This window comes from Nicotiana sylvestris, chromosome 3, assembly GCF_000393655.2.
Source record: "Nicotiana sylvestris chromosome 3, ASM39365v2, whole genome shotgun sequence".
Taxonomy (NCBI): Eukaryota; Viridiplantae; Streptophyta; class Magnoliopsida; order Solanales; family Solanaceae; genus Nicotiana; species Nicotiana sylvestris.
In genome coordinates this window covers 168555478-168627312 of record NC_091059.1, presented here as the reverse complement: position 1 = coordinate 168627312, position 71835 = coordinate 168555478, and the positions used below count along the sequence as shown (strand labels likewise).

At 39.1% G+C, this 71835-nt stretch overlaps 3 protein-coding genes across 5 annotated transcripts; all 3 read right to left on the bottom strand.

The window, feature by feature from the left end:
* Nucleotides 1-20233: 20233 nt before the first annotated feature.
* Nucleotides 20234-29620, bottom strand: LOC104224836 (protein LOWER TEMPERATURE 1). Of its 2 annotated transcripts, none has more exons than XM_009776544.2 (6): nucleotides 29382-29620; nucleotides 28578-28623; nucleotides 28004-28130; nucleotides 27826-27902; nucleotides 20861-20958; nucleotides 20234-20592 (listed from the first exon to the last, which is right to left on the bottom strand). In XM_009776544.2, exons 1-6 carry the CDS (start codon nucleotides 29505-29507, stop codon nucleotides 20560-20562), a joined length of 507 nt encoding a protein of 168 aa, XP_009774846.1. In that variant the 5' UTR covers nucleotides 29508-29620; the 3' UTR covers nucleotides 20234-20559. The 2 variants fall into 2 exon arrangements, with proteins under 2 accessions (XP_009774846.1, XP_009774847.1); XM_009776545.2 differs by lacking the exon at nucleotides 20234-20592 and adding an exon at nucleotides 21354-21410 and having other exon boundaries at nucleotides 20862-20958; nucleotides 29382-29591.
* Nucleotides 29621-33169: 3549 nt separating this feature from the next.
* LOC104224837 (ribonuclease J) lies at nucleotides 33170-46545 on the bottom strand. Of its 2 annotated transcripts, XM_070171159.1 has the most exons (18): nucleotides 46267-46545; nucleotides 45591-45819; nucleotides 45125-45248; nucleotides 44585-44641; nucleotides 43638-43829; nucleotides 43468-43545; nucleotides 41544-41726; nucleotides 41360-41440; nucleotides 40346-40411; nucleotides 40176-40268; nucleotides 38595-38720; nucleotides 37753-37866; nucleotides 36251-36346; nucleotides 36045-36142; nucleotides 35514-35965; nucleotides 34670-34755; nucleotides 34304-34582; nucleotides 33170-33843 (listed from the first exon to the last, which is right to left on the bottom strand). In XM_070171159.1, the coding sequence occupies exons 1-18, from the start codon at nucleotides 46370-46372 to the stop codon at nucleotides 33748-33750; spliced, it is 2556 nt and encodes an 851-aa protein (XP_070027260.1). In that variant the 5' UTR covers nucleotides 46373-46545; the 3' UTR covers nucleotides 33170-33747. The 2 variants fall into 2 exon arrangements, with proteins under 2 accessions (XP_070027260.1, XP_070027261.1); XM_070171160.1 differs by lacking the exon at nucleotides 46267-46545 and having other exon boundaries at nucleotides 45139-45248; nucleotides 45591-45729.
* Nucleotides 46546-47493: 948 nt separating this feature from the next.
* Nucleotides 47494-50188, bottom strand: LOC104224838 (SWI/SNF complex component SNF12 homolog). The gene is made up of 2 exons (XM_009776547.2): nucleotides 48401-50188; nucleotides 47494-48090 (listed from the first exon to the last, which is right to left on the bottom strand). The coding sequence occupies exons 1-2, from the start codon at nucleotides 49915-49917 to the stop codon at nucleotides 48018-48020; spliced, it is 1590 nt and encodes a 529-aa protein (XP_009774849.1). The 5' UTR covers nucleotides 49918-50188; the 3' UTR covers nucleotides 47494-48017.
* Nucleotides 50189-71835: the final 21647 nt, after the last annotated feature.

The following is a 71835-nucleotide window of genomic DNA, read 5'->3' as shown; positions in this document are numbered from 1 at the left end:
CCCGATGTCTAGCAGTAGCAGATGCCACTGCTTTCCTCTTTGCAGCATCCCAAACAAACCTACTACAGGCGTGAGGTCCATAGTAGTCCGAAAACCCACATAGCAGTCCAGTCGAGTTCGCGTACATGGATGAGCTTTGGTCGATGTCGTCGATCCCTGTTCGAGTTCGTCGTTGATTCGTCGTTGTTCGTTGTTGAGTCCGGACAGATTTATTCCCATTCGAGGTTTGTCAAAACAGTCCATACAATCGAATTCGTCGTTGTTCATCTTCGGTTAGTAGTTTTTGAGTTTTATTTTGTCCGTATTTCGTTTGGATATTTTTCGAATCTAAAATCGGCGAATGTTTGTTTTGTTCATGTCTATGGTTAGATATTTGTTTTTTTTTTGTTCATGTTCATGTGTTTTTGTTGAATTAATTTTCAGATCTCAAATGGAAGTTAATTAGTTGTTTTTCATGTTTACTTCATGTTTGTATTGTTGTTTAAGTGAATATTTGTTAGTTTAATGTTTGTTAGATTCAAATTGAAATTTAATTAATTATTTCTTCAATTTGTTTCATGTGCTATGTATTTTCCAGAAAATATTAATGTTGTTTGAATCGTTTGAATCCGTCATGTTTGTTGTTTAAAAGTATATTTAGTTCATGTTCATCTTGGTTTGAAGTTCATGTTAAATCTAGTGATTTAATGTGAGTTTATATTTGTTTTTTATTTGTTGATTTAATTTGAATCATATATTTTTGTTGTTTGTATTGTTGTATCCTTGCCCATACATTCATGGTCTAAATTAACCAGGATTGGTTCCCGATATGGTTGATTCGTTCCATTAATTTTGAGTTGTGTTGTTCATCGTGTTCATGTGATTTGTTGTTGAAGATTGTTGAGAAATTGGTCATCTTGACTATATTTTGGTCAAGTTATGATTAATTGAGTGTTTAGAGCTGATGGGGGTAATTTAGTAAATTGCATTGCATTCGGGGGTAGAATGGTAAATGCAATAAGGTCGGAGGGGTATTTTGGTAATTGAACATTATTTTGATTCTTTATGTTAAGCATGGGGGACAAAATATTATGGGTTGGAGTTTTGATGTACTTGTTTAACATAATGGGGGACAAGACAAAACATAATGGGAAGGAATCTTGTACTTGTTTAATGTGGGCATGGGGGACATATTGTAATGGGTTGGGAATGTGGTATTTATTTAATGTAGGCATGGGGGACAAAGTTTAAAATAAAGAAGACATTTAATAGTGGGACAAAGCATGTCATTGGGGGAATAATTTGGTGTTGGGAATTGAAGACTTGTCTTGCTATATATATAGGGTCATTTGACACATTTTGGAGAGAATTTTTTTGGGGAGAGAGTTTTTAGGACTTGAACATTAAGGAAGACTTAGAGATTATTGGGAGAATATTTTTGAGAGTAATACATTCTGGAAAATTTCAAGAGTGTTAGAGAGTAAAAGAGAAAGACAACTTGAACTTCTACTTGAATAAATTCCGTTTGTCTTTTCTCGAGTGTTATTGAAAATCAGTAAACTACTGCATCTTGTATCCGTCTCTCTTCTGCTTTGACTACAATTGCACTTTGGTATTGCTGAGTTTTCAATCTGTTACTGGGTTATTCTACTGGTTGTTACTGGTTTGCGGTGTTGCTGAATCTGTTGTTGATGTGATATTATTGTTGCTGACTCCTACTTCGTTTCTTCTTGTATTGCCATTTCCAGGTACACAATTGTACACTCTCGGTTTGAAGCAAAAATGAAATATTAATCAGGCTTTGTTCCTGTTGAATTCCTCCTGTTTAGATTTGTGGTTGAATATAATTTTTCTTTCTTCGTATAAAGATGTAGTTGAATGATTAATGAATAATGAGGTTGCATATGTATACTTTCTTCATCTAATAATGTTAGTTTAAATTAATCGGAGAATAATTAATCTGTTTTGATATTATGGTCAATCTCATGTTCTAGTATTATTGAATAACAGAATATAAAATGAAAGCAGTTTTTCTTTGTACAAACTCGATCGCAATTTTCCATTCGCATTAGCCGTAAACTAATAACTAATAAGTTACGTTTTTCAGCATGTAAATAATTAAGAGATTTTCTTTTATTTTAGAGACGAACTTAATAGAAAATATAGTCATTGTAGGTTTATCCTTTAAAATAAAAATGAGACGAGCCTCGCCAAATAAAACGTATAGATTGCGGGGCCCTCACAAAATGTATGGTTTAATTAGAATTCGGAAGGACCGTTTAGCGAATTTCACGGTCTTCCCAAAATAATAACGCGATAGTCTCTTTAGGCGCGTGTTTAATATTTTACTTTCTTAAGCCTGGGTGTGCATTTCATGCGACCCGTATCCAAATCCCAAAACATCAAATAAAACGTGTTCCGGATTGTGGGTGCATTTCATGTGACGCAGTCCAAAGACGTGTTTTAAGCGATGTTCACATTTCTTTTAAAAACAATAATAATAAAGCGGTTAAAAGATAAAATTTGCACATAAGTTCATATTTGTATAAAATCAGATAATCAAGCCGAATATAACAGTTGAGCGACCGTGCTAGAACCACGGAACTCGGGAATGCCTAACACCTTCTCCCGGGTTAACAGAATTCCTTATCCGGATTTCTGGTACGCAGACTGTAATATAGAGTCATTATTTTCCTCGATTCGGGATTAAAATTGGTGACTTGGGACACCCTAAATCTCCCAAGTGGCGACTCTGAAATAAACAAATAAATCCCCTTTCGATTGTCCTTTAATTGGAAAAAACTCCCTTGTACCCTCTCGGGTGCGGAAAAAGGAGGTGTGACAGCTAACATGCCAATTTTGATAAAATGGGAGGACGCTCCGTTCCTTGGTTAGCAAGATTGAAGCTGTTGGTGGTTTATTTTGTTGTCATTTCTATTGTCCGTATTATTCTTAGGGTTGTAATCCGAATATTGTCTTGTGTCAAACCTTTTTATCTTTCCGATTTGTCATATCAGTTTGTTTAAGTTTTGTCAAGGCTGTGTTAGGATTTTATTCTGGTTGTTTTGTTTGTTTTATTATTCAAACCATCTCGCCGGTAGTCTAAAGCAAATTCGGTCCTTTATTGTTTCCAGTCATCTTTTTTGTTTAGTCCTTTTATCATTTTGTTCAGCGCCGATTCTCGTGACATGACTTGCGCACATATTGGGCCTAATCTTAAAAGTTAATCATAAAACCCTGGGAAGGTGATCAAAGCATTTAAGGGAAATAAGAACAGTTTGAGATTATTTGAAGCCCGAGTCATGTGGAACTGGGGCAAGTAAAACTTAAAGAAAACCGTTAAATGCAAGATTCGCCAAATTGGCATGAGGGTCGTTCATGAGAATGAGAGTGTCGCCCAGCAGTGCTTTAGAAATGACAATTGAAAAAGCAAGTGTTTAACATAATTGTCAAGTCCAACACCATCGGAAGAGACTATAAATCTATGTTCAATTGTGTTGTTTGCACTTGGCATGTTTTAAAGACTGGAATGACGAAGGCATTTTGTTCTGCTACCTAAACACTTTATCCTTCGTTACCCCTTTTGAGCCTTATTTATTTTCTTTCATACCCCTCGTTCGGAATCAATAGCAACGACTAGGAAATACGAACCTGGAAGGTAAAGAAAAAGAAATCAAAAAAAAATAACGAAAAAAGGAAAAGAAAAGAAAGATGATAAAAAAAACAAAAGAAATTCAAATGACAAAGAGGAGTTGGGAACTACGTTTGACCTGATTCCTCAAAGAGGATACGTAGGCGCTTCACGGCTCGGTCATAGGGTGTATAATGACCACAATGGTTACAGTGTGCATGGTGTAATAAAAATTAAAAAAAAATTATAAATAAATAATCCCCAAGCAAGAAACTGGGGCAAGGGTTGCGTTTGTGATAAGCAAAATTGGTTCCGAAGGTTGTAATTTTAAACCTCCAATTTATTTTGTTTTGAGCCTTTAATACCCCTTCTTTCTAGCCTGTCCAAAAACCCACATTAAGATCCAAAGAAAGACCTTCTGACCAGTCTGCAAAAGATGCTAAGTCAGACAAATGAGAGTCTTACCGGTGAACATAACATTATGTTCCACAGTAGAAAGGACTCTAATCTCCAGCAGAGAAAGTCATACCGGCAACACTCCAAATCCCAAGCTGGAAAGTGATACAAATGAGAGAGTCTTATCGGTGAAAATCTTCACGGACACCATAAGGCGATGAAAGCTGAGAGAAAAATCAAAATGAGAGAGGCTTGATAGTGAAAACCCTTCGGGCACTACAAGTCGAATAAGATTGGGAATCAGATGGGGAATTGCCAATTGAAAGTCTTAAAAGACGATTGACGGCGGAGGATAGGCCACATGTGCATGTCATGACCATTAGAGTCGGTATCTGCGTTTGATAGGTTTTTTTATTATTATTATTAGTTTCTTTTGTTAAAGAGTCACCTTTTTCCTTTGTCTTTTATTCTGTTCCCTTTTATCTTTTCCTTTCATAGAAAATTCCCCAGTAGAGTCTGTCTGGTCAGAACAAGTGGGAAATGACTTCAAAATAGGCCATCAGCTTTCCAATTATGCAAGACGAGATCTGACTAGTACATCCGAGTAGTATACTCAGCAAGGAACAAGCGCGAGGCCAATATCAAGAAAGATATCCCCAACAAAAGGATTGACGGGTGTCAAGAGGGATATCATTGCCGAAATCAAAGGTTATTAAACCTCAAGGCCAAGGCTCGTGGACAAATCAAGGAGAGCAATGAGCATGATTTGGGGAAATTCATACTAGACTAAAAGGTCGGGGAAATGCCAGTTTCCGAGCTATGCCACAAAAGAAGAGGGATATCCCCAGCAGAAAGGGATTATCCCCAGCAAATAATATCATCCCCAACAAGTTGTGGAGCGCAGAGCAAGGAAGGAGAAAAGGAAAAGCCATCCCAGTAGGAGTATCACAACCAACCACCACGTTTTAAACTAACAAATTTTGTTTGATTTGAAACAGGTAAAGGAAATGGCATTGATGACAGAAATGCATGCCATAAGGGAGACTGTCAAACTGGGGCAGAAAATTTTCCTTTCATTTGGAAAATTTTCTGGAAGTCAGGTACCCATTCGAGGAAGATTAAAGATAACACCAGTCTCAAGGAAAGTGGTCTTTGAACCAGTGTTGCCCCAACATAATAAGTTTCAATGGAGGAAGTTATCCCCAGCAAACAGAACAAAGGGATGACACTTGTGCTCAGAAAAGCAAAGAGCCATTATCATCCCCAACAGCTTCCAGAAGAATGAAGCATCGATTTGTAAGGATAAACTTCCCAGCAGCGTTATCCTCAACAACGTTATCCCAGAAGATAACACTTTTATCCCCAGCAGTTTAAAAAAAATGAATTTGAAGGAGGGGAAGAAAGGAGACTTCCCCAGTGGTATTATCCCCAGCAATCAGGCGTCCACCTGGAGAACAAGGAAGAGCGATGGAAGTATTAGCAATCAGGCATCCACCGGGAAAACAAGGAAGAACAGTTGAAATAGCAATCAGGCGTCCACCTGGAGAACAAGGAAGAACAGTTGAAGTATCAGCAGTCAGGAGCCCCCCTGAAGAACAGAATGGTGATCTGTTGGTTGAAGTCAGGAGCCCGCCTGAATAAAGGAAAGGCGATTTGTTGGTTGAAGTCAGGAGCCCCCCTTAAGAATAGAATGGCGATTTATTGGTTGAAGTCAGGAGTCCGCCTGAAGAAAGGAAAGGCGTTTTATTTTAAAAGTTGTTGAAATCTCGCCAACCTAAAGAAAGGAATGGCATTTTTAAAGTTGTTGTTGAAGTCAGGAGCCCCCTGAAGAACAGAATGGCGATGTATTGGTTGAAGTCAGGAGCCCCCCTGAAGAACAGAATGGCGATTGATTGGTTGAATTCAGGAGCCCCCCTGAAGAACAGAATGGCGATTGATTGATTGAAGTCAGGAGCCCCCCTGAAGAACAGAATGGTAATTTATTGGTTGAAGTCAGGAGCCAACCTAAAGAAAGGAATGGCATTTTTAAAGTTGTTGTTGAAGTCAGGAGCCCCCCTGAAGAATAGAATGGCGATTTATTGGTGGAAGTCAGGAGCCCCCCTGAAGAATAGAATGGTGATTTATTGGTTGAAGTCAGGAGCCCGCCTGAAGAAAGGAAAGGTGTTTTATTTTAAAAGTTGTTGAAATCTCGCCAACCTAAAGAAAGGAATGGCATTTTTAAAGTTGTTGTTGAAGTTAGGAGCCCCCTGAAGAACAGAATGACGATTTATTGGTTGAAGTCAGGAGCCCCCCTGAAGAACAGAATGGCGATTGATTGGTTGAAGTCAGGAGCCCCCTGAAGAACAGAATGGCGATTGATTGGTTGAAGTCTGGAGCCCCCCTGAAGAACAGAATGGCGATTTATTGGTTGAAGTCAGGAGCCAACCTAAATAAAGGAATGGCATTTTTAAAGTTGTTGTTGAAGTCAGGAGCCCCCTGAAGAATAGAATGGCGATTTATTGGTTGAAGTCAGGAGCCCCCTGAAGAATAGAATGGCGATTTATTGGTTGAAGTCAGGAGCCCCCTGAAGAACAGAATGGCGATTTATTGGTTGAAATCAGGAGCCCGCCTGAAGAAAGGAAAGGCGTTTTTAAAAAGGGTTGTTGAAATCTCGCCATCCAAAGAAAGGAATGGCATTTTTTGAAAAGTTGTTGAAGTCATGAGCCCCTCTGAAGAATAGAATGGCGATTTATTGGTTGAAGTCAGGAGCCCCCTGAAGAACAGAATGGCGATTTATTGGTTGAAGTCAGGAGCCCGCCTGAAGAAAGGAAAGGCGTTTTTAAAAAAGGTTGTTGAAATCTCGCCATCAAAAGAAAGGAATGGCATTTTTTGAAAAGTTGTTGAAGTCAGGAGCCCTCCTGAAGAATAGAATGGTGATTTATTGGTTGAAGTCAAGAGCCCGCCTGAAGAGAGGAATGACGATTATTTTCAAAGTTGTTGTTGAAATCAGGAGCCCGCCTGAAGAGAGGAAAGGCATTTTATTTTAGAAGTTGTTGTTGAAGTCAGGAGCCCGCCTGAAGAGAGGAATGGCGTTTATTTCAAAAGTTGTTTATTTGAAGTTGGGAGCCCGCCCAGATAACAGAGGCATACATTTCAGTCTTTACATTTCAAGCATTGAAGTTGGGAGCCCGCCCAGATAACAGAGGCATACATTTCAGTCTTTACATTTCAAGCATTGAAGTTGGGAGCCCGCCCAGATAACAGAGGCATACATTTCAGTCTTTATATTTCGAGCATTGAAGTTGGGAGCCCGCCCAGATAACAGAGGCATACATTTCAGTCTTTACATTTCAAGCATTGAAGTTGGGAGCCCGCCCAGATAATAGAGGCATACATTTCAGTCTTTAATTTTCAAGTATTGAAGTTGGGAGCCCGCCCATACAACAGAGGCATGCATTTCAAGATCAAGTCAGAGGACAATAAAACAGAGGGTTACAATAGGAATCCCCAGCAGGAAACAATAAAATTCCCCGGCACCGGGAAGCAGAAGGTTACAACAAGAGGTCTCAGCAAAAACTCAAGTGCATGTGTCAAAAAGAAGAAAAGCACCGAAAAAAATGTAAGCAGACAAGAAAGCAAGGCAACAAGAACAAATTGTAGTCTACCCTAGCTTCTTGTTTTCTTTTAAGCACGGTGTAACAAGGAGATCGGTAAGCAGTGGTAATAACATGCAACAACAGTAACATTGCAATCCCATGGTAGTCCCAGCTACCAAAACTTCCCGAACTACATTGATCTGATTCCTGTTTAGCCCAGGATATGCAGGAAATCTTTGAAGCAAAGGTTCGGTCAAATCTTTTTCAAAAAAATGCTTCACACGGAGTACTCGGATGGGCAAAAATCGCTCGCTTTATCTTTGCACAAAAACCCTTCGTGTCTTCGGGCAAAGAGGGGCAGCTGTAAGCACGTGATTTTTTCCCTATATGAGAATTACTCCCAAAAAATTCAAAAATAAAATAATTTTCCTTGGTGTGCATTTTTTTTTTTTTGATATTTTGTGATATTTTGTGTAACTATTTGTATGTTTGTCTGTGCATGTTTATTTGTTAAATTATTAAAAATACAAAAATATGTCGCATTTTGCATGTAGGATTTAATTCTACAATTGTTAGTAATTAAATTTGTTTTACAAAAAATAAAAATTATAAAAATAGGCATCGTTTGCATTTTTAGCATTTAACGTCCAAATATACAATTTTATGCTTAATTATTACTTAATTGTGCATTAATTGTTATTGGGAGTTAATTTGCGCTTTTATAACTTAATTTAGTTCTTAATAATAATTTAAGCATTTTTAGAATTTAGTTTTAGAAAAAATAAAAGAAGAAAAAGAGCAAAAAATAAAGAAAGTCGGAATTTGGCCTCTTCTTCAAATTCAAGCCACAAGCCCAAAAAATACTCAATCTTCCAAAACGACCCAATCCATTTCGAACTGGGTCGACCCGGTCCATAACCCAATACCCTTATTATCTTGCATTTCAAAAATAAAACAAAAAGAAAAAGAAAAACAAAATCAAAAAAAACTAACCTAAACACTAAACTACCCCCCCCCTATCATTCTTCTTCTTCTTTTCTTCATCTTCCCAAAAGCTCAAAACCTTCCAACCATGGCTTCCCAACGTCGACCACCCTCCACCACGACCACCCCATCACACTCACACACACACGCACCAACAACTCCATAGTTGCCCTCCTCCATCGAGCTTCGTCATCCATGGCGAGCTCAAAGCTCGTCCATGGCTGCCCTCAACTTCACGTCCAAGTAGACCAGTCCGACGAGGTGGAGCTCGACGTCCATGGCTGCTCGAGTTGGAGCTCGACGAACTGTTGTTGCTGCTCACGTAGCTGCTTCAGCTTCCTTCGTCCCCGTCGGCTTCGTCGCCGCTACTTCTCCTCCTTCCTCCAAGCTGCTGCCTCTTCGCCATGACCAACACTGCTGCTCACGTTTCTGTTACTCGTGTTGCTGCTGTTCCTTCTCCTCCGAGCTGCTGCTTCTCCGCCATGGACGAGCACGCACAGGTGCGTCGACCAGCTCTACTGTGAAGCGATGTTGCTTCCTCCGTTTCTGCTCCCCGCTGCTAATGCTTCATGCTGCTTCTTCTTCCTCACTCGATGGACTGCTTCTGCTGCTCGTCGCAACAGTTGCTTCGTGTTTCTGCTTCACGTTGCTTCATCTCCTTCGTCTCGTCAAAGTTCGAAGGTTTATTTTTTTATTTGAGTCGAAACCCGGACAGATTTGTTTACGATCGAGTTCGTCGTTGATTCATCTCCGGTTAGTTGTTTTTGAGTTTTATTTTTGTCCATATTTCGTTTTTATATTTCTCAAAGTTAAAATCGTTAAATATTTGATTCTTGTTTTGTTCGTTGTTCATCGTTGAATTAATTTTTAGTTTGTTCATGTGTTTTGATTGAATTAATTTTCAGATTTCAAATGGAAATTTAATTAGTGGTTTTTCATGTTTGTTTTATTGTTTAGGTAAAAGTTGTTAGTCTAATGTTGGTGAGATACAAATTGAAGTTTAATTAATTGTTTCTTCAATTTGTTTCATGTGTTTATGTATTTTTAGAAATTGTTAATATTGTTAAGTTCAAGTTTAAGTTCATAATTGTTTCTTCGTCGATCTTGTTATTTGTCTAAAAGAATTTAGTTGTGTTAAGGGAAATATATTGATTTAATCGTTTGAATCCATCATGTTTGTTGTTTAAAATAGATTTCATTCATGTTCATACTTTGTTTGTTTGTTCTTGAATCCGAATTTTGTATAGTTTGATTTCTTGTTTATCATTTATGATTATTTCTTGAATTTGTCTCATAATCTTGTTTAAAGTTTAATATAGGAATTGTTTGTTGTAATGTTGTTAGAGTTGATTTTAAGTTCAATATTATTGAATTTAGAAATCTAAATATACTTGTTTGATTGTTGTTGTTGAATCCGAAAATAGGTTTGTTGTTGCTAAAAATATTGTTCAATCAAATTTTAGTTGTTCTTTGTTGTGCAATTTGTGTTCAGGTGATTTGTTGTTGAAATGTTGTTGAAATGTTGTTGAAATCATGTTCATGTGATTTGTTGTTAAAATGTTGAAGAAATCATGTTCATGAAATTTGTTGTTTGAACATTGTTAGAAATTAATCATATTGTCTATATTTTGGTTAAGTTTGATTAATTGTTTGTTATAGCTGATGGGGTAGTTTGGTAATTTGTAGTACGTTCAGGGGTAAAATGGTAATTGCAATAAGGTCGGAGGGATAGTTTGGTAATTGAACATTTTGTAATTCTTTATGTTAAGCATGGGGGACAAAATGTAATGGGATGGGTTTTTGATATAGTTGTTTAATATAAAGGGGGGACAAGACAAAATTTAGTGGGGAGGAATCTTGTATTTGTTTAGTGAAGCATGGGGGACAAAAGATAATGGGGTGGTGATGATATATTTATTTAATGTAATGAGGATGAGTGGGAAGAATAATGGGTTTGGTAGGAAAAAGTATTGATTTTAATTGATTGAAAGATTTATGGGATGGGATATATATAGAAGTCTTGAATCTGAATATAGAGAAGAACGAGAGAGAGAGAAACGAATCTAAAAAATAAGAGAGAGAAAAAGGGCTAAACATTTAAGAGAGAGAAAATTCCGAAAAATATTTAAACTTTCAAAATAAAAAAATAAAAACTAAAAAAATCTTCTGCTTTCTTTCATTGTTTTAAATCAGAATTAATTGTTGTTTAATCAAAGCTTGAAGCTTTTGTTTTTTGGATTACTGTTCCACTGGTTTGCAAACTCTGTTCCTGGGTTGTTACTGCTGCTGGACTATTGTTGTTGTGTTGTATTGTTATTACTGCTGCTGATTCTCATCTTCATTTTCTTTTGCTTCCGATATCAGGTACACAACTGACACGCTGGTTATTGTAATCCGAATATGAAGCATGAATACAAAAAAATGAAGAGTTGAAATTCTGAATTAGCTTTAATTATATTCTGAATTTTATTTGTATGTATAATTTATTTAGTTTGCAAAAAATCCGAATCGTGTAGCTATTTAATACATATAGTGGAATATCCGACGATAGCTTAACGATTGAACTACTTATATATTGCCAAAAATAAATAAATGGTGTAGTAACTTCGTCAAGTAAAAATCAAACGAATAGGCCATTTAGTAAGAACTTGATAGAAATATTGTTTAGTTAAATAATATTGGTTAATTTCAGCATGTAAATGGTCTAGGATTTAAAATTAGATTGCCATGTTTTTTTTAAAATTTGACAAACTGAGAACATGCCTAGTATAATGTAACTAGGTAATAACATATAAATAAATTAAGATATTTTTTTTTATTTTGTAGAGACAAATTTAATAGGAAAAAATGTAGGCACTTTAGGATTATCCTTTTATAATAAATGAGATGGGCCTTGCCAAATAAAACACACAAATTGCGGGGCCCTCGATAAAAATTTAATTGATTACTTAGACTTCGGGATGGGCCGTTTAGCAAATTTCACGGCCTTCCCCAAAGTAATAAAGCGCTAATTGCTTTAGGCGCGAAATAATAATAATACATCCTTAAACACGGGTACGCATTTATGCGACCCAAATCCAAATCCCAAAACATTGAATAAAAATACGTTCCGGATCGTGGATGCATTTTATGTGACCCAATCCAAAGACATGTTTTTAAACGATGTTCACATTCTTTAAAAAATATAATAATGAAAGCGGTAAAAAGATAAAACTTGCACATGAGTCCATAATTGTTTAAAAATCAGATAAATGAGCCAAATATGACAATTGAGCGACCGTGCTAAAACCACGGAATTCGGGAATGCCTAATACCTTCTCCCGGGTTAACAGAATTCCTTATCCGGATTTCTGGTTCGCGGACTGTAATACAGAGTCATTCTTTTCCTCGATTCGGGATTAAAATTGGTGACTTGGGACACCCTAAATCTCCCAAGTGGCGACTCTGAAATAAATAGATAAATTCCGTTTCGACTGTCCTTTAATTGGAAAAACTCCCTACGCCCCGCGGGCGCGGTAAAAGGAGGTGTGACACCTCCGACTTTTGGTATGAAGACGTGTATGCCACCGGAAATGATGTGTAGTATTTGGTTTGTACTTATTTTTTGCTTCGCAATTTTTGCAAGGGCATCTTTGAGCCCTTTGTAAAAACAAATATTTGTAATATATTTGTTGTAATGAAAGTCGTTTTGGTCATGTATCTCTGAGTTGTTTCCTTTCTTCGGTTTGTTTGACGATGACTTTTGCCACAGTCACGTCGCTCCGAAGCTTTGTTGAAATGTTAAGCTCATTGTGTTGAGTTTATTTGAACTCTTTTCATTAGCAACGGCCTTAGCCGTAGGGATACTACTTTCGAGCTAGTGCCGAAATAATATCCCGTCGTGATTTGAATGAAGTCAAACTATTTTCTTTGACGATGGCCTTGGCCATTGGGATGTTACTTTCGAGCTGGTGCCGAAGTAGTATCCTATCGTGGTTCGAGTGATGTCGAACTCATTTTTCGTTGATGGCCTTAGCCATTTAGATGTTACTTTCGAGCTGGTGCCGAAGTAGTATCCCGCCGTGGTTTGAGTGATGTCAAACTCATTTTTCGTTGATGGCCTTAGCCATTGGAATGTTACTTTCGAGCTGGTGCCGAAGTAGTATCTAGTCGTGGTTCGAGTGATGTCGAACTCATTTTTCGTTGATGGCCTTAGCCATTGGGATGTTACTTTTGAGCTGGTGCCGAAGTAGCATCCCGTCGTGAGGGTGGCGTTCTATTTTATTTGTTGGAGTATCATAGATGCCAATTTCATTCATACATTGGAGACGCGTGTTGATTTTGTATACATAATTGAGTGATTTTATTCATATGTCGGATATACATGTCGATTCCGTACATATAATGGAGATTCTTTATATCTAGTCACTTCATTGCTCGGCCTGGAGATGTAATCGGTAGGCGGAGCAATGAACAATACTTCGAACCTCAAGACGTACCCCTCGTCGCCTCATTAAAAACCTCCTCGAGAAAACCCGATTGGGACAAAACCCGGGTGAGGGAAAAATAGTACAACTTGGGCGGCGTCTCTTTTCAGAAGTGAAAGTACTTGAGGTAGGCGATCTAGTTATTTTGTAGTAGTTTTCCTTCCATTGTTTCTAATTGGAATGCTCATTTGCTTGTTGCTACTGTGATTTTGTATGGCCCGCCCTAGTTTGTTCCCAATTTCCCTTCATTCGGGTCCTTCGCTGCTTGCGTTTTGGCCTTTAGCACGTAGTCCCCGACTCTGAGCGATCGTACTTTGGCCTTCTTGTTATAGTACCTTTCTGCTTGTTGTTTTTGGGCCACCATCTTATGTGTGCCATATCCCTTCGTTCTTCGACCTCATCCAGGTCTTGTAATCTGCTTTCGTCGTTGCTTGATCCACTCTCATTGGAGTATCTCAGGCTAGGTTCCCTGACCACAACGAGTATGACTACGTCAATGTGAATACGGCATCTCACCCGTGCTGGTCTTCGGCATTGTGCGGTAGGCCCATAGCACCTCCGGTAGCAGTTCCGGCCATAGCAATTTGGCGTCTTCAAGCTTTTTCTTTAATATGTTTAATATTGTTTTATTGGAGGATTCTGCTTGACCGTGCCGACGGGATGATATGGCGTTGAGAGTATCTGCTTGATATGCCATTTTTCGAAGAACTCAGTCGTCTTTTTCCCGACGAACTGGGGTCCATTGTCGCAACTGATTTCTTTGGGGATACTGAAGCGACATATGATGTTTTTCCAAATGAACGCGATGACTTCTTGTTCGCGTATTTGAGCGAACGCACCTGCTTCCACCCATTTGAAAAAGTAGTCAGTTAAAACCAAAAGGAAGCGTATCTTACCTCGCCCTGCTGAGAGGGGCCCGACGATATCCATCCCCTATTCTATAAATGGCCATGGAGAGGTGACGGAATGCAGGAGTTCCCCCGCCTGGTGTATCATAGGGGCATATTTTTGGCATTGCTCACATTTCTTGACGTACTTCGCGGCCTCTTTTTTCATAGTGGGCTAGTAGTATCCTGCACGAATAAGACACCTAACGAGGGCTCGGTTGCCGGTATGGGCACCGCAGTGGCCTTCGTGTACCTCTTCGAGCACACGCCTTGTTTGATTTGGTCCAAGGCATTTGGCTAACGGGCCGCCGAATGTCCTTTTGTAAAGGTCGTGGTTTATGATACTGTATCTGGCCGCTTGTATTCGGAGCTTGTTGGATTCTTTTTTATCTTGTGGGAGTGTTCCTTCCAGTAGATATGATATGATGCGATTACGCCAGTCCCAAGTTAAATTAATAGAATGTACCTCGACTTGGTCTATTGATGAGTGGAGAAGGGTGACCACGTTCTCCTTGGTGATGTTTTTAGTTGCTGCTGCCAGCTTGGCGAGACCGTCTACTTCGATATTTTGTGCTCGGGGTATCTGGTCGAATCGGCATTCGTCGAATTCTGGTAGCAGTTTGTGGATTTCGGTCTGGTATTTCTGCTACCTCTGCTCCTTAATTTGGAAAGTCCCAGTAACTTGATTTACAACGAGTTGAGAGTCACAGCGGAGGATGACCCGCCGAGCACTATACTTGAGGGCCAATTTCAATCCTGCAATTACTGCCTCATACTCGGCCTCATTGTTAGTCATTTCAGTGCATCGTATAGATTGGCGAATTACTTTGCCCGTTGGGACTTCGAGTATGAGTCCCAGTCCCGATCCCGACACGTTGGACGCGCCATCGGTGTAGAGGACCCATAGGTTGGGTCATTCAGATGAAGTGCAAAGCGCTTCTTCCTCGACTTCGGGCAGTATCTCTGCGTCGAAATCGGCGACGAAATCGGCGAGCACTTGCGACTTTATTGCGGTTCGCGGTTGATATGTTATATCGTGCTCGCTCAGTTCTATGGACCATTTGGCCAACCGACCCAATAATTCGGGTTTGTGCAGGATACTCTTGAGAGGAAAGGTTGTCACCACCTTTATGGGGTGGCACTAAAAATATGGTCTAAGCTTTCGTGAAGCTATGACTAGCGCTAGAGCTAGTTTTTCAAGGTGGGGGTACCTTGTTTCGGCGTCAATTAAGGTTTTGCTGACATAGTAAATTGGAGATTGCGTACTAGAACTGCACTTACCGCGACTTCAGATACGGCTAGGTAGGCTAGGAGGCACTCGCCTGGATTTGCTTTGGCGAGTAAGGGTGGCGAAGACAAGTATGCTTTTAGTTTCCTTAGGGCGTCGACACATTCTGAATTCCACTAAGTCAATTGTCTTTCCTTAATACATTAAAGAATTTATGCCATCTATCCGATGACTGTGAGATGAACCTCGACAAGGCGGCTAGCCGTCCCGTCAATTTTTGTACCTGTTTTTTGCTGGTCAGTGTTTCGGGTATTCCTTTTGTACCTGTTTTTTGCTGGTCAGTGTTTCGGGTATTCCTTCGATGGCCTTAATCTATTCTGGGTTGACCTCGATGCCTCTTTGTGATACCAGGAAACTGAGGAACTTTTCCCGAGCTTCTGAAGGCGCATTTTTCGGGGTTCAATTTCATGTCGTACCGTCTTAATATGTCGAAGGCTTCCTTCAGATGATCGATATGATCTTCTTTCCTTTTCGACTTAACCAGCATGTCGTCAATGTAGACTTCCATTGTTTTAACGAGTTGGTTTTTGAACATTTTGGTGACCAATCTTTGATACGTCGCCCCTGCATTCTCTAGTTTGAACGGTATAACCTTATAGCAGTATGTTTCTTGGTGAGTGATGAAAGTGGTTTTCTCTTGGTCTTCTTCTTCCATGAGGATCTGGTTGTAACCCGAGCAGGCATCCAAGAAGCTTAGCAACTCGTGTCCTGCTGTTGCGTCGATGAGCTGGTCGATATGTGGCAATGGAGACGAATCTTTTGGACATGCCTTGTTTAGGTCCGTGAAAGCTACGCACATCCGCCACTTTCCGTTTTTATTTTTCACCATGACCACATTGGCGACCCACTGAGGGTATTTTGACTCTCGGACGGAGCCATTTGCGAGCAGCTTATCGACTTATTCGTTGACGGCTTCGTTGATCGCGGTGTTGAACTTCCTTCTTATTTGTCGTACCGGCGGGTAAAGGGGGTCAACATTTAACTTGTGTGTGGCAATATCCTTTGGGATACCTGACATAACTTCATGGGAGAAGGCAAACAGATCGGCATGGTCAGTCAAGAACTTATGAAACTTACCTGGTTCCGAGAGGTTGTGCCCGATATAAGGCTTTTTGTGTTGTCGTTGCCATCTAGCGGGACGGGATCAAGATTTTCTATCATTGACTCGGATGCTTCCACGATGTCGGGGTCCTTGATAACGTCTGTCCGTACGTCAAGTTCGGCTCCCGACATCTCTGACTGTTATGCTTCCACATTTACTCTTTTGAGTTGTTGGGTGTGTGCGCAATCTTGGGCGATGCGATAGCATTCTTGTGTGGTGCGTTGCCCTCCTCGAATGCTGAATATTCTCCATAGGGTAGGAAACTTGATCACTTGATAGAGACTGGAAGGGACCGCTCGCATGGCGTGTATCCACGGGCGCCCTATGATGGCGTTGTAAGTTGTTTCCTGGTTCATGACGTGAAACGTCGTTTCCAGGGTGACCCCTCCGGCTAGGATGGGTAGCACTATCTCTCCAGAAGTCCGTTCAACTGCATTATTAAAATCTGTTAGCGTTATGCAGCGTGGTATTATTTTGTCTTCGAGTCTCATCTACACGAGGACTCAAGGATGGATAATACACGCGCCGCTCCCGTCATCTACCATTATTCTTTTTACATCAGTATCTGCAATACGTAAAGTGATACAAGAGCATCATAGTGAGGAAAAGACAAACCGTCGGCATTTGACTTATCGAAGATGATACTGTCTTCGAGGTCATCATACCGTTCATGGGTGATTGATTGTTTGAGTTTATGTGTGGTGGTGAACTTGACATGATTGATTGTTGCGCCATCGCCCCCGCCGATGATCATCTGTATAGTGTGAGTGGGACAGGCGGTTTTGGAGGTCCGCGGGGCTGTTCGCGTCCGCGGGCGAAGTTAGCCCGTCCTCGATCGCTCAGCAACTCTTTCAGATGTCCCTGGCTTAACATTCGTACTACTTCCTATCCTAGTCCTATGCAATCTTCGATTTTGTAACCCCTTTCTTGGTGAAATTCGCAGAAAGCGCTCGGCTTCCAAGTGCTGGGGTCTGGTCTCATCTTTTGCGGCCATTGCACCTTTGGACCGAGTTTCTCTAGGGCGTACACTATTTCTGAAGGAGAAACACAAAAATTGTGAGAGGATAGGAGTGGAGGCATACATTTCTCGTGTCGATATGGTGTTGTATGTCGAGGAGGAGCATCCGTGTGCCGCGATGGAGGCGGGGCAGACGTCCTGACGTAGGGCTGATGCCTCTCCCGACTGAGGCGAGGCCCCAGTTGATCTCTTCGACCGTCGTTGCGACGATCTTTCCTTGCTTCAGTTTGAAGTGACGTCAACCGTTGGGTCAGACCGTTGAGGTCGTCGGCTCGTACCTCGGTGCAGTAGGCGTTATGGATTTCTTCCCAAGTAGTTGGAGGGTATTTCATGAGCCTGCTTAGCAATTTCCTGGTCGCTCTCGCCCCGTTTCTGTTTAATCTGTTATGGAAGGTTGCTACTGCTATTCCTTCTGACATATTCGGCAAGCTCATTCTCACCCTGTTGAACCGAGCTAAGAAGTCCCTGAGTCCCTCACCGTGCATCTGCCTTACGGCAAAATATATCATTTACCCTAGCTTCTGCCTTTTTGGCTCCTGCATAGGCGGTGACGAATTTGTCTGTCATTTCCTCGAACGTTGCTACCGAGCGTGCCGGCAGTTGAGAGTACAATGTCAAGGCTCCCCCTATTAGGGTTTCGCCAAACTTTTTCAATAGCACTGATGGTACCTACTCTTTGAAAGATCGTTACCTTTTACGGCTGTAACGTAGTAGATGATATGGTCTTCTGGATCGGTAGTACCATCATATATCTTTAAGTAGGCTGGCATTTTGAAGGTCTTTGGAATGGTGTTGGGGGGCCGCTTTTTCACTGTATGGTTGCTCGATGAATCGACCAACATCGCGTTATGGCAGCAACTTTGAAGCGCTTGGTATTTTGTCAACCCTCTCTTGGTGTTCCTTCATTTGGTCACGAAGTGCCTTATTCCCATTTTCCATCTCCTCCATTTTCTTTAAAACGACCGCAAGCATATCATTGTCTGCGTCATTAGCAACATAAGTGTTACCCGTACGGAGGGCGTCTTGCTCATCAGCGTCTATCGTGACATCTGCATGTGCAACATTCCTGTCATCCCTTTGGGCGGGTTTATCAAGTATGGTGTTCAGAGTACTTGTTAGCCATTCTTCCAGCAGTCTTCTTACTGCCGGTGGTGCCTCTCCTGTTGCAGATGTGGAGGCTTCCCTTTCGCACGAAGCAGTCACGCTTTCGTGCGGGGGAGGTGAAGCGTCTCCCCTGGGTGTGGTGTTTGGTGTTTCATTTTCGTTGTCCTCTTTGCTACTTTCGTTGATGGTGTCCGGGAGATTGGTTGTGACGCCTACTATTGCTTTTTGCCTTGCATCTCCTTTCCCTGCCATTGTTGGTTTGTACCAAGCTAGGAAGAGGTGATTATCCCTTTCAGGAGTCTAGATGAAACTAAAATCTTAGCTAAAGAAATCTCCACAGACGGCGCTAAATTTTTTGACCCAAAAGATATTGAAACTTTTTTGATTAAATCAATTAAAGAAGATGAAGAAGTAAATCTCAGCCAAGTATAATAAACTTTAGATTGAAAGTTGCAACGGATGAACAAGATGAATGATATTTCTTAATATCATGAAACCGAATGATTAAGCGTAAATATGACAACTTTGAATGTAGAAAGATATTGTAATGGATGCTCTTAGCCAAAAGTCAGTAAGATATCTCGATCCCCCTTTTACAAAGTCTTTTCCTCCTATTTATAAGGGGCAACCCCCTCTTGAACCCTAAAAGATATAACATAGAGAATATTCGAAAGTATATTCCTATTGCCTCCTGTTGTGCCTACACTACTACAAATGTCGTGCGTCTTCTAACCGCTGTCAGTCGTCGCCGTCTTCAATGACCACAGGACATTGTGTCGTAAGGATCTCGTCCCTTGTCGTATTCGTCAGTAGTCGTGGTCATCCAAATTTGGACCTATACACCTACCGTGTCCGTATTCAACAATTGGATCTTCCTAAGATGCATCGCTAGATGGATTTCAGTAGTTTTAAATGCAAAATCCTCTTGTAAGAGTACTCATCGTGTAATTTATCATTCTTGCCTATTGTCATAAAAAAAAATAACGAGTTTTGATCTTAAAATCAGCTTTGGGAGCAAATTTGACTTGTGAAGTCAAAACATCGACTTCATTCATACCAACATGGACTCAGCAATTATGGGAAATACAGTGGGTAGAGATTGGATTTTAGTAGATTACAGGTAGTATGAGAGCTAAAAGATTTGCATCTTCGTGGTAAGAGTTAAGGGGGACAAATTTCAATTGTAACGGAGGCTCATAACACCCAGCCAATTGGCGACATGAAATACGTGAACAAAGTGATACTCTACTCGAGCAGTTTGGGCAAATCTGGATTCAACAATATGACATACAATTATATCCAATGTTAAGTGCGTTTTTTAGATAATGCTGATGTCCGAGACAGTGTACATACATCTCGACTACTTCCGACGAGTACTTGGTACTCACAAGCCCATGTATCAAGTTAGCTCACCTGGACTACTGATTTTTCGAAAAGACCACTAGAAGCGGACCTAATTAAATACCCCTTCCACCTAATGTGTTTCTTCTTGAAGATACAAATATAATTTGGTAATTTTTTTCAGATTTTCAGTTACTTCTATGAAGAACAATGGAGTAATTCATTATTATTTGACCAACTCATCAAAGAGGTAACTCATTATTTCAAGTACAGTTCATGCTTGAGCCATACGGATTTAAAATGCATCACCAAAAAAAAGATTTCATAAGTAGTAGAGCAAAGAAACTCAGTTGAATACAACAGAAATATCACCAGCAGCTGAAGATAACGGAGAGGTAGAATGAGAGATTCAAAAATTGCTAGTGGATGCTGAGAGTAGATTCATACGTTAACGAGAGTAGATTCTGAAAGACCAGTTTCATACCGAATTTGCAAAGAGTAGCAAATTTTGGAAGTTGTTGGCATGCACTTTTTCACAGATCAGATATATGATGTAGCTATTAACGCATACATCTAGTGCACCCTCACAATTTAACAAAATGCTATGGCATACAACAAAAACACAGAAACGCACGAATGCACACAAAGAGTTGTAAGGCCAAAAGTTGACTCTTAATTAGTTGTAAAGTACACAAATAATACATACGCGAAGGCCTGCTTCACACAGCTGCATGGTGTACAAAATGGAATTTGGAATTAGCTGCCTCAAACTCTTGGAATATGCTTATTCATGTGTCCTTTAACCGTGCAATTAGTTCATCCTGCCGACATAATTGCATAGTGAGAAAGTTTATTGAAAGAGAATGACACTTCATGCTACAGAATAGGCCAAATATTCAACAAAACACATCATACAAGTAGTCAAGTACAACAACGACAACGCCTCAATCCCAAACAAGTTGGGAAAAACACATCATACAAGTACTACTTAAAAAGTGTATAGTGAATAGATTTACCAACAGGCTCTTTAAGGAAAAAAGTAGAACATATCAAAACCTATCTAAGATTAAAGGATATGCAAATACTTGCCTTCCTTCCTCTCAGTGAAAGACCTTTCTCCTTTAACAGAATCCGTAGTCTCTCAACAGTCATATTTTGTATGTCAGGTGTACGAGTTTTTGAAGTTTCTGCAGGAGTTAAGACAGTTTAATACATCACTAACTATAGATGATAGTGCCCATGAATTTATTCTGCAAAAATAAGTAGCTTCAACAAAGACTTCAAACAAGTAGATTTGCACAAAGACAGAGTAGGAAATTTAACAATGAAGTTCTACCAGTGTACATCTGACCTGAAGAAACATGATGAGAGAACATACTATTTCTTGGACCTTTTGGAGTCAAATCAATAGACCACATTTTTTATAAGGGAAATCAATGGACCTCAGTGTAAGTGGTTTTCACGTTCCCAGAGGTTTGGGGAATATGGCACTCAATGTCCCGGATACAGAAGTTAGAGCTAAGGCATGTTAATCATTAGAGCTAAGGCATGTTAATCATTAGAGCTAAGGCATGTTAATCACCTTTTTTCCATGTCACTCAATGTCCCGAAGAGTGAAGACACATTTTCTGGAAGCAGCCTGTATTCACCATCTAGTCTAATTAGATACATACATAAATATATATAATATATACTCCCTCCGTTCCAATTTATGTGAACCTGTTTGACTGGGCACGAAGTTTAAGAAAAAATGAAGACTTTTATAATTTGTGGTCCTAAACAAGTTAAAAAGGGACCCAACGTATTTGTGTGATTATAAAAGTTTCTCACTAAGGGTAGAATTGTAAGTTTAAACTAAATTGTTTTCAAATTTAGAAAGGGTTCATTCTTTTTGGAACGGACCAAAAAGGAAATAGCTTCACATAAACTGGAACGGAGGGAGTACATACATATATATATGTATATATATATATATATATATATATATATATATGTATATTGGTAGTATATGTTTGGTGTACGATCTTTACCTTTTCATCCAGAATGGGTAGTAAATGTTATGATCTCATAAGCAGTCCTCTAGCAAGATCTCATAAGCAGACCTAATACTGACATGATTATTAGTTTTTATGTCAATTTCAACGATTTTAAGCACTTGCGGCTCCAAATCTGAGTTTGATAAAAATCCTCTACTTTTAATCCATTGAAAAGTTGTGATTTGCGCTCGACGTACTCTGTTTTGCAAATTTACCAAAGCTTACGGTAAAGTTTGTGTCGGTTTCAACGATTTTAAGTACAGTTGCCGGCAAAGAAAGTACCACCGGTGGCCGGACTTTTGACGGAAGCTACGAGTTATTACGTTTCCGGCGTCTAAATTCCTTGACGACAAAACCAGGTTCTAATCTTCCTACTCTATTACTTTATATTGCATATTTGTTCTTTGATACTGGTATAATTACACCCATTTTTCTTTAAAGAATCTAAACAATCTGTTTCTGGGTGTTAATCCTTTTAGTTATTCTTTTCAAAGTTTTGTTCTTCTTAGTAGTAGCCACTTTTAAGAAAATTGCAAAGTTTGGTTCTTTTTAGCATTCACCACTTTTAAATCTGCTTCCTGTTACTGGGTACTGGAATTTAAAATTGTAGGTTTGGCTGGTACTAATCACTTTTGGGTCTGCTTCTTATTATAATTTAACTGACATCTTGTTTGATTTGGTTGTACATTGGAATTTTTCTGTTCAACTTTGTAAAATTGGTAGGGTTTCGTCTATCCATTTTAATTCTGTTAGTCACTCCTTTGAGTTGTTTTTAGCTCTCTGGTTCGCAGCTTGTAGTCCTTCGTTCCCGTTTTTGGTTCTCAGTGGTAGTGTTTACTTAATACCTTTTGCTTATAGTGGCGGTAGTGAATGATGTGAGAGTAAGGTCATGTCATCGGGCGGGGCTGGGGGTGGGGTCCAGGGGTGGGGAGGGGAGTAAGAAAGCCTCTAGGTTGCAAATTGGGTCTTGGAACATTGGGACGTTGACGGGGAAGTATATCATGTTAGGTAAGATTCTTCATAAGAGGAAGATCAACATAGCATGTGTTCAGGAGACTAGATGGAAGGGTACTAAGGCCCGAGATGTAAACGGGTTTAAACTATGGTACTCAGGGAGCACTGGGGGTAAGAATGGGGTAGGTATTTTAGTAGACAGGGATCTCAGGAAGCTCGTGGTTGAGGTTAGGAGGGTAAATGACAGGTTGATAAGTATTAAGCTGGTAGTTGGTGGGTTTACTGTAAACGTGATTAGTGCGTATGCTCCTCGGGTAGGTTTGAACCAGGAGGTCAAGAAGCAATTTTGGGATGATATGGACGAGATGGTGCGTAGTATCCCGCACACAGAAAAGTTGTTCATTGGCGGAGATTTCAATGGTCATATTGGGGCTAGCGCTGGGGGTTATGATGATGTGCATGGCGGGTACGGTTTTGGGGATAGGAATGAGGGAGATAATTCACTGTTGGAGTTTGCTAGAGCTTTTGATTTGGTTATAGCTAACTCGAGTTTCCCGAAGAGGGAAGAGCACCTCGTCACTTTTCGAAATTTAATGGGCAAGACTCAGATTGATTATCTTCTCTACCGGAAATGCGATAAAGGTTTGTGCACTGACTGCAAGGTCATCCCGAGTGAGCACCTCACGACCCTACATAGGCTCCTAGTTATGGACCTGGAGATCAAGAAAAGTAGGATGAAGAGGGTGGGGTGCAGGCAACCTAAGATCAAGTGGGGTAACTTGACCAAGGACAAAGCTCAGGAGTTAGGGGAGAAATTGTTGGCTATGAGGGCCTGGACGAGTGTGGGGGACGCGTCTAGTATGTGGTCCATGACTGCGGATTGCATAAGGGTAGCTGCTGGAGAAGAGAGTACAAACGAGGAGGAAAAAAGGACTTATCGGGAGTGCTACATAAAGGCGAAGAAAGAGGCAAAGTTAGCAGTTACGACGGCAAAGAACGCACCGTTTGCTTGTTTGTACGAGGAGCTCGAGGGCAAAGGCAGGGACAAGAGGTTGTGCCGGTTGGCCAAGGTGAGGGAGAGGAAAGCCCCTGACTTAGACCAAGTCAAGTGCATCAAGGACGAGGATGGCAAAGTGTTGATGGACGAGGCACTCATTAGGAGAAGGTGGCACACATACTTCCATAAAATGTTGAATGAATAGGGGGATAGACACATTGTGCTAGGTGAGTTGGAGCACTCCGAGAGTCGGCGGGATTTTGGGTACTGTAGGCGGATTACGGTAGAGGAGGTGGAAGGGGCGATGTGTAACATGTGCAGGGGCAGAGCAACGGGGCCAGACGAAATCACGGTGGAATTATGGAAAAGCGCGGGGCGGGCAGGTTTGGAGTGGCTCACTGGTTTGTTTAATGTTGTTTTTAAGACAAAGAAGATGCCCGAAGAATGGAGGTGGAGTACGATGGTTCCGCTTTACAAGAACAAGGGTGATATCCAAAATTACAACAATTATAGGGTATCAAGTTATTGAGTCACACTATGAAGGTTTGGGAGAGGGTGTTGGTGGCCAGGGCGAGGTGCGTGTCTATTTCCGAGAATCAATTTGGATTCATGCCGGGGCATTCGACTACGGAAACAATTCATCTGGTAAGGAGATTAGTGGAGCAGTACAGGGAGAGGAAGAAGGATTTGCATATGGTGTTTATTGACCTTGAGAAGGCATACGATAAAGTTCCGAGGGAGGTCCTGTGGAGGTGTTTGTAGGTTTGCGGCATCCAGGTAGCATACATTAGGGTGATTAAGGATATGTACGATGATGCTAAGACTTGGATGAGGACTGTGGGTGGTGACTCGGAGCATTTCCCTGTGGTGATGGGGTTGCATCAGGGATCAGCTCTTAGCCCATTTTTGTTTGCCTTGGCGATAGATGTACTGTCGCGTCACATCCAAAGGGAGATGCCTTTGTGCATGCTATTTGTCGATGATATAGTGCTGATTGACAAGACGCGTAGCAGAGTTAACGCGAGGTTGGAGATTTGGAGACAGACCTTGGAGTCTAAAGGTTTCAAACTAAGTAGAACCAAGACAGAATACTTGGAGTGCAAATTCAGTGAGACCCATGATGCAGACGTAGAGGTAAAGCTTGATGGTCAAGTTATCCCCAAGAGAGCGAGTTTTAAGTATCTCGGGTCTATTATCCAGGGTGACGGGGAGATTGACGAAGATGTCACACATCGCATCGGAGCGGGATGGATGAAGTGGAGGCTCGTTTTTGGTGTCCTATGTGATAGGAATGTGCCGTTAAGACTTAAGGGTAAGTTTTATCGAGTGGTGGTTCAACCCGCTATGCTGTAAGGGGCTGAGTGTTGGCCAGTCAAGAACTCCCACGTGCAGAAGATGAGAGTAGCAGAGATGAGGATGTTGAGATGGATATGTGGGTGTACCAGGCGAGATAGGATTAACAATGAAGCTATCCGGGACAGAGTGGGAGTAGCCTCCGTGGAGGACAAGATGCGGGAGTTGCGGCTGAGATGGTTCGAACATGTTAGGAGAAGAAGCATTGATGCCCCTGTCAGGAGGTGTGAGAGGTTGGCCATGGAGAGTTTGAGAAGGGGTCGAGGTAGGCCTAAAAAGTACTGAGGAGAAGTGATTAGGCAGGGCATGGCGCTGCTTCAGCTCACTGAGGACATGACCCTTGATAGGAGGGTGTGGAGGTCGAGGATTAAAGTAGAAGGTTAGTAGGTAGTTTATAGTGTTTACCGATAGGCTTAGTAGCGTGCATGTCCCTTCATATTCTTAGATTTTTATTACGATATGTGATTTTCTTCGCCTCAGGTATTGTATTCCCTTGCTATTATTTGATACTACTTATCCTTTATCTCCCCTTTTTCTCTTCCATGTTTCTTCCTTCCTTGCTTCCCTCTTCCTCTTCTTGCCCTTCTTGAGCCAAGGGTCTATTGGAAACAGCCTCTCTACCTGCATTAGGTAGGGGTAAGGTCTGCGTACAGACTACCCTCCTCAGACCCCACATATTGGGATCAAACTGGGCTTGTTGTTGTTATGGATGATAAATACACTTCATCTCATTATGTCATCAATGTATAGTTGAGTCAAATCTCCTCTCTATTTATCATAATTCGAGGACCTCCCAGTTCTTAAAATTACACTAGCCCCCAGTCCATTTTCTCTTTCATTGCAAGAGTAACCTTCTCCTTTTATGTTCTGTGATTAAATTTGTAAAATATAGTAGCCCCTCCTGCCCCTTTTTTTTCTTCCATTACAAGCCTAGAATTCTCTCTTTGTGTTCTGCAATTAATATTTTAGGTTAAAACTTAATTCATTACCTTGCCTAAAAATATCAAGATAGACCTTTAAGGTCAATGGAGGCTGTTAAAATGAAAAACACTACGATTAACTAATTAATTATTTAGATACTACGGCTTCTATCGCAATCTATATGAGATATTCCATTTTAGGATGTACTAAAATATTCCAAATTTTTGCTAATAAAGTTATTATAGTTCCTATGAACTTTTAGAATTTAAATTTAAAAGTGATGTTCTCCGACCAAGATAAATTTTCAATATATATGTAATATATCCTTCGACTGCTCCTACTAATTATAATAATCAAGTAACATTTTTTTATAACTGTGGTGTCCGGGCCAGCTTGTGCCAGTGATATCAAAGGCGAAAAGCGCAAAAAAGCTCTAAGGTCCGTTAGGGCTTTAAGCGCAACTAAAGCGTGGGCTTTAATGAAAAAAGGCGCAACTGGAGAAAAAGTAAAAATATGTATATGTAGTCCAAGACTAATAATTATAAGCAACAACAACCCAGTAAAATCCCACAAGTGGGGTCTGGGGAGGGTAGTATGTACGCAGACCTTACCCCTACCCCGAAGGAGTAGAGAGGCTGTTTCCGGAAGACCCTCGGCTCAAGATAATAAGAAAAACAAAAAGGAGAGAATATTAGTTTCACCACCGACATCATATGAAAAATAGGAACATAAAATGCAGAAGGAAAAATGCAAAACAAAAATGATGGCTAGTAAATAGGTCCTGCACCGAAAAGCGAAAATAGTAAGATACGACAATGCCCCTAGCTATTTCAGACAAAAACCCTACCATACTAGGCTCACAACAGTACAAGGTAACGCAAGACTCAGCTACCTCCTAGCCTACAACCGTAAAACTAATAAAGCAAGGAAATATATATATAAAAATATATGGACAAAGAAATTGAAAAAAATTATAATAAAGCAAAATATCAATTGTTTAATGTCGCCTTTTCAGGATTATATTCATTGGCAAAGAAAAGTATGCCTTAGAGCCTTGATGCGACTAAAGCGCCCACAAAGCGAGGCGAAGCGCTCAACTTGTTTTGAGCCTCACTTCAGGGCTTAAGCACGCTTTAAGCGCACCTTTGACAACACAGGCTTGTGCACACCTCGACAAATTCCATCGGGTGCCTGCTACCTCCCACCAGCATAAGCACCGAGTAACTCTGTTCACCAAGGCTTGAACGAATGGAAAGAAATCACCTAGTGTTTATACCTCCTCTTTGTACCTGAGACCTCATAGTTCTCAACTCACTTCATTGACCACTACACATCCTTGGGTGCAAGTAACATCTTAAATTCCTTTGTGCCCAATCAAATGGTCTTCATAAAATGGAAGGGTATGTTTGCATATAATACTAATGTTCTCATTTTGTGGACCCAAAAGTATTACCGCTGATACTCAAACAATAGGGACAGAATTTTTTTCAATTCTAATCGATTAGGCGTATTGTGCCGGTTCTTTTGAGTAATATATCTGGAAATACATCTTGATACCTTATCAACGCAATGAAAGTTTTCAGTTAGAATTTAGGAGTCAAATTTGACAATTTAAACAGATGATGTAATAGAGAGCTAAGGGATACCCACCTGCTTTATTCTTTTTCAATTTAGCAATAGAATTATGAACCACAATAATTCAAGTATATTTTGATGAAAGACCACTTCGTTTAACAATATTTTTGATTGTACCACCTACAGAGACCATAAATGATGATTAATAATGGGCTCACCTTGGCAAGAGGCAACTTGGTTACTGGTAGTAGCCTTCTTGCTTGATGCCCTACTATCCAATGCTTTTTCAGCAGTCCTGAAAATTAGGTGGTGGCAGTAGATACAACACCAATAAATTAACTGTACAGAGGTACACTAGCTGGTATAGGATAGTACTGAACAAACATGGACAATTACCTTTTTCTACCATTGTCATTTGAGGAAATCCCTTTGCCATCTTTTGAACTATAATCACCCCTCTGCTTCTTAAGCATGAGAGACCTAATCAATATGTTTTGCTGGTTTGTCTTAATAAGCTGCTCCTCTGCATATACAACATTTTGTGAAACATAATTCAATCCAGATTGATGACGGCAGCAAACTAGCCTTGAAGAAAATGGTAAAATGAAGCATAGAAATTATAAACTTAAAAGGAGAAAAAAAGAGAAAGACATTCAAATTGCTTGAATCATCAAGACTCAAGATAGCGAGATATCTCTAAGATACACCAACCATGTACTAGACGAGACACAATGAGAGGATATCGGTGCTTTACAATGACTTATAACAAAAGTGCATATGCAAAGTCCAAGAAGCCAAACACTAAGCAATAAAATAACCATATGCAGGTAAATCCATTCAAAGGACAAAAAAACAGGAGAATAGAGGCTAAATCAATTTTCACCATAAAAAGAGATTGCTCAGCTAATTCGTTTATATAGAATTGCAGCTCCTTAAGCAATTTAAAAGGCATAAATATACAGAAACAGACCTGGAGGCGATGTTTCATGATCACAGACATATACCCGCATACCACCCTGCATAAAGTTTCAAAATAAGTGGAGATCAAAAGAAAATGAAAGAAACATTACTAAACATTTTCCAATATAATCAATTCACCTTGAATAACCAAAATTTTTAAAGCTTACGCTGGTGGGCAGATAAGATGATAGTAAACACGTAAAGAGGTTAAGTCCATATAGATAATATAATGTTACAGAGAAGACAAACATAATAAGGAAAGACAAGGTTGACTGTTACTCTAAAAGGTGCAAGGAGGCAGTTGATCTCAGATACGAGGTGCCACCTATTTATTAATCTTTCAAAAACCTTTTGTGATCCTACACAGATTCATGCAGTTTTCAGCATCGCCCTGATAGCCATTCTTTTTGGATGTAAAACCTTAGCTATCTGGGCTGGGATTTAATAGTATCACCACCAGAAGGCAGGCAGGGCTAGAACAATTTTTCTATACTAAATAAAGCTTTATTAAAACATACTACTGTGTGTACTTGTGTTAGTATCTCCCTGAACTTTACATCCGATATAAGACCTAATTTCTTCTCCAGATGTTTTTAAAAATTTCTACTCCAGAATCTATCTCACCAAAGAATAAAGAGAATAAATTTGGGATAATTATTTAACAGTTAAATCTACTCAAAACATAAAAAGCTGTACAGTGAAACATCATTTTTAACCATTATTAATTACACATATAAAGCATCAGTAAAGAAAAAGGGAATCGGGCGAGGGTAAAAAAACTAGGGTTTTGGAAGGGGGGGGGGGGGAATGTTACCGGAGTAGAGGAGACGACAGTAGTGGTGGAGGAAAAGAGGCCGCGAGAAGGGAGGTCGGCTAGGTATTTTGCGGCACCAGAAGTTGTTGCTTTGTTCGGAGGAAGGGATGATGAGCAATCCTCCATTGCCGCCGCTGCCAAATTACACTGCGAATTTATTTTGAAGTTAGAAATAAAAGGAGACTCTCTTCAAAGAGCAGGAAATTCGTTTTCCCCCCCTTAATAGTGTGTTTCTTGGTGCGGTAAATAAAATTTGCTCTAATCCTGATTTAATAATTATGTAATTCACTAACATTTCCCTTTTTAAATTGTAAACGACCATAGGAGATAATTTACATTATTTAGGGTCTGTTTGGTATGAGGAAAAATATCTTTTGAAAAATATTTTTCAATTTTTTCATATTTAATTGGTTTAAATATTTTGAAAGAAATATTTTCTCTTTTCTTTTTTCAAATAGGGACTAACATTTCACTTTTTAAATAGGTAAAACATTTTCCTCCAATAGAGAAAGGATAATATTTTCCAAATTTTTTTTCAACCTTCCCCACCCTATTCTCCATCCCTATCAACCCATCCCAATACCCCAGCTACCCACATCTAACCCAACCCCTACTCTTTCCTTACCCCTACCCTCACGGCTAGAGGTGGCAAAATGGTTAAAAGAAAACAGTTATCCACACATATTATCCATCAAAAAATGGGTTGGATAATGAACCATATAAAAACGGGTCGAACATGGATATAGAATCATATTATCCACTAAGAAAATGGTTAGCCAAATGGATAACTAATGTGTTTACCTTTTACATTTGTAAAGCCTTAAATTGGAGTTCCTTAAGTTCGGAAGACTAGGAATTCTCTCATAAGTGATCATATTTAAGAAGCCATGGATATCCATATTATCCGCCGGATAAACCCGTTTCTATCTGTCTCAAATACGGATCGAGTCGGATAATTTATCCGTTTTTTTTTTAAAATTACCCGTTTTAGCCCGCTCATATCCGACCCGACCCCGACCGTGTGTCACACCTACTCACGGCCAACCTCACCCCCTTCTAAATAGAAATATTATTGATAATACTTTCTTTTCGTGATATAAATAGAGTACTTTTTTAATTTCAACAAATGAGTATTTTCTTTTCATGAAGAAAAACAATATTTTCTTTTATTTCAGCACAATGAGTACTTTATTTTCATGTTGTAGAAAAAGCATTTTCTTTTTTTTTTTTTTTGTTATGGACCACAAATTTCAACGTTGTTTTTGTGTAAAAAGTAAAGCATTACATTAGTTCATTTGGTTTTGTGTGAGTTTTTAGAAGAATAATTAAATTCTTGAATTTGGAGGTGGAAGAGGCAGCACATGAAATATGGGGACTTGGGGGAAGGGGTTGAGGAGAGTAACATAAAAAAAATTCCTAAAAAATATTTTTTACTCTCCAACCAAACACTAGAAAATATTTTTCGGAAAAATTATTTTCATTCACCAACCAAAAAAAAGGCAGCTCGGTGCGCAAAGCTCCTGCTATGGAAAAATAAGTCATAAATCACTCATTTTCTATGAAAACATTTTCCTTCATACCAAACACGCCCTTACTCTTATAACATCATAGCGTATATCATAAACTAAAACAAACTGTTATTATTTCTAATTTTTTCATTTTTGTCTAGTTACTACTCCTTCCATTTCAATTTAGATGAGGTAGTTTGACTCGGCACAGAATTTAAGAAAAAAGAAGAAGATTTTTGAAACTTGTGGTCTTAAAAGCTTAAGGGGTAAAACCTTTGTGGGGCCATGACATTTATGTGGTTATAAAAACTTCTCATTAAGGGTGTGTTTGGTATAACGGAAATGTTTTCCGTGGAAAATATTTTCAAAGAAAATATTTTCTTGGAAAACAAGTAGTAATCTTATTCATTTTTCGGCGTTTGGTACGCAAATTAAGAAAAATGACTTCTCAAGAGTATTCATAAATAATTTAGATATAATAAACATGAAGCCATAAACTTTCAAACCAACAAATAAACTTTTGAACCGCTAAACTTTCAAAACCCGAAATTTCGAACCCGTAAACTTCCAAACACATAAACCTCCGAACTCATAATTTTGGAACTTATAAAATTTTGAACCTTTAAACCGATAAATAAAAAAATTAAAGCTGAAAAATATATTTAAAAATATTTTTTTTGGGAGGGGGGTTGACAGTAAAACGAAAAAAAACAAAAATTTAAATTACAAAAAAAAAAAGTAATTTTTTTCCGGGAGCGCGGGGGAGGGGGGAGTTGGGGTGGGTGGTGTAGAAAAATGAAAAAACAGAAATTTGAAATTGCCAAAAAAAAAATTAAGGTAAAAAAAATTATTCTTTTGCGGGGTGAGGGGGTGGGGTGGAGGGGTAGTAGGGTGGGTGGTAACGAAAAATCTGAAATTTGAAAAGAAAAAAAAAACTTTTTTGGAGAGAGGAGGTGGGGTGAGTTGGTGAGGGTGGGGAAGGTTGAGAAGAAGTTTTGGAAAATATTTTCCTTCTCTTGATAAGGAAAATGAGTTCATGAGTAAAATGTTTTCCAAAACATTTAAGCCAACCAAATATGAAAAAATTGGAAAATATTTTCCTTCATAGCAAACACACCAACAACAACATCCCAATATAATCCTACCAGTGGGGTCTGGGGAGGATAGTATGTACGCAGACCTTACCCCTACTCCGAGGGGCAGAGAGGTTGTTTCCAAGAGCAAACACACCCTAAGAGTAAAATGGATAAAATGAAGATTTTAAAGTTAAATTATTTCTAAATTTAGAAATGTTTTATTTATTTTGGTACTAAAAATGAAAATACCTCATCTAATTTGAAACGGGTGGAGTATTTAATATCAAGTAGTTTTTTTTATCTTGGAAAAATACATTATATATATATATATATATATATATATATATATATATATATATATATATATATATATATATCAGTATATAAAATACAAATATATAAATTCATACACTTGTGCAGCTACCTGATATAAATAATTTCGACCGATAACTAAAAATAATCTTTGCCCTTTTATCTTTTAACATAATTAAGATAGAGAGTAGAATCGCAAATAGTTTAAGATTTAACCCTAACAATAAAATAATAATCTGCTATAGTCAATTAAATAATATCAATAATTCAAATAACTTAACTCTTACATATAGGGGCAGAGCTAAAGGGAGGAAATGGTGTTCAATTGAATCCCTTTCACCATCATAAGGAAATATTCTAATATAGTGGTAAAGGTAGTTAAAAGTCATTTTAGATCACATTTTAAAATTCTAGTTGTGGCGCTTCAATATTTTTTTAATCTTTTATTTTGAATTTCCTCGTATAACTTTCTAGCTCCACAAATGCTTAAATATATATTCTATTTATATGTACTTTTTTCTTTTTAACGTATGCACATGGATAACTTACCCTTGTAAGGAGTTCAAACTAAACCACGAACTTCATGTTGCCTCGGTGTGGACATCTGGACAATAAACAATTTATCTACTAGTTCCTAACATGATATAATTCACTCAATATTCACTAGACGACAATAAAACCAAGATATAGGCCTACCCTTGAATAATTAATAAAATTTTAATTATAAAAAGCTTCTTATGAAACAAAGAGACACTACAATAATTTGCATAATTTAGGAAATATGAATTATGATTGATGGAGCTATGATTTCGCCCAAAACAACTTAGAAGAACTCGTACCGTCTGATGCAATCAAACCTCAGGAGTACGATAATATGTTACTATACCAAGAATTAACTAATTTGGAAGAAATTTTCTATAAATTATCGCCTTCTACCTTTTCCTAGGTAAAGCAATATCCTACATCCCATCTTCAAGGCTTTCAATGGTATAGTACATCATGCAATACGTGATAAATAGTGCCTAGTAACCTACAAGTACCCCAAATCAAATGTATGCTAACTCTTCTCATCAAAATCTCGACAACTTTTGAGCCACTTCCAACGTAAGGTTTTTGTCTATCCTCCTATTTGATGAAATTGAAACTTTAGGCAAGTGCTTTCTAAATACATGTGTTTCATGCATTCAGCGTGACAACGCTTCTAACCCCTAAAATCACTAAAAATATTGCAAAATTTACCAGCCTTCCACCAGCTTATAAGGACACCTAATAAGTCAATCCCTCCGCCACTGGCTTCATTTGAAGAGCCTGGCAACAGCTTATCAAGAGATGCCAGTACAAATGATGAAGTCTTGAGTCTGCATTTTTAAGGGTGCATCGGTCTCTTTGGATAAATCTAACTGTCCACAATTTCATATCCCACCAATGAAGAATTACCTCCACAAACACTAGCCTCAATCACACATGCAATCATTTCTGGGCCGTCGCCTCCAAATCAGACAAGATCTCATTCATCTCCTCAAAGTAAGGCCATTTTTCCTGGCTTTTCTTATCACTCTTGCTTTCCTGTTACAGAATAGCAAAAAACTGTTAAAAGTAGGCATCTTATCACTCGATTGAGGAAGAACTTCCAAACATTCAACAAGGTACGCGGTGAAAGGCGAATCTTCAACTAAAAGGAAATATACAAATATTCCATGTGTGTCTATTTTGTTTTTGCGGTCTCCATTTTTCCTACAATTCAAGAAATGGATAATCTTATTTCTCTCCTTTTTGTCCTAAGAGGTCACAACACACCATAACAAAAGGGTATCTATCCCTTTTTTCACTTCTATATCCGCAGAAAAATAAATAATGTGACATCCTTCAGGAAAAAATTGTTCTGAAAAGGATAGTCATTTAAAATGCATGGTTTTATGGTTTTATTGTGATATATTATTTCTCCCAATAAAGTTTGAGCATGCTAACCAACACTACCAAGTAAATATACACGCGCTCAAGGATGAAACAAAAAAGAAACACTCACCTCATACTTTTGAACTAGAGAAGCCCAGAGAGATTTACACTGCGCAGGACTTCGATTGACTTCAGTAGATAGTAAGTTTGAAGATATCTCTTCCCATAGTGCCATTCGTCCTCGAACAACTTGGAACCTGCTGTGGAGTTCCCCACGCAATTTTATCAATTTCTTTATCTCATCATGTTTCCATCTGTTCCTCTTCAAAGGCTTGGAAGATTTCATCATAGATTCTGGAAAGCCAGAATCAATTTGAATGCTCTCTTCTCTGGACGATTCCGATTCCTCCTGTGTCAAAGCACCAAAACTACCTTCTTGTAACTGAGCAAGTAGTTATGATGATACAAATGGCTTCAAAGAATCATCTAATAATACCTTGGTGGTAGAATATTCATCCCTCGAGTTTGAACTTGAAGTAGTTGCTCTGTCGTGTGTAAGTCTCTCAATATCCATATCATCACCTGTGTGACGTAAAAGTTAAGAAACGACATCAAATTTAGAGCATGCATTGGATGCATAAGATATAGTCATATCAGAAGACGAAAACCAACAAGCAATTTCCGATGCAAGATCTATCCACCCACTAATGAAATTATCTTCTCCAGAAAAGAAAATAAAGGACACTACTTTCATGATGCACAAGCATACTGCAAGCCAGCAACTGCACAATACACTTTAGACATTGAGAACATATAAGGATTCGATTGTGGAGAGCAGAAATCAAGCAATCAGGTTCTGGGGAAAACTTTTGCAGACCAAAAAGGCCAAAGTAGTATCACAGTGTGAGAGTGGTAGAACCAAATATCTCTTCCGTTTCACCCACTACAGTGCTTCTAAATATTGGAGCAACCCCTTTCAGCACTTGTTATGCACATGACAAATGCTAACACAACAAACTATAGTTAGTTGATAACCCGTAATTGCAGTACATGTGTGACCCTAACACACACACACACATATATATTGCTTAGTGATGTTCTAGTTCTACTCAAAATTATTATATACCCACATGAATAGCCAGCCCCACTGCCCTACCACCTAGGCTATTGGTCCATTTTGTGAATGTCAAAGCAATTACATTAAGAGGATCACAAGCATACCAACACCGAAGATGATTACTATGAATAGCATCTTATTAGATTAGAAAACCACGGAATGCATTGGAAAGAATTACTGAGAAAAATTCTTTCATTGTAAAGAAACATTAGAGGAACAAAACCTTCCACTTGCTCGGCTGCATCATCAATTGGATAGCCAGGGCCATGGCCTTCTTCTGCACGTGCCTCACTTGCCTGTTTTCCTTTCTGATCTTCATCCATTACATTCCTCAGTGCTGAAATTCCAAAACCAACATGTGATTTTCCAGAAAGTTTTCCATTGATTTCATCAGCCAGGACTCCTGCAGGATTTTCGAAGGCAATGGCAATAACCTCAGGTCTTTTACTACTGTACTTCCGGACCATTTTCCTTAGAACTTCAGACACAGTTCTTTCCATGTGCGGCAACGGGCAACTCAGCGGACAGCTTGACAATGCAGCATGTGCAGCTTTATGAAGCGCATCCAGAAGTTTCCCTTTGTCAAGCCACAAGCAGCGTGTGGTGATTCTTATTTTTCCTTTCAAAGCTTTCTCTGTCGCACCATCCGTGGATTGAGGACGTAATATTTCCATACTGCATTAGAGATATCTTACAAAGTTCAGTATCACAAAGTGGACAAGTATGTCATGCATCAGAAGCTTTAGAAGTTTACCTGACCACTATAATACCATCGGAAGCAATTCTTTGTCTCTCATCAATACAAAGTTCAGCAGCTGTACCAAATGCTTTGTCACCATCACTATACATCAACTGCCAAAAAAAAATTACTAGATCAGTGTCATGACTGCACATAACAGCTTAAACTAGCAAGCAAGATTAAAGACTGCAGTCTTTGTGTACACAATGAGAGAGTAACACCTGCAAATTCTCCTTCCCTAGGGAAATGAAACCATTGGATAGAACTTTTCTGTTCCTCAAATGGGAGACTCCAAGCATCTCTCCGTTCTTGATAACCTATTCACACACGGTTACAATAACAGAGGTCACTTTAAATAAACATTGAGAATGAACTGAGAAGGCTTGACAACAATGCTTAAAAAGCAAGCAATTCGACAAAATGATCCCCACTGCATATAGTTCCCAATGCTTGGAGCCCTTTTCTCCCCTTTATCCTTCTTCAAGTCTATATATTCATGTATTTTAGGAAAAATTAAAAATCACAAAAATAAATAGGTTTATACTTTTTGCATCCCTTAGTGAGAAGCTGGAAACTGAAATATGAGTGATAAAACAGAACTTGGTCAGCTTAGATCCAATTCAGTAAGAGAAAATCAGTCGAAATAGTTTAATCCTTTAATTAGAATCTTTAGACTTTAGGACCACAGGGTCACAGAAATGTTAATGGAGCAGAGAATTAATTACAACTGTTGAAACAGTTAGCTAAGTTCTAAGCCATTGTAACATATTGGATATCAGACAAACTTCCCTCAAACAGTATATCTAGCTTTGGTAAGATCTGTTCTCTGACAAGGGAGGTATAGTCTAGTGGAAAGGGCCATCAATCTCTAACCATGAGGTTGGGCTTCAGTTCACCAAGGAAGCAAATGGGAAAAGTCATTGTTTGGCTCCTGGGCAGGTGGGTCTGGGTTTGACGTTTACAGAATCTCAAAAAATAAGAAAATACATAAAATGAAAATCTGTCACATTCTGGGCCTAAACCAGTGAAGATATCCACTTCTGACCCAGACATCATTTCTAGCCAGAGATGAAGGGCACTATATGAATGGACTTTCAATCCGGATTTTCCGTGCAAGCCTACTGCCCAGCTCCAGCTGGAAAAGATAGAGGACACAAATGCAACATATTCAAGGTTTAGGTTGACCTCTAGAATAAAGATACAAGAGATGTTTCTCATCCATGATTGGCATCTACATCTAGAAGCTCACAAGTTAGCCAAGTGCCCCAAAAAGACATCAAGACCTGAATGTTGGAGTTTTGTGAAGTGATGCTGGAATTCAGAAATCTTAATCGAGCTTCCATAATTATGGGTGAACTGAAGAAGAAATATTAAACAAAAGAAAATGAACGAGTCAAGTAGCAGCATAGTGGGCATGTAGAAACAAAGCGAACTGGTTTTCATCAATTCATTATTGTTTTAGAAAGCAGGAGAATTGCAAATCTTGAGAAATCCAATGGCGAGCATACACCTCGAGCAAACTCCCAAAAAGACATGCTTCTATCATGACACTGTTTCCTAAAATAGTGAGAATACCATTATGGATAAATCTTCCCCTCATTGTCTCAAGAAGATATTCCTATAACACACCTCAAATCCAATGGCTACAGGTCTATACAATTTGAAGGTACTTGGAGAAATAAGCATTATCAATTAAACATCAAAACAAAACCAAACTACTTACAGCCGTGTGCCGAATTCCAGTTGATTTCCCCAATAATTCATGCTCTTTTAGGAATAAGAGCTCGCCATGGATTGGAAGAAAATGTTGTGGCTTCACAATCTTCAGCACTTCTTCCTTCAAACAAGAAATCCAACTTCAACATTGCAGCTTAGAACATTAAGCATGAGGTCGTAAAGAAGAATGGCAAGAAAATTGGTCAAAAAGATATAAGGAATCAGTATTGTCTCATGCTCAGGAAAATAATCTGAGAAACTGGTATTCTTAAAATTTGATACGATATCTAATGTCTTCCCCCTTCCTTTGTTATTCTAAAGCATAAAGATACATAAAAATGTAAATCATAACCCCCCCCCTACCCCTCCGCTTCTCTTCCACATATCTTTCATCCACGGACCAACAATGTAGAACTTCCAAATATAAGTCAACTTAAGAAACAGTACCCGCAGTGCGGTTCACTCACCCATTTACATCACTTACCCATCCCTCAGACCTTTTCCCTTTTCTAGTCACAATATGATGAAAAGAAACGCACATGATCTTGTAACCAAGTTTTTATTTCGCTTCTATTAAGTGGAAGCGAGAATGACGCCTAGATCGCCCTTTAAGATGGGTGATGAAAGGAAGTCAACTAAGATCTACCAGGTATATTTGTACTAGCTTCTACAAGCAAAAGAAATAACTCAAGATAAAGTCATGATTAAATGGGCCTCGAGAGATCAACAGAAAGAACCATTATCATAACAGTCAGTGTAATGCAGTATGCTTGAGATTAGAGAATTAACCCCCAAAAAAGGAAGCTTTACTCCCTAAAATATAAGAGTGCACTTAAAAGAAAACTTTACCAGCTCTTCACGATGAGCATGGCCGGATGTATGCAGCAGCTCATTCTTTCCCATCACTATTGTTGATCCAATATCTGATATACGGTTTAACATTTCCATCACCCGGGTCTCATTACCAGGAATCACCTATAAGAAAAATTGTGCAGCTGATTAAAGCAGTACAACAACATTATCAATTATTTATCTGCAAACTTAGACTTCCAAAGAACACCTCAAGGAATCTTTCTTTTGAATAGTTTCAAAAGTGCCCGAAAGCACAAACAAAATAAAGAAGATATGTTCCTAAGCATTCATCATATAAATAGGAAAAAGAAATTAGAGAAAAAAAGATATTCAAAGTTACCAAATATAGTTTACCCTAACTTGTGCATCAAATGAAACAGAAGGATACAAATCAAGTCAATATCCTTTCAATCCTCCTTACACAAATTTATCCCCAAAAGGACCATATTTTGCTCCTTTTTCCAAATGTTGATTTCACTTTTCCTATTTTTGTTTGGTATTGGAAGGAAACTCAGCAGCACAACATCATTTTCAAATGCAATAACATAGAGTTTGAAAGATCTCACCGACAACGAGGCCATGGGTTCAGACTAATGAAAACTCCAATACTTGATGTGAAAGATTTTGAGCATCCAATCCAAAACCCCAAGGTCATTGGTAGAGTAGTCTGAAACCTTTATAAATCTCTTTGGAAGCCCTAATACAACTCATGTGGACAACTATCTATCTCAATACCCTCAGACACGTGTAATCTGATTTTGGCGTCCAAAGTGTACCAGATTTACGAATATGAGAATGAACTTATAAAATGTTGGCTCTTATACATTATATAAAATAGTCTAAGCACCCAACCCAAGATCTTAAAGGCATGGTTTAAGTAGCCCAAGACCTTTATAAACCTCTTTGGAAATCCTTATATGATTCCATGTGTGCAGCAATCTATCTCAGTATTCTATCTACCAGAATATTTTAACCAACATATAGATGGGTGCAGAAAAAACGTTAGTGTGTATCTACATGCAATAATTCATATACCAGTGACAATTTACTGCATCAACTACCACTAATCCTAAGTTGTATTGGACTTATGATACTATTCAGCTCGCTAAGCAGGAAATTTATGGTTCACTTCATTTACAGTAAATGCTCTTTGCAAAGCTACTAATCAACAAAACCACGTCCTTTCATATGGCAGGGATTTTTCAAAAGCATATAAACTTCATTAAATGACAGGAAGCATAACATGGTGATGACAAAGCACAAAGAAGGGCTACCAGAGAGTTGCTACAAACACCAAGACTAAAATTCCTCAACTATTAGTACATGGGCTGCAAGGAAATAAAAAAGTTGGTAGAAGAAGAGTGAGAATAAGATTCTTCTCTTTAGGTGGGCATGCATGTATCAAATAGTCTCTTGTTGGAGTCAGAACTAGGGCATAAAAAGATTAAAGCTAATATGCCAAAGTCAAGACACGGATGATCTTAATTGATCAGATACATCTGATGAGAATAGGACTCCTAAGAACGAATTTGTCATGAACGAAAAATTCTCATTGCCTTGAGTTCTACAATACATTACCTTGGCTGAATACAAAACTATATCTTCTTTGTTTAATTTGAGTGAATGACTACTTCCATATGACGCAAGATTCAATGCAGCACGAGGTTCTGCCTGACACACCAGCAGACAAGGTTACATATTTTCTAATTGAAGCCTGAAAAGCTGGCAAACGCATCAACAATACTTACTTGAGAACCTGTTGTCACAATGAGTAAATCTTTTGGGGCATAAGCATCAATATCTTCCACCTTTACCTGAATTAGATGTGTGGGATGAAATTAGAATAAGACTAGTAGATTTACAAGGAAAAAATTTAGGAAAATAGGCATTGTTACATATTGAAAATATCCTTCCTTATATCACCAGATGCACTCCACAGATTGAACAATGATATCATACAAAAAATCTGAGTGATACTCCTCACTAAATAAATGTTCAAGGTGTTTTTGCTCCCTCTATCCTCCGACTCAATTGGGCAAGACATTAGGTCTAGGTTGTTCAACTTCAATCACAGTAGCAGATCCAAAGAGAAGACAAAATTTAACGATGTTGTATGATAAGGAATCTGAACCTCCATCTGCCATCCCCATCTCCACCCCAACCCCTGCCCCGGAAGATCAGAAAAGAAGAAAAAAGAAAAAAACAACCTCAACGTGTTCTTTTTCTCTCTCAAGGGCCTTTGGTGCTTGGCTAAAAAGTCATGTTGTTCTATTGACTGCCATGTTATGGTCATTTGTTATCACAAAGCCGCATACAATCTATTAAGCTATACCATCGAGGAGGTGAACCTGGACTAGAAGTATCTCTTAGGCCTTCAGATCACCAAAGTGTCCTATGCATATGATGTCAACAGATATAATTCAGGGGTGATGATGGAAACAAAGTCAATTTTGCCGCATAACAAATATTGCGATAAATTCCGCATCTCGCCTTAGACAATCAAATAAAAACTGAGTTATTTAATCCTCGCCTTATCTTTTAGCGATTTTACACAGCACTCCACCATTTATATTTTATATCATGGTTAACATTTACGACTATGGTATAGAAAAAAGATGCAAGTCGAAACTGGTACGCTTAACAGTCTTTGGACAATTAGGCATGTCACTTGGCATAATGTGTCATGTGGCATATCAGAGTCATTGCAAGCAGATAAAGTATGTCCTCCAGTCAAAAGAGACCTTGACAATTTAGGCCATTACCAGAGTTGATGGATCTATTGGTGCCTTTCCATCTTTCCATGCAGCGTCAAGATATGTCCTCAAGGACATGCCGACAAATACCTATTAAGCAATCATGTTATAATCTGAATCTGGAAAACAGGAAAAAATAATCTAAACAACACTATAATGTCATGAGAACGTATTCGAATGAGAGACTGCATACCAGCTTTCTGCCAGTCAAGTCAGCTGCAGCTTTCACACTGCCAAGACGATGAATATTTGATGCAAACTGAGTAGTGATAACCCTTCCTTTGGCAGCCGAAATGTGCCTCAGGAGCGAATCTGCAACTACAGTTTCACTTAGTGTCCTTCCAGGGGAAAGGACATTTGTCGAATCACTCATCATCTGAAACAAAATACCCATCAATAATTTCTTTTAGGTTGCTCCAATCAACAACATATCCTCCATGTTTTACCAGGCATGTAGTTGACTTTTTAGAATGAAAAGATATAACTAGAGGTGTATGCACATAAAGCAAATACGGTTATGGGATTGAGAGAAATTGGATATCAGCTCCTAGCCCCGTGGAAAAAAAACCAACACCATATCCAAAAAATATGTACATGTACGCAAACTTGAGAACAAGAGACTTTATCGAACACAAACATAGTAAAGAAAAACATAAACAATTGACGCATGAGAGACCAAGAGAGAAGATTGCAGCTCAAGAACCTAACAAGGGGTAAAAGTAACACTACATTTGAGGCAAGCAATGAGATGATTTACAATTGTGGAGCAAAGAGCTAGTACAATTAAGATAACATGGAGTACTATATGCATCACATGTTCAAAGTAAACGTACCAAAATATAAAACAAAAAGACATACTATTCACAGTTCAGAAAAGTTAACAACGATGAAATTGTGGTGTTAATCTAATTCAAGAGGAATTTTCAACACTTTTAGGCAAATCTGCATGTAAAGAGGGAGAGACTGAGCCCAAAGAGCAATGTGGGAAGGGGGGGAGGAGAGCACAGTGGGAGCATATACATCATAGCTATGCATGTATGCACTTAATAAGAGAACTAAGAAAAGCTCAACAATACTGCATAATTGCAGGATAGTTGTACATACAGCTGAATATTCAAAGGAAAAACAAAGGACTTCATAGGAGAGCATTTAAGGAGAAAATACAGATGTGCATGTACATTTCATCTGACTGAATAGCAGTTACAGTTTACTAGTAGAGGAAGCAAATAGTAAACCGACTCTTGCTGACCATACACTCTTCAAGCCCCTAAAATATATGATACAAATATATATATATATATATATATTTATTTATTTATTTAGCAACTGTTAGTTTCAAGTACCTTGGGTCGGTTATACAGGGGGATGGGAAGATTGACGAGGATGTCACACACCGTATAGGAGTTTGGTGGATGAAGTGGAGGTTAGCATTTGGAGTCCTGTGTGACAAGAAAGTGCCACTGATTCTCAAAGGTAAATTTTATAGAGCGGTGGTTAGACCGGCCATGTTGTACGGGGCTGAGTACTGGCCAATTAAGAACTCACATATTTAGAAGATGAAAGCAGTTGAAATGAGTATGTTGAGGTGGATGTGCAGGCTCACTAAGATAGATAAGATTAGGAATGAAGATATTCGAAAAAAAGTGGGTGTGGCCCCATGGATGACAAGCTGCGGGAAGCAAGTGGTTAATGTTGAGTTCACTTCACACTACTCTTTCATTCCTCTTAGTGCAGGACTTTATCTACTGGTTATTGTTTTGCTTTTCATCTATTTTCTGTTTCTGGTGTTGTTGTTCTTTGTTCTATGGTTTCTATTGATGGTACTGATATATTGCCTCTTTTCGTCTTCTTGAGCCGAAGGTCTTTCGAAAACAGCCTCTCTACCCCTTCGGGTTAGCGGTAAGGTCTGCGTACACACTACCCTCCCCAGACCCCACTAGTGGGATTTCACTGGGTCGTTGTTGTTGTATTTAGCAACTGTTAACTCTTTCAATAGTACCCCACTATATCGAATGTAATCTAACATTACACATTATTTCAATAGATTGAACAGAGTCATTCTAAAAGTAGTAAGTTTAATTGAAAAAAGTAAATTCCACAATAAGATACTACCATACCAAAGTAACCCCCTCTTTTGACAGTTCCTCAAGGCCCTCGCGATCAAAAACCTTTCCATCAAGTGGTGACTCATCTATCTGTCAAATACAGAATACTCATAATCCTAAGATAAAGATTATAAATCTTAATAGTTTCAGATAACTTATAACGAGGATGCAGAATGCAATACCTTCCAGTCACCTGTATGGAGGATGGTACCATCGGAACAACGTAGAACTATCCCACTACAATCTGGAATAGAATGAGTAACCGTTATAGGTTCTACCTCAAACGGCCCAGCAGTAAATTTCCTTCTTGTTTTAAATACCTTAAGCCTAGATGGAACAAATATCCCAAATTCTTTCAGTCGCTTCTTAATCAGCTGCTTGCAAGAAAAACAGATACTTAGTTCAACAGATATTGATATGTAACACTGTTGAAAAGTTTAAAGCAAAAGGAACATGATGCTCTAAGAAATAAGTATCCAATGGTAGGTATTGGTGTCTCAAATCATGTATTACATGGGTATCGGATTATACTCCAACAAAATTAAAAAAGCCTTGCAGCCAGTTTGATAGTTTTAGTAACCACTTGACCTTGTTTCCTAATAGCAAAAATGAAGAGAACAAGGCACCCACACTAATAGAAAGGAGAAAAGAAAAAGCAGAAAAAAGAAAAGAGAAAAAAAAATTCCAAATGGAGATAGGAAGGCTGAAGAAAGAAAAAAACAGAGCAACAGGTAGAGAAAGAGATAAGAGGGATCAAGGATAATAAATAGAATAGATGAGAAGGCAGTTTCACTTTATCCTATTTGATGAAGATAACAATGAAAAGACAGAAGGTGCAAGATTGAAGAGAAGAAAATCAAGTAATTTCAGATTCTCCTTTCTTGGTAGGAGATACAAGAAGAAAGACTTACGTTCCATTACTGGATCTAAAGGATAAACAGACTTAGTATGATTTCACCTATTTGGTTCTCAAGGACAGAATTTCAACTTTGACTTAAGATGTCTCCTTTCCTTATCTTGAATAAGGCTGACTTTGTTTTATGGCTTTAGTCTTCAAATTACCACATATCCCTAGTGAACACAGGAAATGCTTACAAGCAATCAAAGAACTCATAGGATCGTAACGAACCTCCATTGTGAACGATGATGCGAAAATTGGTGTGTGAGAATCCAGAGCAGGAATTACCTGTTTGGATAACACTGTTAATGCAAAACAAATAGTGCAAAAAGCATGCAAGCATATTTGCTTAATTCGAAAAGCATGCAAGCATATTTGAACATTAAACAAGAGGAACTGGAGTGCCCAGAAATATATTCCGTGCATCAGCAAAAGCTAATTCCAATAAAGGGGAGACAATCAATAAAGAGGCATGGGGCAATGAAGAATTAAAGATGCAATTTTTTACTAAACCTATCAAAGAAAGGGCCTTCTTAGAAGCACAAGAACTCTAGGTAGCAGGAAAATTTTTATGACACAGACTAGTCACTTAGAAATATTAGAAGTATGATCTCTTTAACTTAGATCTTGCGGGTGAGTTCATTGTCCCTCATATTAGAGAATGATCTGCTTTGTACTTGGATTCCCAATTATCCACTGACACATCTACGCAAATATATCCAGTCCACCAGTACATATAAGAAACTGAATAGCTTAGAATAGAAACTTTACCCATGGCAACGCACCAATGTGGTCTTCATGTCCATGGGTTATAACAACAGCTTCAATTTTGTGGCTCCATTTCTTTATGAATGTTGTGTCAGGAATAATCTTCTGGACACCAAGGTCTTCATAGCTGAGTTGGACATCCAACAAGATCCCAAGTCAGTCCATGACAAAGAAATAAGGATAAGGTAACTAAAATTCAAAGTCGAAAGCAGCTAGCCCCATTTAAGGAAATAAATTCTTTGAACGGATTATCCTCATAGGAACTATTAACTTAAACATAAAAGTATAGAGGATCTTTCAGTAGGAAATGATGACGGATCCTCTGGACCTCCACCATCAGATTAATGACTAAAGCAGAAAGTGCAATCAACGAAGACTCATTAAAGGATGATTCCACATAATTTTCTACACAGCAATATCAAAATAGATTGTTAAAAAGTTGCATGAAAGACCACTTTGTAACACCTACCCTGGGAACATTATTCCAGCATCAATGAGAATATAACGATCATAATTTCCAACAAGCATGCAATTCATCCCAATTTCTCCCAGACCACCAATAGGAAGAATACGTAAAGGTGGGCCGTCAGCCCCTTCATAGAAGTGCTCCATCCTTCGCTGGACAGAATCGTCAATGCTTCTTCCAGCGCCCTCAGTTTTTGCAGGTCTTCTACGAGGACCTTTTGATCCACGCACACCTGAAAGGGCATCAAATTCCAACCATAAACAGAACAAATAACTTTTAACGAAGTTCTGCTCAACAACACCTTACCAAAAAAGCAAAGTTCTGCAAATTGGATTTACATCAATGCTGGTAATATGTAAGAACACAATGTACTCACAGGTAATGCAAGAAAAGGTACAATATCGATATATGTTTGTAACTGTAAGGAGAACATATATCCAACTACAGCTGTAAATGACTAGAGGATATTCGGTGAAAAATAAATTAATTGTCTCATTTGTCTTGACAACAAAAACGAAAAATTTAAACTCAAATAATAAGAACAGCAACCAGTAATTGGAACCAATTTGTATCTAATACTCAAAACAATCTCACAAAGCAGGACTTTAGTATTTTTCATTACTTCAACTCAGAAATAAACCAAAAAAGGGGAAGGAGGCAATGCAAGAAAGCCACGTACCTATAGTAGAAGAGGAAGGAGTATAGCAAGAAATGTAACGCTTGCTAGGGTTTAACTGATGGCATAGTTTGTACGGACATAGTGAAATAGCGCTGAAAGCGGCCATGTGAACAAATAGTACTACTCCGTAACTATTAGAGTAACTCCCGAGTAAGCATATAAATGGCTGACAGAGAAAGCTATGAAGGAATTCGAGAGCTTATTCTGCTAAAGGTTTAATGGAGAGATAAAGGGGGAGAAGAGGATTTTGTTAGCTCACACTAAAGAATTGAATGTGACCGTAAAAATATCTTTCTTATCGTTTTGGCCTCTCCTATTCCAGGCGACAAAGATTAGAGGGATGATGGAATGCACGTGCCTACGCTATAGTACAATGGTACTTTTTATTTACTTGAGAGGAAAAAAAACAAGTAAATGCATATGTAATTAATTATTGTTTGTCTATCCGAGAGAGATTTGGTTTTTTGTTTTCTTCTATACAATTTGTAACAGGTGAAGATCATTCCGGGGTAGTTTGGTACGCGGACTAAATTATCTTAAATCCCTGGACTAGTGAGATAATATAATCCGAAGTTTGATGGGATAAGGTGAGATAAGGTGGGATATCATGTACTCTTCGGTCCACAATAAGTGATCATTTTACCTTTGGCATAGACTCATAGAGAAAAAAATATGTATTTACTAAATTAACCTTAATTAATTGTTACCTTGACGCATTGGAATATGTAAATAAGGGCAAATTTTGAAAAAATAAAATTAATCCTTTCTTGATTATGTAAATAAATATTTATTTTGGACCAAAATAAAAAGGTAAATTGGTCGCTTATTGTGGACCAGAGTAAGTATTAAGAATGAGATTAAATGTATACCATGTTAAATTTATACCATCAACCAAATATGATATAAATTTAATCTCACATATTATCCCACCTTATACCGCGTACCAAACGACTTCATTAACAACTAATGAATTATTATCTCCAAAATAACCAATAACATGACATTCTATTGAACTACAATACAATAACAATAACATACCAAGTGTGATATCACAAGTGAGGTCCGGAAAGGGTAAGATATTGGCAGACCTTGCCCATATTCTTGTGTGAGATAAAGATTGAATTGCAATACCCAGATACTAATTATCCCATATTCTTGTGTGAGATAAAGATTGAATTGCAATACCCAGATACTAATTATCCAACTTCAGAGAAAATAAAAGGAGCATAGTAGAATTTTCATCTCTTTTTTTCGTTCTGCTTCATAGTAGTATTAAAATTGGAATATCCATTAACCTTCTTACCAATTACAACAAGCTGGACTACAATTTGGTTAAAAGAACTGGTTACAAAAGAAAAAGCATTTACGTGCCTACAAAACTTGTATTGGTAGTGAGCTCGTTATGATCAATTCCTACTTCAGATACATCTAATAAAACACCATAAAGCTAAGAATGCCTAAACTACAAAATGCTGAAATGCTGTGAATTGTACTCCATCCATTACAATCAAAGCATTCCTGAGGATGACATTATTATGACGAGGCCAAAGAGTAACCATTTGCTCGCAGGAGTTCCGCGTTATCCTTCTCTTAGGATGCAGTTGACAAATCCCTAACACATACAAGCCCTAATGAATAACACTCTTTTGCCATCAGCGGAAGAATACTCTTGAGCAGATTATATAGTATACTGCTATAAGATCCCCCAGTTTCTGTCGGACATCCTTTCGTCCTAAATGGCTTGACAAGACCTATTTGCTTGCAGAATGGTCAGTGCCAGAAGCATGCTTGCGATTCAGGTAGCGGATGACGGCATCTTCAGTCCTGTATGGTGCACATAAAGTAGGTTAGATGATCTGAAAAGTAACCGAATGTAGGTTAACTTAGACAGATCAATCAGAAAGGTTCAATGTTCAAACAAAAGCATATACTATCATAATGATGGATAAATGGAAATCATGTTTTAGCCCGCTGCATTCTGATTACAAAATCCTCCCAAGGTTAGATCAAAGATGTTCACAGCAACAAAGTACCATGATAACCATCTATTTTTCCTTTTGAAAGATAGAGTATTGAACACAGAGAAGTTTATACACAACTAGCATGAAGTATGATATTTAGGAAAGAAGTTTACCAAGACTGATTGTAGAATTCAGAACGTCGCTCCATTTCTGCATCACGGCCAGAATCTCCAGAAACAAGCTTAAGATCTCTGGCTTGAGACGCAACTAATGCATTAATAAAATCGGCAGGTGACTGACTAAATCCAAGAAAAAAAGCTCGCCTTCTTTGATGTTCATGGATTTTCTTTATAGCAGTAGAAATAGCTTCATCACATGCATCAATCTCCTTGTTCTTCTCTAAACTAGATAAGAAAGTGGACATTTCCTTCTGCAATGTGAAGGGAACATCAACCAGTACATCATAACAAGTGTTACCAGCTGGGCTACTTCCAGATAGCTTAATCCTGTGCTCCAAATGAATAGGTTGAGGGGCAGTCAGATGCGGATTAATCTTTTGGGAAACCAGGGAAAATTTCAATTTTTCTTCTCCAAAAACCTTCCTGAGAGGCGGATCACAAGTGAACGAGGAGGTGTCATCGGATATCTGTAGCTTCCTACTTTTTACATAGTACCAGAGAGCAGCTAAAACTCTCGCTCGTGTCCCAACCTCAATACCAAGAACCTCTTGCAAAGCAGGCGAAAGTTTAAATTTCTCAGGCATATAATTCATTTCCAGTCTGATGATTGCTGTAAAATCCTTATCCCCTTTCCTCTTAATCTCAAAACCATCATGATGCACTGGTGCTCGAGAGCTATCCCACAAGATTACATGGTTATCAGGATATAGACTCTGATCCAAGTAAACAGTAATTTTCTTAAAGAAAGATGAAAACTTGGGGTAAGAAACACCCGATTTCTGCTCCATTTCAGACGCAGGACGATCCGGCCCATCCCCCAAGATCCTCCCGAAAATCTTAATAGACCAAGAAGGTGGCTCAGCAGTTTTGCTCTTGGAATCAGCTGGTGGTGTCTGATTTGTGGAAGTGTTGAATACATAAATCCTGAGGGTCTTTTGGACATGCGGAGGATCCTTAAGGGATTCCAACATGTCGATCTTCTTTCTACAAAGAGCAGCATCTACACGAGCCTCGAGTTCAAGCAACTGAGAGTAAAGCACAGACTCGGGCAAATTCGCAGCCACTTTATCAGGTATACACTTATCAGAGACTTTACGCTTTTTTCTACGCACAGCAGGGGTTAATTCCATAGTCTTTAAAGGTGAAGCAGTTGCTTGGCCATGACCAGAGGAACCAGCAGCACGAGAAGTCGGTCTCTGGAGCACTTTTCTAGTACCCCCAGTAGTATTGGGTGTGGAAGTAGCAGGGGATGAGACACCAATATTGGTATTAACCCCTGAAGTGATGAAATGGCTAAAGGCCTGAGCTTGGCCTTGGAATTGAGCATGAGAACGTTGAGATTGTGGTTCGGATAATTGAAAATGGCCAGGGAACTGTGACGCACGCTGTGCGTGTGACTGAGAGAAAAGATGTGGTGCTGGTTGATTATGGTTCATGGGCATAGATTGAGGTATTTGCATTGGCCCTGAATTTCCTAAACCAACATTCCTAACTGTGTTGTTATTATTCATAGGAAAATTCTAATTAAGAAAAGCTACAAAGCAGAATGTGAAATCCTATACTCGTCTGCAAAATTAGGGTTCCTTTTTCAAGTTTAACAAAAAAAAAATCTTTTTGAACAATTACAGCTAACACAAAAGGAAGGAGGAACCTGAAAAGGATTTCACCGGAAAAAGAGTGAGGTTGCCGGCGAAAGAGACGGAAAGGAACAAGTTCGCCGCCGATGGAGTGGTAACCGGTGGTCGTTCAAATGCTTTAGCCCAAGTGCAGCTCGACTATTTTTCCAAAAAGCTATTGGAAATTGGCAGGCCCATATCTATTAACTAACATTTGAGTGTAAAAAATTTAACGGATCACACTATTTGGTCGCCTCATTTAACTTATACCTATTTTTTTTAAAATTCTAACTTGTACCCACTTTTTAAATAACTTCAGTCTCTTTTCTCCTCCTCCTTCTCCTCCTCCGTTTTGTTCTTCAAGTTACAAAACAAACTGGTATTTATCTCCAGAAGCAACGCTGCTTTAGTTATAAGGTCAATTTTTTCTAATTGAACAATTCGGCAGTTGTACTTCTGCTCCAAATTTACAGTAAATTAGTCTTAGGAAAAAGTTTAAGTTACCAGTAGGATGAGCTGTAAAATTTTGGAGTTTTTGTATGTTTATTCGTGTTTGAACTGAGAAGATATACACTATTTTTCTTAAAAAATCACTGCTAATTGTGGTGCTTCAGCTCTAGAGCTGAAGTTCGCCAATTACAAAACAAAAACTTCGGCTCTAGAGCTTAAGTTCGCCGGTTACAAAAACAAAAACAACAAAAACTTCGCCAATTAAAAAACAAAAAACTTCAACTCTAAAGCTGAACTTCAGGCTCGGCTACTAGAATGCTGAAGTTTTGTGTGATTGTCTTTGTTACTTCAGCCCCGCATGCTGAAGTTATGAGAAAAAGTGAGTACGCTTGCAATTTTTTTGCAAAACGGACACAGGTTAAAACGTGACACAAAAAGCGGGTATAGATGCAAATGCTCCCATTTGAGTTGACGAGAATTTATTTGTGTGTTGGGGGCCCAACAGAACCCAATAATTCCTTTTAAAGGTTTACATTTTTAATAATGAAAGAATTATAATATTTAAAAAGAATTATATATTGTGAAATTATATGATCTCAAAGCGGGCGGGTCAGGTCGGATATGGGCGGGTCGAAAATGGATAATATAAAAATAGATAAATTATCTGACCCGACTCTTATTTAATATAGATAAAAAATGTGTTAATTGGCAGATAATATGAATAACATTATCAACTTCTTGGAACCCATAATTTGAGTCTTTACAAATATTAAAGTTAAACTCATTAGTTATTCATTATTATCTATTTTCTAAGTGGGTAATATGGTTTTATTCATATTTGATCCGTTTTTAAAAAGTTCATTATCCTCATTTTTTAGTGGATAATATGGGTGGATAACTATTTTTTTTTCAATGTAAATATTCTAGTATAATATTTACATTCATATACACTATATGAAACTATATTACCCTGCCTACGCAAGTCTTACTATAATTACATATAATATACCCAATTACCATCTATGTACAATTTAAGGGAATTAATGATAATAATTAGTGTCCTAAAATCACTCTAACGTATCTTCCACTCACCCCACCCCACTCTACCCCCCACGTTTCTCTCTCCACATCCCACCCCCTCCCCGTGTATCTTGCACTCACTCACGATTTTCTCTTCACAAAATTCAGAATCCATCTATTAACGCCTATTTCCTCTCTTCTTCCATAAGCATTCTAAATTTTTACTCTCTTCTTCAAAAAATCACCTCCATAAATGTCTGTGCTTAGCTTTATTTTCAATGAAGAAGAAAATAGCTTCAAAGAACAGACCTAAAGAAGGCAACAGAGTCAATATTCCTACATTTGATTTAGGTGTTTTCTTAGAGAATTTACCCAAAAAAATATTATTTGTTTGAATTGGGCGTTGTTGCAAAGTATTGAAAATTCTCTCTATGTCTCTCTCTATCTTTCAATCCCTAATTTCAGTAATGTAAAGCAAAGAAAAAGAGAGCATCAATTCCACCATTGACAACAATTAAAAAACTTTGAAGCTTTGAATTCGAATTTGGGTTTTCAAAAACCATTATTTGTTTGGATTGGGTGTTGTTGCAAACAATTGAGAATATGGTTTGAAGTTTATATCTCAATTTTGAGGGTGTTTTGGTGAAGATTATACTTGATTTTGGCTGAATTTCAGATTGAAACTCGAAGAAGAGAACAAGGAGACATGATATACATTATATTTACGAAATTGTAGTAAAATTGTAGAAAAAATTGTATTCAGTTGTTTATATATATTTTTGTATTTAAATATTATATGAAAGTTGAACAATATTGTATAAAAATTATATTTAAGTTGTATATAACTGGGTAAAAATAATGTAGATAAGTTGTATAATATATAATTAATTATATGAAATTTGTTTTACTATGTATAAATCAGATACAAAATATACAAAAGACCTATTATATAAAAATTGTATTTAAGTGATATGATATTGTAGTTGTATATAACTGGATAAAATAATATATGAAAATTGTAGATAAGTTGTATAATGTATAATTAATTGTATAAAATTTATTTTTACTATGTATAAATAGATGTATGAATATATGAGTGTTTTCCACATTTTCCACAAAGAGACTAAGAGAGGTGACCTTAACAATTTAAAATGAAGTAGAAAAAATAAATTCCTGGCACATGGCATGAACTCTCTAATCATCAACTCTTTCAATAACTTGAGAATTTCAAAAATTCCAGACATGCATTACCGTACATGAACTGGTATGTTTCTTTTCACCTTCTATTGTTTTCCTCACTCTTTTTAGGGGCCAGTCATTTATTACTGGGGGGTTTGGGGGGGCGTGTTGATTTTCAAAACGAAAGGAGGACTCAGGAAAATAATTAATGTACTGATTTCATTATTTTGGAGGATATAATGCCCAGTTGCCTTCCTATTAAAGAATGATATTAAAACAGAAATCCCCTCTCCTCCCCCAGGTAAAGTGCTTGAGTTCTTACAATTTTTCTGCAATTCAACATCATTTCAATTTGCTTTGGTAGGATACTCAAAGAACGTTTTTTAGGAAGTTCATATGAAATTATTGAAGCATTCGGTTCTAATCCCTTGATTGGAGAGGAGGGGAGAGAGGAGAGAAAAAAAGAAAAAGAGTGTAATTAAATCTCTTGATTGAAGGTACAAATAATGGATTTGGTGTGAGCACGTGATTTTTGCCCCCTATAAGAACTACTTCCAAAAATTCAAAATAAAATAATTTTTTCTTTGTGTGCAATTTTGAGAATTCGCGTGGCATTTTTTTTGGATAATTATTTGTATTTTTTTCTGTGAATGTTTATTCTATTTTTAAATACAAAAAATATATATGTTGCATTTGCATTTACGATTTAGTTTTGCAATTTAGGATTAATTAAACAGTAATTTATTTTACGAAAATGAAAAATCGAAAAAATAATGTACTTCGCATTTTTAGTGTCTAATGTCAAAATTGTGTGATTATCTTTGTATTTAATTTTGTGTGATAATTATTATTAAGGGTTAATTAGTATTTTTCTAAGTTAATTTTGGCTTTACAATTTATTTTAGAATTTTTGGTAATTAGGAATTAAAAAAAATAAAGAAAAAGAAGAAACAAGAGAAGAAAAGTTAAAAATCGGACTGGACCAGTTTTAAAAGAAAGGTTCAGGCCCAATGTCACACCCCATATCCAGGCCCAACCGGCCGGTCCAAGAGACCATACCAGACGACGCCGTTTCGTCGCCAATCAATCTCAACCGTTCAATCACCCAATCCAACGGTCCAAGATCCCCCTCCCATAACCCGTCTCTAGCCCGATCCGCTTACCCCGAACCATACCCGCCCCAGCTAAGCCTAAACGACCCCGTTTGGCTTAAGTGACTTAATCTGGACCATTGGTTCCCATCATCCAATGGCCAGATTAATTAACTAATTTTGATATACCAAACACCCCCCCCCCCCACTCGTCTCTCCAGAGACCAAAACACACACCACCATACACCACCGCCTTCCGCCCACCGAAAATCGCCCACGGCGACGGACGGTGGCCAAACAACCCCAAAATTATACCCCTGAACCATCAAACCATCCCCTCTCCGAATCCACGCTTATTTTTCTTTGAATCACCCCCCGAGCCCCTCGAATCTTCGATCGAAGATCCTCGTCCCAAAACCTTAGCCTGTCCGTTTAACCCCAAAAGCACACCCAATAATCCCCTTGACCTCCTCGTCGCTAATCCATAACCAAATTGGCTCGAATCCGAGTAAAACTCGTCGAATGGCGGATCTAGGGTTCAACGGTTTGAGACTGTTTCAAAGCTGTCAGTAGGGGTGGGCATCGGTCGGTTCGGTTCGGTTTTGAATATTATCGGTTTTGCCTATCGGTTATCGGTTTACAAATATCATAACCCGATAACCAAACCGATAAGATATTGGTTATCGGTTATCGGTTAATCGGTTATATATCGTTATCGATTCGGTTATCGGTTTACCCGATAACATAAAAACAACTAAAAAAAATTGCAATATATAAAACAAAGAAATCAAACTGCCAGAACGTGTAAACTGCCAACTTTTGTTGTTTCTTAACAAAAGCACGCTCCCACTTCTGTGCAGTATCTACTGATGTCTGGCGGAGAACTGGTGGTGAGTCTTGCGTCTTGACTCTTGGGGGCTGCGACGGAAACAAGAATGAGAACTGAGAGACAAACGACTGAAGACTGAAGAGTGAAGAGGGAATTAGGAAAATAAATAACCCTAGTATATACTTAAGGGTAAATTAGTAAATTACATCATTCTTATTGGGTTATCGGTTTTTACCCAATAACAAAAATGCAAACCGAGCCCGAACCGATAACCCAATAAAAAAAATGAACCCGTTACCGAACCGTTAACCCAATAACCCAATACCGATAACCCAATAAAGAATTAACGGTTCGGGTTATCGGTTTTACCCGATTTACGCCCACCCTTAGCTGTCAGGGTTGAATGGGTTCTAGTTAGTATTATAAGCCTATTTCTGACGAAATAGACGTGTAATGCTAACTAGAACTCAAGTTCGAAAGGGCATGTTGGTGGGATCTGAGAAAAGAACAGTAAGTTCTTCTTAGCTTCTTCTTTTCCTTTTTCTATATATTTATTTGTTTGTGTTAAGTTGTAATTAGTCGTTTCTTTAGGTTTTTAGTTTAGGTTAGTTCTTAATCCAGTAAATATTCCGCCTCTTTTTCTGATTCTGGTCAAATTAAATACTCCAATGTTCGTTTGAGTAGTTCAATCGATTATTCGTTTGCCTAAATTAGGTTCATTGTAACTCGTCTTTGTCCGTTATTTTCTCCTTTCTCCATCAGACCATTTACTTAGTCCACTTTTCTTCTGTCAATTAATAACATATGTTATAAATAGTTTCGTCGATTAATTCATTCTTGTTTGTAGACCAGTAGTTTTCGTCAAATGGTTTGATGTCGAGTGTTATATGTACTGATCCTTAGACACTTAGCTTCAGGGCTCATCGTTAGTATGCTTTCTGCTCCTACATCTTTGTTTTAATGTTATTCATTTAATTTGAGTTTCGAGCTTAAACTGTGGTCTGAGTTTGATGAATTGAATCCTAAGGTTGTCATGTTCAGGGTCTGATATGAATCTATCATTGGTTTAAATTCAGTTTTGGTGTGATAGTGTTGATTAGGAGTTAGTTTCATGTGGTTAATTAGTTAATTGTTATGTGGATTGGTTATAGATGATGGGTAGTAATCACAGGAGTTTCAGGGGATAATTTGGGACTTAAAAGTTTGAAAGTGGTTAGTTTAAGTGTTCTGTCCAGTAAGTACTAATGTAACATTAAACTAATGCATTTGTTTAGTAGTAGTGGGGAACAAAACATAATAGCATGGGGAGGCCTAATGGGAATGTAATTAAAGTATGTACTATCCATAACCATTGAATTAAATAAAGAAAAGACAAGGGTTAGTGGGGAACAAGTGAATCAAAAATAGAGCAAAACATATAGGGGTGGGGTTCTAGAGAATATCATGGGCAAAATATGCTTAATTAATGGGTCTGAGTGCTCCTAAGAGCTGGAAAAGGGGCTGTAGTTTGCGTATAAATAAAGGGATTTTTTGGAGGAAGAGAGATGGAGGAAGTTTAGGAGATAAGAACTTCAGAGATTAAGAGATAAAAATAAAAAAAAAAAAAAAAAAAGCGGCTGGATTTCCAAAATAAATCATTGTTCCATTGAACATTTTCTTGGATTTTTGAGTTTTTGAATTTCTGAAATGGTGTCTGATCCTGGGGTTTGAAGTGACCTGAATTTGAGTCTTGGAAAAGGTTTTAGCTTAAAATTTCTGCTGGTTGAACACTGTTTCATTGGTTTCACCTTGGGTTAGTTTCACTCTTTCAAGTGATTGAATCTGAGGTCATATGTTGTGCTGTCTACTGCTGCTACTCTCACTCCCTCTGTTACTTTGCTTTTCAGGTATTCCCTGACTCTATGAAAGATGAGATGCAAGTGTGAAAGTTGTAATTGCCTGATGATTCTATAAATGAATATTGTTCCCTTAATCATAAATGTTAGCTATTTTCTTAGTATTTCTGAAGTTAGTGTTGTAGTGTAACAATGATTAACTTACCTATTCATTTTTGATATAGTAGTAATGTAATGTTTCCTAGGAAATTCACGTTGCATCCTGTCTTAATGAGAAACATGAGGTCTAATAGTCTGTTCAGGTGTAAGTAATTCAGAACATTTGAGACCATTTTGTGTATGTGGACTATTGGTTATGCTATCCATATCTAATAGTATAAATGTATTCATTCATGTGGTTAAGCTCTGTTGCTTTCAACTCTTAAGTTATCATATGGGTTTTTAAAAGGGTTGAGGTGTGTTCGATTAAAAATGGTGATTATTTATTCCTAAAACTGAAGTCTTAGGATTGATATTCTAATTGGTGCACGCCCATTGATGCTTAATAATTAAGTATATGTATTTGCTTGAAAAATAAAGTTTGGCTTGATTAAACATGCAAAGGTCTGGTTGTAAGTTTGAGTCGAAAGCATATGGATCATTGTGATAGGAATCACAAATTAAACCAAGTTTGCTTTCATGCTGGCTCAATTTGTCAATTCACGTTTACAATTACCAATATGATTTCATGTTAAACAGAAGCCATAGTTTATTTTTTAAATTAACTTGAGGTCATTTGAATTGGGTGGATTAAGCATTGAGTTAGTTTGAGGTAATTGTGAATTAAGGCATATGTACAATGTCGTTTTGGGGCCAAATGGATCGATTGGTCAAGTAAAGGCATAGTGGGCATCGAATTAGCTTTATAAAACTTGGGAATGGGATTCACTCGGCTTGCTTTAAATAATCTGATGCTTGCAAGTTTAAGGACTCGATCTGGAGTCCTGCCTCCCGCTGGTGCCAGTTTTCCCGAGGATTTGGGCTCATGATTGGGCCTGAGTTGGAAATTAGTTGCTTCTCTTTATAGGGCTGGTGGCTCGAGCCCAAGAGAATCCATTTTCCCGATTGATCTGTTAATTTAAAGTTAGTTCAATTCCTTAAGCCAAATCTTTGATAAGTCTTCCCCTTCAATTAATTAGACTCCCTATATGAATTGGATGAGAGCCATACTAGGTGACACACACAGTGTATGGCCCTCGCAATTTAATATAGAAGCCTCTTGATTAAAATAAGTCGAGGCGCGCCATGCCAAACAAAAATGACAGTTTCATGACCCTCGTTCAATTAATTTTATTTTAATCCTTAGAATCAAAGGCGTGTCATTTAGTTGAACTTCTGTGGCCCTCGCAAAGTTGCAAATGCGTAGTTGCTTTAGGCACGTCATAAAATTAATTTCCTAAACTTGGGTGTGCATTTATGTGACCCAAATCCAAATCTCAACGTTAGATAAAATGTGTCGAGGACTGCGGGTGCATTTTTGTGACGTGGTTCGAGACATATTTTATATGACGTTGCAATCTTCCTTTAAAAATGAATAGAAGCGGTTAAAAAGTTAAAATTGCACATAGGATTAAACATGTTCAAAATCAGATAATTAGGCCAATAATAGCAATTAAGCGACCGTGCTAGAACCACGGAACTCGGGAATGCCTAACACCTTCTCCCGGATTAACAGAATTCCTTACCCGAATTTCTGGTTCGCGGACCGTAATACAGAGTCAACTTTTTCCTCGACTTGGGATTTGAACCGGTGACTTGGGACGCCATAATTATCCCAGGTGGTGACTCTGGATCTTTTAATAATAAATCCCATTTTGATTGTCCTTTAATTGGAAAAACTCCCTTATATGCCCCTTCTGGAGGTGTAGGTAAAAAGGAGGTGTGACAGCTCTGGCGACTCCGCTGGGGACCTGAACCCAGAATCTCTGGTTCAGGGTTCAAAATTCGAGCTTAAATGAATTGTTATATTTGGCTTTATTTATTATCTGATTTTATTACATGTTTGGGCCTAATGTACTAAATGTTATTTTTTACCGCTTTGATATTATCTGAATTGTATATATAAACTGCTACGAAACCCATCTCTTCTCCCTCCTGAGGAGTGCACGCTGGTCGTGACTTCTTTTTGTTAGTGTCAAATCCCAAATGGAACGAGGTTCGGACAAGTTGCAAAGCCGAATGATCTTTTGGTTACCGGTATGCAGCCCCCCCTCGGCTCGAGTTGTCCGCTCGGGCAAGCCAGGTCTAGAACAAACAAATCTGGGTTTTTAAACCTAGCATAACAATACCTCATGCCGGATCCCTAATAGGAACGTTTGTTTGCGTCATGTGCATTTTGACTTTGGAGACTCAACACAGGGGGTGGGTCTGTCTAGGACAGGTGTACAAAAAACGAATAGACCATCCTGATGCATCCTACTTGCTACTTGTACATTTATTTACTTCGGATTTGCATATTGACCGGCTTTGGAATGAAATGAGAGAATTTAGGAAAGAAATAGCAGTGTAGAGGATTAAAAGAGTGAATCACGCGTATAAAGAAAAACCAGTGTCCAAATAGCACTGAAACTCTGCCGAATTTTTGAAAAAAAAAAAGAGAAACGAATTAAAAATGAGTTTTGTTTTCGAAAATAGTTCGTTTTATTTGCCCGAACTATGCCAGTTTGATTCTCACAGGGTGTGATATACGTAGGCAACCCCCATTGGGTCCAACTTCCTTTTTGAAAAAATAATCCGAAAGAACAAAAAATTTACTCTTTATTTTTTTGAAAATAGTTAAGGTGATTCCATTCTTGTTAGAAATAGCCGAATGGCCCTAAAAGGGCGCCGGAAGGCTGTTTTTCAAAAACAGCTGCCTGTGGTCATTTTTCAAGGTTTTTACCGATTAGCCAACACAACCTTAAAATCTTCGTCTTTGAGGTGCTGAAAGATCGTATTTGCAAAATCGGATTTTATTTTTTTGAAAAAAGGGGAAAAGAAAAAGTGTGTCAATTTTGTCTTCGAGTCAAATGAGTCTTGATTTTTGCTTAATCACCCTAATAAATGTGCGGAATGAGCACGAGTCCAAGTTTGCCGATAGCAGTTATGAACAAGATCCCTTTGGAGTTGCGTATGTGGTGGGAAGATCTGGGCAAGTCAGAGCAAGATAAGGTCAGCAAGTCAGAGCAAGATAAGGTTAATCTACATTTGGGAGGTCTCACCGGGTTATTAAAGATTAGACCTAGAGGAGACATCATAAAGGCTTTGGTTATGTTCTGGGACCCGACCCATAACGTATTTCACTTCTCGGATTTTGAACTCACCCCGACCTTGGAAGAGATAACAGGTTATATGAAAAGTACTGCAGGTTTGAGGCATAAGTATCTGATCGCTCCAAGGGCCGTTAACTCTCACAAATTCATGGATTTGCTAAAGATAAACAAGGGAATCCCATATTCCGAGTTGGAAGGGGGGTTTCCACTCTATGTTTTATATACCAGAAGTACGAGCATATAGGAGGGTTCAATGATCCGAAAAGTGGGGTTTGCAATAAAGGGAACCGAACAAAATGGGATGAGCATAGGCGTTTCGCTTTTATGGTAGCGTTCTTAGGCCTTGTGGTGTTTCCCCAAAAAGACGGGAATATCGATTTGCAGGTGGCTGGAGTCGTCAAGGTCCTGGTTACCAATGCCAAGAGCACTCTCGCCCCTATGATAGTGTCTGAGATATACCGAGCTCTCACAGCTTGTAAAGCTGGGGCAGACTTCTTCGAGGGATGCAATTTGCTACTACAAATGTGGATGATCGAGCACTTGTGCCACCACCTTCAGTATATGAGTTATGGATCCGCAGAGAAAAGCTGCATTGAAGAATTCAACACAAGGGTTTCAGGGTTCAAGTTACCGGAGGGGTTTGGAGAATGGATAGCCCGCCTTCGCGCCATCACTACGAGACAAATAGATTGGACGCTAGGTTGGCTTCCTGTTGAAGAAATTGTGTATATGCCCGCCACGGGTCCTTACTTCCTCCTAATGGGTATTCTAGGTATTCAACCTTACGCTCCCTACCGAGTGATGAGACAACTAGGAAGGTGTCAGGTGATGCATCCAGATGAAGATCTCAGTATCCACGCGGTTGAGATTAGTTTAACGGCCAATTTCACGAAGAAACAGTTCGTTCTATTTGGAATGAGCGCCAATATTTGACGGCAAGCACCCGAGTGCGGAACCTATCTAAAGGAGAGGTCTCACCCGCCTACCATGCCTGGTATAGAAAGAAGAACACTGCAAGGGCCGAATCAGAATGACCGGCCAAAAAACCGCACATTCAGGAATTCGTCGAGGCATCACAAGAACCATGAGCTTGGTTGGCCAAAGAAAACGAGTACATGGCCATGATAGGAAAGGTGGAGAAGCAAGTCAAAGACCTTCAATTCGAGAACGGCTTACAACCAGCGGCGGATGAGGGTGAAAAGAAAAGTCTAGCCAAAGAAAATGAAGTCTTTCGAGCTCAAATTCAGAAACTGAAAGTAGCAGCAGAAAATCCAGTCAGGAGTAACAGGGATGAAAAGCTCGTAGCTAACCTAAGGCAGAAAGTGAGTAACTATAGTTTCTATTTGAACAAAGCAGAAAGTGAACTAGCCGGGGCTCAAAAACAATTGGCTAAAAATGCAGATGAGCGGGCATGCATGGTTAAGCAGTTTAGAGAAAGGTACGACGATGAGGTCGCGGGGTTGAAGAAAAGGGTCATCGCCACGAGAAACAAAATGATCAAGCAGGCAAAAGACTTCAAGGATGAAAGGGAACACTGTTACACGACATTGGAATAGTTAGAAATAGACTTGCAACAACTTTAGGAACAAAACTGTGCAGCCAAGCAAACTTTGGAGGCCAGGTCCCAGCAGATTGGGCATTTGTTACAAGAAAAGGGCGTCATAAGAGAGAGAATTACAAACGTCGTTGACTACATCGTTATGAAGTACCATATTTGTGAGGATATGACTCGTACTACATTCTTTGCAGCGGTGATGACCTTTGTTAATCAAATAATGTACAGCTTGGACCGACTACAAAGGGATCTTGCACATAGGCCCATGGCGAGACCGAATGATGTCCCATGGACACCAGGAGCATTGATGTACTCATGATTTTCAGTTTGAGTCTGTATTTCCTTTTCTGTCAGAGCATGTAAGGCATGTTGGGTTTTCTCTCTGTTTGAGTCTGTATTTCTTTAAAGTATGATAGCTTAATTTCAGAGTCTGTATCTTGTCTTTGCACCAGAGTCTGTTAGTCTTTTGAAATTTGTTAGTATTAAGTCTTTGTGATCGAAGCATCTATTTTTATAAAAGCTGAAAATCCCAAAAATATTTTATTCACTTTCACACTTATTTGATAGAACTACGCACGGTCTGATTCATGCAGGGACATGATACGTAGACAATCTCTATAGGATTCGACCACCACTAAAAAGAAAAAAGGGAAATAAAGAAGGATAGAATAAAAGAAGATTAAAAGAAGAGGCACAATTATGAGAGGCCGGGATGACACACGCAACCGAAGCAAATGCATGATAGAAAATGGTTAATTGCCTAGGCGCATTCCATACACAAGTGTTAAACTCTAAGAACTAACAAGTTTGTTGCTTTTCAGAGAGTTCAAGCAGTTTGTTTATTTAGAGGATATTGGCATATTATCATTACTAAACCAGATCAAAGGGACCAATACCAGAAATCATGTCTATCCCGGAGGTCGACACTAGTGTTGAGGTAGAGGAGTTGGACGTCAATAAAATGAAAGAGGAGATGTTCAAGCTTAAGCAACAGATGGCCGAAATGTACCAGGCCTGGTCCCAAGGGCAATCACCACCGTCTTACCCAGCCAACCCGGCTTTTACCCCACCATTAGCTCAGTCTTAGGATCATCCCGCCACCAATCTAGGTTTTCCCATTTATCAACACTACCATGGCACTATTTCTCATATGCCGCAAGCTCCACCACCAAAATCGATTCCATGCCATCCTCCGCTAGTCACCCCTGTCTTTGTGGCATCTCCACCAGCTGTACTCCATAGATCCCTGAGTGAACCCGTGTTCCAAGCTCAGGACAACCAGTATTATCCCCCGGAACCCACCTTCAAAGCTCCCGAAACCTACCCATACGATCCACGTTCTGATCTTCCGAGAGAAGCTGAGAGACCAGCCAAAAATCCCGAACATAAGGAGATGTTCAGAAAAATGAAAAGCATAGAAAAATCTTTCAGGGATATGAGAGGGCTAGGAGGTCAGGTAAGCGTGGCTTACAAAGACCTGTGTTTATTCCCAAATGTACAACTACCGGCAGGGTTCAAAATGCCCAAATTCGACTTGTACAACGGACACGGTGATCCGGTGGCTCATTTGAGAGGTTTTTGCAGTAAGATGAGGGAGCCGGAGGAAAGGATGAATTGCTAATGGCTTACTTCAGTCAGAGTTTGAGCGGAGCAGCATTGGAGTGGTACACCCGCCAAGATCACGGAAGATGGTACACATGGGATGATCTGGCACAAGCATTCGCTTGTCACTTTCAGTATAATCTTGAGATCATTCCAGACCAACTATCTTTGACTAAACTATAGAAGAAGCACAATAAAAGCTTTACAGAATATGGTTTCCGGTGGAGGGAGCAAGCAACAAGGGTAGATTCCCCAATGAAAGAGAGCGAGATGGTCGATTACTTTTTGCAGACTTTGGAGCCAACTTACTTTGGTCATTTGGTGTCCGCAATTGGCAAGTCTTTTAATGAGGTTGTAAAAATGGGAGGCATGGTCGAGGATGGGCTTAAGTCCAACAAAATCATGAGTTATTCAGCTATCAAGGCAACCACTCAGGCCATTCAAAACGGCACTGGGGGTGTACTTGGGAAGAAGAAGAAAGAAGATGTCACGAATGTTGAGTCTGGAGCCTGGTTCAGATCTAGAGGTCCGTCATCCTACTATAGCCAACCACGACCCTACCACCAAAATTACCCCCACACTCCATATAGACCTCCACAACATTACTACCCACCGCCATATCCCCATTTTTCCGTCCATCATGCACAAACCTATACCCAAACTCCGGCACTCGCACAATGGCGTACGCTGGCTCCATAAAATCCATACCCAGCTCCACAAAACACATATCCACCCCCCAAGAGCCTAAAGAAATCCCCCCGGAACGGGTTTCCGACCGAAAGCCTTCAAGAATAAGAGGTTACAGAAGCAAAAGACTTTCACTCCATTGGGGGAATCATATACCAGTCTTTTCCACAGGTTGAGGCAGTTGGGCATGCTGAATCCAATTGAGCTTAAAGTGACTAATCCTCCTCCTAGAAATCTTGACCACTCGGTGAGTTGTGAGCACTGTTCAGGAGCCCCGGGGCATGATACAGAGAAGTGTTGGAAACTGAAAAAAGCTGTGCAAGAGCTTATTGATACTCATCATATCGAGGTTCAGGTCCCAGAAGCACCAAATATCAATCAGAATCCATTGTCAGCTCACCATGAGACCAATATGATTGAGTTGATACACAAAAGAGGGGATCCCAAGAAGCCCTCGCAGACGGTAATGATGGTCCGTTCCAGTGAAACCAGCTCAAAGGAAAGGGTAACTAATGGGAAATCAATGGTCCAGTTGAAAGGGGTAGACAATAAGCCAGTTGTGGTAGCCGAGAAAGGGTCGTCAAGCATTGTTGCAGTGAAACCCGAGAAAGCTAAAGTGGTAGTACCAGGGGTTGCAAGTGAACCTGTTGTGGTCGTGAAGGGTGCTCGCACCGAGACTGTTATTATAAAACCAGTAACTTAGCTTTCAGTGATCAACAACAAGGATGTTCCTTGGACTTATGAATGGGTGACGGTGATTTATAAAGGGAAAGAAATCAAGGAAGAAGTTTGTGAAGCACAAGGTTTGACTCGCTCAGGAAGGTGTTTTACTCCCAAGGAGTTAAGAAGAACTAAAAATGATCCAACACCGGTGAAGAAAGCTGTAACTAAAGAAGAGGCAGAGGAATTTTTGAGGAAAATGAAAGTGCATGACTATTCTGTTGTAGAACAGTTGAGGAAAACGCCCTCTCAGATTTCATTACTCTCATTGCTAATCCATTCAGATGAGCACCACCAATCACTGATGAAAATCTTGAATGAGGCCCATGTTCCCGACAAGATCTCGGTAAACCATCTGGAAAAGATAGCCAACAAGATTTTTGAAGTAAACAGAGTCACTTTTTCCGATGATGAATTGCCGGTAGAGGGTACTAAGCATAACAAAGCCCTTTACCTTATAGTGAAATGCGAGGATTCCGTGGTTACCCGGGTATTAGTTGATAATGGTTCAAGTGCAAACATTTGTCCTCTCTCCACTCTAAGCAAGCTGAAAGTAGAAGATGAGAGGATCCATAAGAACAGTATCTGTGTGCGGGGATTTGACGGCGGAGGCAAAGAATCAGTCGAGGACATAATGTTGGAGCTGACCATAGGTCCAGTAGAATTCACAATGGAATTCCAAGTGCTGGATATAGCTGTTTCCTACAATTTGCTATTAGGGCGACCGTGGATTCACGCCGCTAAAGCAGTGCCATCAACACTCCATCAGATAGTCAAGTTTGAATGGGACAGACAGGCTGAAAGATAAGGGACCATGGGTCTATCAAGTTTATGACGCAATGTCAGTCGAGAAAGTTCCAGAAGGGAAGTGTATCCCGAATCCGAAGATAAACGCCGCATCAGTCATGGTAGCGTATGAAATGTTGAAGAATGGTTTTGTACCAAGTGCCATTCATTGAAGTGGAAGATAAGGGACCATGGGTCTACCAAGTTTATGACGCAATGTCAGTCGAGAAAGTTCTAGAAGGGAGGTGTATCCCGAATCCGAAGATAAAATTCGCATCAGTCATGGTAGCGTATGAAATGTTGAAGAACGGTTTTGTACCAGGAAATGGTTTGGGATCATTTTTTCAAGGCATAATACAACCCGTGTCTCTTCCCGAGAACTTGGGAACATTTGGTCTGGGATTCAAGCCCACAACCGCAGATATAAAAAGAGCCAAGAAATTGAAACAGAGGGCATGGGTCCTTCCAAAGCCGGTCCCACGTCTTTCCAGATCATTTTTCAAGTCCGGTACGAGGAGTCGCCCAGTGACAGCAATTCCTAGTTCTATGATTAATCCTGACAAGGAGTTGATTGAAAGATTTGAGAAGTTGTTCGATAGTGTGAACATGGCGGAAATTGGAGAAGGTTCTAGCAACGCGGAAGTGCAATTTGTCGGGCAAAAAACAAAGCTTAATAATTGGAAGGCTACTCCTCTCCCTACTCGGAAGGAGTCTTGGTAGTTCGCTTTGATTTTCCTTTAAGTTGGTACGGATTATTCCAGGGTTGTAATCCAAATTTCATTTTTTCAGTCTGTTTGAGTGTGCAAACCTTGTTATCTTTTATCATTCAATGAAATACAATTTTCCTTTTTTTCATCATTCCTGATGGTTTTTTTTGTTTTTGTTTTCCTTTCTATACAGTTCTTTTTACACTAGTTTTAATGACATGGCATGCATAAGGAATCCTCAGCCCAGTATTAAAAATCAATCTAACTCCGAAATATTAGTTCAAGAAGTAGATTGTGATTACAAATCAGAATACGAGGATGAGGATGAAGCCTTCGAAGAGATTAGTAAGGAGTTAATTCACTTCGAAGAAAAACCCAAACCCAACCTGAATGACACAGAAGCCGTCAATTTAGGGGACACAGACAATGTCCAAGAGACTAAAATAAGTGTCCACCTCGAGCCAAAAATCCGGGAGGAGTTAATCAAAGTACTCATCGAGTACAAAGATGTTTTTTCATTGGTCATATGACGACATGCTGGGTTTAAGCACTGATTTAGTAGTCCACAAATTGCCCACTGATCCAGCATTCCCTCCCGTCAAACAAAAGTTGAGGAAATTCAAAACTGATATGAGTGTGAAGATTAAAGAAGAAGTTACCAAACAGTTGGATGCAAAGGTTATCCGGGTCACCCGATATCCTGTTTGGTTGGCTAATGTCGTGCCTGTACCGAAGAAGGATGGCAAGATCAGAGTATGCGTCGATTACCGCAATCTCAACAAAGCAAGTCCAAAGGATAACTTCCCATTACCCAATATCCACATTTTGATCGATAATTATGCCAAGCATGAGATTTGATCTTTTGTGGATTGCTATGACGGGTATCATCAGATTCTAATGGATGAAGAAGATGTAGAAAAGACGGAGTTCATCATGCCATGGGGAAATTATTGCTACCGGGTAATGCCATTTGGTTTGAAGAATGTTGGGGCAACTTATATGAGGGCGATGACTATTGTATTTCATGATATGATACTCAAGGAGATTGAGGTGTACGTAGATGATGTGATCATAAAATCAAAACATCAGGCCGACCACGTCGAGGATTTGAGGAAATTCTTCCAGAGGCTTCGCGGGTACAACCTCAAGCTTTACCCCGCCAAGTATGCATTTGGTGTTCCATCCGGAAGACTGTTGGGATTCATAGTCAGCCGGCGAGGCATCGAGATGGACCCATCAAAGATCAAAGCCATACAATAATTGCCCATCCGAGGAACAAGACTGAAGTGATGAGTCTGTTAGGAAGGTTGAACTACATCAGCAGGTTTATTGCTCAGCTCACGACAACTTGTGAGCCTATTTTCAAGCTATTGAAGAAAGACGATGCGATCAAGTGGACTGATGGGTGTCAAGAAGCATTTGATAAGATAAAAGGTTACTTGTCAAACCCACCTGTGTTGGTTCTGCCAGAACCAGGGAGAACTGTGATTCTTTACTTGACAGTTTTGGAAAATTCATTTGGTTGTGTACTGGGGCAGCATGACGCCACCGGCAGGAAAGAACATGCCATCTACTATCTTAGCAAAAAGTTCACGGCTTATGAGGTTAAGTATACTCACCTGGAAAGGACATGTTGCGCCCTAACTTGGGTGGCACAGAAGTTGAAACATTATTTGTCATCCTACACTACTTACCTCATTTCACGCTTGGATCCATTGAAGTATATCTTTCAAAATCCTATGCCGACAGAAAGACTTGCGAAGTGGCAGATTCTGCTCACAGAGTTTGACATAATCTATGTGACTCGAAGTGTGATGAAAGCCCAAGCATTGGCCGATCATTTGGCCGAGAACCCGGTCGATGAAGATTATGAGCCACTGAGGACTTATTTTCCTGATGAAGAGGTGATGCATATTGATGAACTAGAACAGGTCGAAAAACCAGGTTGGAAACTTTTCTTTGATGGGGCTGCTAACATGAAAGAAGTGGGAATAAGAGCCGTGCTTATTTTTGAAACAGGACATCACTATCCTGTTATGGCTCAACTTTGTTTTTATTGTACCAACAATATGGCTGAGTATGAAGCATGCATTTTGGGTTTAAGGCTAGCTGTGGACATGGATGTCTAGAAAGTCTTGGTCTTGGGAGACTCGGATCTTCTGGTACATCAAATTCAAGGAGAATGGGAAACACGAGATCTGAAGCTCATACCATACCGACAATGCTTGCATGATCTTTGCCAACGGTTTAGATCAGTAGAGTTCAGGCATATTCCAAGTGTCCATAATGAGGTTGCCGATGCTTTGGCTACCCTAGCGTCAATGTTGCACCATCCAGACAAAGCTTATGTCGATCCTTTGAACATTCAAATACGAGATCAGTATGTTTACTGCAACATGATTGAAGAAGAATTTGATGGCGAACCATGGTTCCATGATATCAAGGAATACATCAGAATGGGGATATACCCAGTGCAAGCCATGGGGGATCAAAAGAGAACAATTCGACAGTTGGCAAGTGGATTCTTCTTATTGGCTCACCATGGAGCGAGATTGTATTAGTTTTGTGCGCAAATGTCATCAGTGCCAGATACACGGAGATTTGATTCATTCTCCACCATCGGAATTGCACACAATGTCAGTGCCATGGCCCTTCGTCGCTTGGGGCATGGATATCATTGGACCAATTGAGCCAGCATCATCCAACGGGCATAGGTTCATTCTGGTAGCCATTGATCATTTCACCAAATGGGTTGAGGCCAAAACTTTCAAGTCTGTGACCAAGAAAGCAGTGGTCGATTTTGTTCACTCAAATATCATCTGTCGATTTGGAATCCCAAAGGTGATCATCACGGATAATGGTGCTAATCTTAACAGCAATTTGATGAAAGAGGTATGTCAACAGTTTAAAATTACATACCGCAATTCTATCCTATATCGTCCCAAGGCGAATGGAGCAGTTGAGGCAGCCAACAAAAACATAAAGAAGATACTTCGGAAAATGGTAGAAGGTTCTAGGCAATGGCATGAAAAATTACCATTTGCGTTGATGGGTTATCGCACTACTGTCCGTACTTCAGTAGGGGCAACTCCTTATTTGTTGGTATATGGAACTGAAGCCGTAATACCTGCGGAAGTTGAAATCCCGTCCCTTCGAATTGTCGCTGAGGCTGAGATTGATGATGATGAGTGGGTCAAAACTCGTCTAGAGCAGTTGAACTTGATTGATGAAAAAAGATTGACAGTTGTGTGTGTCACACCTCCTTTTTCTATACCCGCGAGGGTGCAAGGGAGTTTTTTCCAATTAAAGGACAATTGAAAACGGGATTGGTTTATTTATTTCAGAGTCGCCACTTGGGAGATTTTAGGGTGTCCCAAGTCACCAATTTTAATCCCGAATCGAGGAAAAGAATGACTCCATATTACAGTCTGCGTACCAGAAATCTGGATAAGGAATTCTGTTAACCCGGGAGAAGGTGTTAGGCATTCCCGAGTTCCGTGGTTCTAGCACGGTCGCTCAACTGTTATATTTGGCTTGATTATCTGATTTTATACATATATGAACTTATGTGCAAATCTTAACTTTTGACCGCTTTCATAATTATTATTATTATTTTTTACAAGGAATTGCAACGTTGTGAAAATGTATCTCGAACCACGTTACAATCAATGTACCCGTGGTCGTCGACACACTTTGACTCCGTTGAGATTTGGATTTGGGTCACATCAATGTGCACCCGAGTTTAAGGAAATTAAATTATTAAAGGCGCGCCTAAAGCGACTAGCGTATCATTTACTTTGGGTAAGGCCGTGGAACTTTACTAAACGGTCCATCCCGAAGTCTAAGCAATTTTTAAGGCAAATATTTATTGAGGGCCCCGCAATTTTGTATTTTTATTTGGCGAGGCTCATCTCATTCTTATTTTTAAAAGGAATTGGCAACGTCATGGACACACATCTCAAACCACGTCACAATCAATGTACCCGTGATTAGAGACACATTTCGACTCCGTTGAGATTTGGATTTGGGTCACATAAATGTGCACCCGAGTTTAAGAAGGTAAGATTTATTAAGGCGCGTCCTAAAGAGACTAAAATATTGTTATTTTAGGTAGGGCCGTGAAATTTGCTAAACGGCCCGTCCCAGAATCTAGGTATTTAATACATATATTTTTGTGAGGGCTCCGTAATCTGTACATTTTTATTTGGCGAAGCTTGTCTCGTTTTTTTTATATCTTTATTTTAGAGGGAATACCATTTTTATGCCTTTAACAATACTAAACCCTACAGCCTCTTTACAACTAATATCCCATAACTTGTTAGAAAATTTAATAAAGGGAGTTTAGCGAATGAGTGTTTCGGGAGTAGTAACAGCATGCACTAATACTAATTTTTTTCCGAATGACCTAAGCAGAGGAAATGACGAACAGATTAACGTCAAACTTGTGTCATAGAACGACTAGTCCAACTTAATTAAATGACATCAAATAAACAAGAATAACATAACATAAAAATGAACCAAAATGCAGACAGTGAAACATAGGCGGAAAATTTTCATACCAATTTCTATATTGCATCTAGAACATTCAACGTAGCGTTTCTTTATCTAATACATTGAGGTTTACTAACCTGAACAAACAGAAACGGATAGAGCCACGGACCAGCCCTCTACATCGACCTCAACGAACAACCTCGACGTACCGGACCTCGACGAACAAAAACGACCTCAACGGAAAACAGAAAAATCGGACCAAGACTGTCAACGACCCGAGGGGTTGGTTGTTGCTGTTTTTTTTCTTATTGACGCAACAACTGATACGTGAATATGAAGCAAAAGGGGTCGTTGGCGAAGAAGTGCGGCGACAGCTGCTCGGCAACGCAGCGACGTAGCAACAACTACTGTATTTTTCCGACGCAACAACTGTTGCGTGAAGCTGCAACAGAAGGGGTCGTTGGAGGTGAGGAAAGGGGAGCTATGGAGGGTCATTTGGCTAGTGGTCGACGAAGGAGAAGAAATGTGGCCACAACTGCTCGGCAAAGCAGCAACAGCTGCTGCCCGACTGGCGACGCAACAGTGGAGTCGACGAGCTGAATGCCGAAGAAAGTGATGACAATGGTTATGGCGTTTGGGATTTCTAGTTTTGTTTGGTGGTCGTGAGGCAGCTGATGGGTGGTTTAGTTGGGGCTGGTTGAGGCGTGAGATTGAGCTGGAGGTTTGGTGGTCGACGGACTGGTTTGACAGAGTTTGGGAGGAGACGGGGTGGAGGTGGAACGATGGTGGTTTTTTCTTGCTAGGGTTTCGGTCTTCTTCCAAAAGAGGAAGAAGATGAACAGTGATTACAAGGGGGGGGGGAACTGGTGGTTGACGGACGCTTGGTGTGGTGTTTTGGACGTGAGGGAGTAGGGGTTTCGACCGGGGGGAGTCACTGGTTTTGTTTGGGTTTTCTTCTTCTTTTTGAAGAAGAAAGATGAACAGTGCCTCTGGTTTTCCCAATCTCTGTCCGTTCCCAACATTTTCCAACCGTGTATTTGTGTAGTTTTGCCCAGAAAAATGAGCCCCACGCGTGGTGGGGTTCGAGACTTGTGTCCCCCACGCGTGGTGGGGTTCCCCGTGTATGGGATTCCGTCCGTGTTCCCCACGCGTGTCCCCTCATGTGTGGTGGACTCGGATTATTATGGGTTAGGTCCGAAATTAGGCCTAAAATCGGGTAGTTTGAACCCGAATATTATTCTTTCGCCCGGACCCGAGAAATAGGAACACGACGTTGCTCAACTGATTATGTAGGCAAAATAGCTACTAAAATAACACTAATTATTTAAAACAAAACTATATTATTATTTTTTAATATTTTTTTTCGAGATTAAAATAGCTACAAAATATTAATAAAACTATTTTTGTAATTTTCGTTTTTTAATATAAAGATAAAATATAAAGTAATATTTTTTTGTATTTTTCAAAACTAAATGACTACAAAACATTAAAAGAACTATATTTTTTGGTAATTTTCGAAATTATATAAAGTACAAAAATAAAGTAAGTTTTTTTTTTGTATTTTTTCAAGT

What these genes read in the sequence shown, in the direction of transcription:
- LOC104224838 (XM_009776547.2), bottom strand. Translation starts at nt 49,917, where the DNA reads ATGAATAATAACAACACAGTTAGGAATGTTGGTTTAGGAAATTCAGGG. An exon ending in GAATTCTACAATCAGTCTTG is followed by an intron (nt 48,091 to 48,400) that starts GTAAACTTCTTT and finishes TGCACCATACAG; the next exon opens with GACTGAAGATGCCGTCATCC.
- LOC104224837 (XM_070171159.1), bottom strand. Translation starts at nt 46,372, where the DNA reads ATGGCCGCTTTCAGCGCTATTTCACTATGTCCGTACAAACTATGCCAT. An exon ending in CATCATCGTTCACAATGGAG is followed by an intron (nt 43,830 to 44,584) that starts GTTCGTTACGAT and finishes TCTTGCAAGCAG; the next exon opens with CTGATTAAGAAGCGACTGAA. An exon ending in CTGGAATTCGGCACACGGCT is followed by an intron (nt 36,347 to 37,752) that starts GTAAGTAGTTTG and finishes GTGTGTGAATAG; the next exon opens with GTTATCAAGAACGGAGAGAT.
- LOC104224836 (XM_009776544.2), bottom strand. Translation starts at nt 29,507, where the DNA reads ATGGAGGATTGCTCATCATCCCTTCCTCCGAACAAAGCAACAACTTCT. An exon ending in CTGTCGTCTCCTCTACTCCG is followed by an intron (nt 28,624 to 29,381) that starts GTAACATTCCCC and finishes AACTTTATGCAG; the next exon opens with GGTGGTATGCGGGTATATGT. An exon ending in TTTCACTGAGAGGAAGGAAG is followed by an intron (nt 20,593 to 20,860) that starts GCAAGTATTTGC and finishes TTATGTCGGCAG; the next exon opens with GATGAACTAATTGCACGGTT.